The following is a 72,089-nucleotide window of genomic DNA, read 5'->3' on the forward strand; positions in this document are numbered from 1 at the left end:
GAATGAAATTTAAGGGTTTACAATACAATATATCTATCTACATGTACATGAACCATGTAGGAATAATTATTTTATATTCTTTCTCCCCCCCCCAGTAACAGGATAAAATATAAATTCCTGACAGCTAGATTTCGCACAGACAGCTATAATTTCTGACTGCATATAGACAGGAGAACTTGGTTCCCTTAGCAACCAAAGCCACTTGAAAGCTCTTTAAACTGTCTCTCATTATTCAGGCTCTCTTTTATTGTAGCCGTTGGTCAATCAGGTAGCAAAGAGAAAAATAATTATCAGGTGGACTAAAATGGAACAAGCTAGCAGATTTTTTTTGGCGGGGGGGGGGCGGGGGGTGAGGTATAAGGGGGGGAGTGTGACTACTTACTATTTCCCAGAAGACTAAAAAGAGGCCTTGCAAATTATCACAGTCCCCACACCAAAGCTCATGGCTGAACCTCAAGTTTTCAGCTTTCTTCAGAGTTTAACTTACAAACCTCAAAAGACTATTTCATCTTCGGGGAAGGATAATCGAAACTCTAGCAGAAAATGAGAAGGTTTTTTCATTCAGGAGGGCTTCACAGCCTAATCATCTGGCATCTGGCAAAATGACAGAGACAGCAAGTAGCCTACAGAAAGACCACTATCTGCCATGATCCAGTCAGCTCTCAGAAGATGGATAGGGTTAGCACTTAGATGGGAGAACTTAAAAGACACCTAATCTTCTGAGATGGTGACATCAGTCCTTTGCTGCAGCCTGGCACATAGGTGCTAGAGAAAGTAATGCTGGTGATTCAGTAGGTTTTACTCTTACATCTGAATCAGTACTGAATTAGTGTCCTAGTATGTGGTTAGAGGGCACTGTGCTTCTGGATATGCCGTTTTGTTTTTTCTAATGAGATGATGAATCTGAGGCCCTGCCCACTTGTTTTCATTAAAGATCCTAGTACATACAGGACAACTATATGTTAGTGAGGTTACAAAGTCAAGCATTGACAGGAAGTGCCAGATATATGGTTACCTGTGCAATCACATTTATGTTGCACAGGCAACCATGCATTTTGATACCTTGTGCGTCCAATCTGTGCAGTGCAGGAGGCAGGGGTCCTATGGAAAAAAATGTGATCATGTAATGATAGAATACGATAGCACATATGCACAAGGGGGGCCAAATCTGGCATTTTAAAACTTTTTGATTGCTTGAATTTGCAACCTAAATAATAATCTTTTAATACACTATTTTGTATGTATTCTCCTATTTTTAATGGAAAAAAGTAAAAACAAATTCCACTATATATATCAACCGTGTATCCTCACCCCCATCATCATCAGGTCTGGAACCCTTTATTTTCATTACTGTAGAACAAACTATTACTCAAGCTGTAAGACTAACTACTGGCACTGTCTGCTGGGTCCAGGGTCATGGCCTGGCTTGGATTTCTCTCTCCCCACCCCCCTACCAGCCGGGGAGCAGGGGGATCTTCACTCCCATATGGTGTCCCCAGAGAAGGGCATGGGCTGCTGGGTGGACTGCTAACCTTTTTTTTTCTCTCCCTTTACCCATGTGAGTTGAAGGATCTCCTGCCCCTTGTGATGACCTCTGGAGGCTGGGAGGGGAATGGAACAGGGTATCTATCTCTATGCTGATTGGGGGAGGGCGAGTTCTGGCTCTCTCCCTGTTTCTGATTCTTTGGTAGTTCCCAACATTCCCAGCGCAGTGTGGGCTGCTTCCACAGTGGTGGTATTTGGGTGACATGAACCTGGCTCTTTAGCATATGTGTTCAGTTGTTGTTTTGGCAAGCTGCCAAAATTTTCCTCAGGCATGCAAGCAATAGAAAGGAACTGGTGATTTCTGGCAGTTTATAACTCAGCTAAATCCAGATGACAGGTTTCAGAGTAGCAGCCGTGTTAGTCTGTATTTGCAAAAAGAAAAGGAGTACTTGTGGTACCTTAGAGACTAACAAATTTATCTGAGCATAAGCTTTCATGAGCTACAGCTCACTTCATCGGATGCATTCAGTGGAAAATACAGTGGGGAGATTTATATACACAGAGAACATGAAACAGCGGGTGTTACCATACACTCTGTAACCAGAGTGATCACTTAAGGTGAGCTATTACCAGCAGCAGAGTGTGGGGGGGACCTTTTGTAGTGATAATCAAGGTGCCCCCCCCCGAAGAGGATTGGCAACCCTAGTTGGGGATGAGCATACCTGTTTGCATACACTTTTAGTACTTGAAGATTCTTTGAGACTTATAAGCCATAACCATACTCAGTACTTGCAGCTTAGATGGAGAATGGAAGTTGGGAAGAGAAAGGGTGATTCCTTATCTAAACCTGAACACTTCAAAAAGTTTGGGGTCAGTTATTAATTAATCTAACTGTATTTATTCACCCTCTTCATTTTAGATTTGTCTGGAACATCCAAAATAGCAGTTTTTTTTTCTCCATAAGAACATTTCTGATCCAGCTAGAGTAACTGGAGAACAACAAACCACTTCCTCCTCATCCACCCTACCTTCAACTTAACAATCATAAGTCTCACTTTACTGATAAATTGACCAGAATTCAGCCTCATACTTGTCCAAGTGAAATAATTGTTTATTATAAAACACACAATGAAATGGTTAGCCAATGAGTGTTAAAGATGTTGCTACACTCTGGCTCGTGTGTGTGTATATATATATGTATATGTGTATATATAACATCTGTAATGTGGAAAAGTTCAAATAAAATGTTAAAAGTAATTGAAAATTAATGAATTAAATTATAGATTAAAAGTGACAGCCAGTAAATTCCCCCCTAGCCAATACTTCAATCTAGAGTGACTTCCTGATTTTATAGGGACAATCCCGATATTCAGGGTTTTGTATCATATAGGAACCTATTATCCCCCCACCCTGCCCACTTGCTGAAATTGGGGAGCCCCCACTTTCCATAAACTAGACAGCAAAGGTGCCCCCGTTCCATACGTACTCCACCCAACACAGACCCCAGAATTCCCCTCTCCTCACCCCACATATAGAAACCTGAATGCCTCTCCCACTCCACATATATCCCACCAACTCTCCGCAGCCCCCATCAACATCCCAGAAACCCTGACATACATCACACTCATTGCAGCCCCCAACACCTCAGCTCCACCAGCCACAGCCCCCAACATTCCAGTCCTCAACCCCACTGCTACCCCACCCCCAACTCACCCCTCTGCCTGCAACAGCTGCTTGCTTCCCAATTGCCCCCACTCACGCCGTAGCCCACTAGCAACTCACCTGCAGCTCCTCAACTGCTGCACCCAGGACCCATCTGGTCACTCTCTGGCGCTTCTTTGGCTCAGTGCTTTGCTCCCATCCCAGGCCAGGGTGGATCCTCCTGATCCTGGTGAGCCAGTTCTGCTCACTCCCATCACCTGCCCTGCACTTACACAATCCCCGCACCACTCAGGTTTAGCACAGCTGCCCCTCTGTCCTGGAGGGACAGCCAGGCCAAGTGTGAGCAGTGCTACTCAATTTTTTTTCCCTCTGGGTTGTCAGGGGCCTCCCTCAGATGAGGTGCCTGTGCAAATGCATATTGGTTAATTCAGGTCTGACTTCCATGTGTTAAAACTGGCCTATGGGCTGCAACTGGAGGAAGAAGAGAAGCAGTGGGGAGCAGCTTTTTTCATGGCAGTCCATAGGTCATTGCTACATCTTTAAAATGCGTATGACTCACTCAGAGACATTTCTGTCATGTTGCATCTGTTGTTTTTGGTAGTTTCAAATTTATTTAAAACACTACAGCAATGTCTACGTATTGGAGAGCAGAGAAGTATGCTATGACACATGGTTTGGTTTTGGCAAAACGTCAAGCATTGTGATTGGGTTTTCAAACCACATCGGCCTGTGGGTTTGGAGCCGCTTTCTAAGATGTAACTCTTCAACTGAAATCAGAGCATGGAGTAAAGTCTCTGTATTACAAAAGGAGCAAGAGGAACACACCCCACCCTGTTGAACTCCACCAAAATGCATAGAAGCACATTACACTGAGTCACCTGCGGTTGTCTTCTTGGGGAAAGCTCTACTTACCCCACTGTGCATCCTTACAAAGACAGCTAGTCTGTTTCCTCTCTCTGCTGCAAAGTGTGGGCCCAGAGGATCTTGTTTCACTCATCAATTTGGCATTTAAAGGGAAACATAGTGGAGCTCTCCACCCCCATCTGGGGTCAGATTAATTAAATAGTATCCAGAATGATGTTTAGGAGCCAAATACCTGCATGACTGAATATTTTCATCTGATATTCAACTTTTAGGGATTTGGGTTATGTACCCCCTTTTCCCTGGGGGGTTAGTTTCTGGTGGAATGTAATATTATGGTGTCATGTGACAATGGCAAAGAATCACAAAAGAGCTGCATTCTTTTAATACTGCACAAGGAAACTTATGAGAAAAAGAACAAGGATATTAGATCTAAATCTACTTTCTCACTCTCTCTGCTTCACTGCAGAGCTTCTCCCTATAACTTTGCCTAGACCCCTCCTAACTGACTTCTTACTATAGATATAATGAAATACTACACAACCTCCCAATGAGGAACCATTTGGATCCAGTTTCATGAATCTACATTTTGTCCTCCCCATAATATATTATGAGACACACTCTGCAAACTTTTCATTAATAAGGAAATGGGGGAAGTCAAAGGGGTTTCATTCTAATGTCTTCTAGTTAGCAAAATTTGGAATATTCAGTAAGGGAGTAAGTACCATTGCTTGAAGGCCTTAAAACTGCCTAGGAGGGGGGAAAAAAAAGGAAAGACAACTTGGAAAAGTGTATAGAGATGATACATTCATTTAGTGTAGAACTTACTGTCTGTTTTTCCTTTCAACTTGTCTGCCTGTCAGTGTTAAGACAGAAGTCATGTGAGCTTTTGAGCTGCAGGGACTGAGATCGAGGAGAATGTGTGTGTTAATGCAGAGTGCTGCTGGAGACCTGGCAGAGTGAGAGTGAGACAGAGAGAGAGTGAGTGGAAAAGGGGGAAGTGCTGGGAGTTGTAGCAGCAGCAGCTGCTGCCACCTCGGAGCTAAAGACTGGGATTCAGCTCCATCTCCAGCACGTTTTCGGCTCTCCAGAGGCATGGATGCTCCACGTTCAAAAGTCCTAGAAGATCAGTGACACCTCCAAAAGCTGAAAGGATGCTTCTCTATTACTCCTAAAAGCATCCGAGGACTCTGCTCCTTTTTCAGGACTGAAAGAGGTAATTTTTGAAATTTTGTTGATCTCATTTAAAGGTGTCACATCTGAATGTGGAAAAAACTCAGGGCAGAAAGGCACACAGTTGTGGTGAAGGGGATGGATTTTCTCCCCCCCCGCCCTTTCATTGTAGTATAGGCAGTAAGAACACCCAGAGATTAGGATACTGTTTGACTTAAAAAATGTGGTGGGAGGGGGAAACCAGTAGAGTGGAACTGAGCTGTTTCTAAATTGTTATGTTCTCTCTTCTGTTTTGTTTCTAACGTGTAATCTCTAAGTGGAGAAACTTTAGCCATGTATCTCATAGAGCATTTGCCAGCACTTACCTGTTACATTAAACAATGAAGAAATTTTAAAATATTGCATTTAGTTAAATGGGATTTATTTAAACCTCTGCTTATTAAAATATCTCCCCTCCCCACCATTGACCCTCCCATCCCCCCCCCCACAAGATTTTGAAATGCAGGTCTGTTTGAATAGAAAGCTTGCACATTGTATTTCATTCTCTCTCTTCTCTTCTCTATTGGCCTTCTGCTGTCTCCATCCTTGTCCCGTCCTCCTCTCTGCTTGTGGTAGCAATGGACCACATGGAGCCCCCTGTACACATTTTCCGTGAGGAGCCACCCTCCACCTGCTCTCCAGGCCCCTGCCTCCTCCCCAGCAGCAGCAGCTGGCTCCTGGGCTGGGCTGAATATGGCAACAATGCCAGTGGTGGCTTTGAAGACTTGCAGCAGAACCACACCAACATTTCCCCAGCTATCCCTATTATCATCACTGCTGTCTACTCTGTGGTCTTTGTGGTTGGCTTGGTGGGCAACTCTCTGGTCATGTTTGTCATCATAAGGTAAGGGATCTTGGGGAGAACTGTTTGGCTTTTGAGTATCACACTAAGGAGGCTTCCAATGATACCCCATTGGAAGGGATGTAAGGGAAGGGGTGGGGAGAAAGCTCTTTGGGAGATATAAGGTGCATATCCTAGGAGCCGTAGGGAAGTGACTGAGCTGTGTCCAAGTGCTGGTTGGTAGCTATTCACATTTTTGACTTTTGCCTGGGAGTACAACTAGAAACCCAAAGGAGAAATGGATTAGAAAGTTATAATTCTGTAGCCTGTGAGTTGGAGGAGAGGAGGTGCTGCCTGGCTGTGTACTGGAAATGTGTGGATAGAGCCCCCCCCTCCGCAAGGGTCAGAAGCAGTTAATGTTATAGAAAAAGATGAACTAGAATAAGGAAACTTCTTCTGCAAGGCATCCTTTTCCTGGGCTAGGCACCATAAAAGAAGGGAATTGTTTATGGTTCCAATTTGCATTATTGTATTATCATATTATCTTTTACTGACTCTTTTTTTAAGATAAAGACGTTATAAAAATTTGGAAATTCTGAATATAAAGATGGGAGTAATTTTTCTTTAACTTAGACTAGTATGATAGTTTCCAGGATGAAATGCCATTATTGCTTTTAGGCCTGATAAAAAAGTAAGCATTGATAGGGGTTGCTTTTCATATTCCAAATAACAGAACAAAAGAAATATTTATTTGCACTAATTGGTGTTCACGCTAAACAGCTCATTTAAATGCACTCTCATTTACACTTGTATATTGATGTACATCTTTAACCCCCAGGAAGTGATGGGGTGTGAATTTTTCTATCTATTTTTATAATTTCCCTGTGCAATTACTGTATCAAAGTACGCCATATAGTGCCTCTCAGAAGGTTTATAGCTCACTTCTTGGTGAGTGAAATCACTCAACCTTTTGGTCTCCTGCTTCATAATGTGTTTGAATCCTACAACAAACACTGTGAAATTCACTTTCTGGAGTGTTTTAGTGCTTGAGTAAAAGAAGTCCATATATGAAAATTAAGCTGACATGAATTCAAAAGGTTCTGGTGAACAAAACTGGCCTCGTTTAGGTCAAGCAGCTCTAAAATGAGGAAAATATGTCAAGATTGATTCAGATTGGAAGACAACGTAGTTGTTATTTACAATGTACTTTAGGAGGAACACTTACAATCAAGTGAAGCCCCTTGAAAATAAAGATAAAATCCCTTTAAAAAATCAACACAGTAAATAAGATGCCTGTGTGTCAGTGTGAAATAATTAGTTTGCTCCAGGCTGAAAATGTTGTACTCCTACCAGCTATCTGTCCTTTACATACAGTAGGAAATAAAAGCCCTAATGTATAGGGAGGACTGAGTCTTTCCCTGACACACCCTCAGTTGTAAGGGGAGAGCTTCTTTAAGCTGTCAGTCTAATAGTGACAATTAACTAGATGGGCAGCCAAAATACACCAGCCATCAACCCTGAAAGCAAGCTAATATGTATTATACTGGCTTGTGTGTATTTCCTCTCTCTTACTTCTTCCCTCCTGAGGTTTTTTTTTTTTTTTTGGGGGGGGGGGGGGGAGGGCGGCATCCTCTGCTAATTATGCAGTTCTTTCTCTTCTCCACCCCAGCCTTTTTGTTGCTCTTTGTGTCTCCCCTACCTATATTTCTACATGGAAAAGCCTGAGATTCTTCACAATATCTTTCCCCTTCCCCTCCCGTTATTTCTCTATGGCAAATGGTTTAAATGTTCTGATATCATTAGAATATATAAAATATATAATAAACTCTAATTTGAAATATTCCAATTGGTGTTGCACTGAGTGTCGCTATCTGATTTTTCATAAACCAGTGAAAAATATATATGTTGCAACAAACTCCTTTTCTCTACAAACACCAGCTTGGTGGGAAGCTTTGGAGAAAGTGGCGTGGGAGAGTCATTTCCTTCTGCCATTTCATTTCTTTATTCTTCTCCTTTCCCTGCTGCCCCTAGCAGTCTCGAGGGGGAGGATGATGACACACTGTTACGCCTCTTTTTTTTTTTTTTTTTTACTCCCCAGACATGTGGGGGAATTCATGTGATGCCCCTCACTGTTGTTTCTACTCTGTACAATCCCTTCAGGCTAATGCTGTTGTTCCCTTCCTAACATCAGTACTGTTGCTAGGCGTTGACGATGGGATGGGGAGACTCTGGCTTACTACTTTTTTAGCTCTTTGGGTAATCAGTTGCCTAAAGGAGGCGGGGCTTTAAATAAGACACCTAATGTCATGAGACTCATGATAAGATTGTGAAAGTTGGCAATATTGTATCACATGCAGGAGACCCACAGAAGCATCAGGGAACCTGCAGAAGAAGTGAGGAGCAGTCTGGAGGGCTACATAAACCAGCTAACATCCAGCCAAAAGCTGCAGAGTAGGCAGGTCTGCCCTATTCCTCACCCCTCTTGGAGCTGTTAAAACAGCTTTTTGCTAAACCACGAAGAAAAGGAGGTGTCTCTCAAGCTGCTTTTCCTGACCCAAAAAGACTGACTTAATTGGCTTATGCGCAGACTGGGGTGGAACTGAGACCTTGATTCACTAGCTGTCTTCTCCCCAGCCCTTCTAGATGGCCAAATGGGGAAGAATATCTAGTCGAGCTCTCCAGAAAATGTCCATTCTGTTTCATGCAAACTTCTGAGGTTTTGAAATTTGTCTTTGTGACAATGTGGAACAAAACCAAAACCTTTCAAAAGTTTTAGTGAAGTGGAATTTTGTTTAAACGTCCATTGTTGGATCAAAAAGTTCAGGTTTTCAATTTGAATTTCTCTTTCATATGCATCCATCCTGGACCTGAGATACTTTCTCATTTTAAAATTTTGTCAAAATGCATCTGTGAAATAAATATATATATATATTTAAATTTTGGCATTTTCCATCGATAACAACAAAAAGAGTTTTGTCAAAAATTTTTCCAGGCAGCTCTAATATATAGCCATTGTCCCTGACTTAGACCTGTAGTGTCTGAGCTGACTGGTGGTATGGATTAGGCCTCTGGTCAGTAAATTCAGACTTTCACAGACTTCTGCCTGAGCATCAGCTTATCAGAGGGCTATAGTAACACTGGAGGGAAGTGAAGTTTACCTCTCCAGAGCAGGGACATGGAGACAGAGCAAGTTCCCACCTGGGGACTACATCCCCCTGTGAGAGAAAAGGGAGGAATGAGAAGAGAACTCTTGAACTGCACCCCCTCGGAGATGGGACCAAAGATGAAGACAGAAATAGAGAAGAGCCCTACCTCAAGAGACAACAAGAGCAAGGAAAAAGAACTAAGGGGCAAAGACACAGTGAGGAGAAAACACCTACCACCTGGGGGATTCTAACTCTGTGGGAAGAGAGTGGGAGAAAGATAAAAGAACCCCTGATGATGGGGAGGAGGAAAGGGGAGAAATGAGAACCCACACCTGCAGGCCCATCACCAGGGAGAGTAAAAGAGAGAGCTTCTGTTCTGTGGTGAAGGGGATTGGGGAAAGGAAAGGGTGGGGGAAAAAAGGTAGAGAGGAGTGAGAGAAAGCAGACATTCAATGAGGCCCTCATCAATGGGGGAGGCTGTAGAAGAAAGGGGAGAAGAGATAGGTGATGAGAATCAATGGGGAGGGAAAGAGGAGTGAATCTCCACTTCAATAGATAAGGAAGGGACAGTGGAGAAAAAGGTGGAAGAAAAGGCAGTATCAAGAAGGGGTGAAGAGAAAACCTATACCTGTAGGGAGTACAACTGGGAACAGGAGGTTGAGGATAAAGATACCCAGGCTTCCTCAATAACACCACATTCAAAGGGGAGGTGTGGGCACGGAATGCACAAAATAAGTGAAGTCCAGTCACTGGTGACTAAAGGGAAGAGAGAGAGAAAGGAGGCTGTCTTCTGTAACTGGCTCTGAAGGGAGAGGGCAGTAGGAGGAAAGGAAATGTCTTTGGCAGGCTCTAGAGACGGCTAAACCCCAATTATTCTGCCTGGAGATAGACTGGGAATAAGGATCTAGCCTGTGGAGTACCAAATTAGGGGAACAGCTCTAAGGAGGAAGCCCTAAGAATCCGTGACTTGGGTTGGAGCTGGTCCTCCAGGAAGAAAGTACAGAGAGTCAGTACTCTATGAGAGAGCAAGGTAGAAGGGTAGCTCAGGAAGGGTAGAAGACTCATTGATTTTACATTTCCTTTGGGACTATTGTTTAAATTTATCAGCACCATGTTCTGAGAGAGATGGTGGGCAAGGTGTTCTGGGCAGGCTGACCCTGCCACAGAGGCCATATCAGAGGCTACATAGCGGAGTAAAGAGAGACGCTTCACCACCATTGGAGGACTTTATACCCTACTGGTGGGAGGTTAGAAGAGGGAGAACGCCAACTCAGCCATTCCATCTCTGGTGGGGTAGGGGATAGAAGTGAGGTAGAAGATAGAAGAGGGAGCAAGAAGTCAGTGGTACTAGTGGAGGGGTGTGGCCTGGTGGATTGGGACTCCAGAATCGAGCTGGGTGAAATTTTTCTACAAATAGTTTTAGTCAAAAAATGCACTTTTGGGTCAACTAAAACTATTAGTAAATTCATGTTGAGTTGCTGATTAGTTTTAACTGAAGTTGAAATGGTCAAAATATTTCAGTAATGTTGAACCAAAACATTTCCTTTCAACCCAACCATTTCCTTTTTACTTCCATTTTGACAAAAACAAAGGAAAGGATTCATAAAATGACTGAGGCAGAGGAAGCAGCTGCTCTCCCCTTATACACTTTAGCCTTGTCCCTTATAAGCTTAGGGATAGGTAGCTGGGTTGTGGGAGACCCAGGTGCAATTCCCTCTTCTGTCTGATGAGGAGGAAGGATTTGAATATGGGTCTCCTACATTGCAGAATAATGCCCTAACCACTGGCCTACAGGATATTCTGACAGGAGGATTTCTCAATCTCTCCTCTTGAAGCTGTTTTGCTTTTTATAAATGATTAGTCACTGGAGCAGGGATTTAAACTGGGATCTTACAAATCCCAGGTGAGTGCCCTAACCACTGGGCTAAAGCTTATGAGGGAGTGGGTGGCACCATCACTGCCTCCTCTTCCTCCAGTCGTTTTATGAATCCTTTCCTTGATTTTGTCAGAATGACTGAGGGTGAAACAACATGAAATGTTTCCTTTTAACATTACCAAAACATTTTGTTTTGACGCAAAACTTTTCAATTTGTCGAAAAATGTCATTTTTGGTATGACCCAAAATTAAACTTCTGATTTTTTTAAATTGCTTTACTCTGGAGACCTGGTTCCTATTCCTGGCTCTGCCACTGACCTGGATCCTCAGCAAGTCATTTCACCTCCTTTTGCCTCAGTTTCCCCATCCATAAAAAGGGGCTACTGATATTTTTCTCCAATGTAAAGTGTTTTTAGATCAATGGACGAAAAGTGCTATATAAAAGCTTGGTGGTATTATAAATTGTTGGGGTTCCCCCGAGAACTCTTTCACTCAGCTGCCCGAGAACTCAGTTCAACTCCACTCTTGTCACTCAGAATCATTTATCAGGCATACAGCTAATACAGCAACACAGCTTTTGGCATACAGCAGAGCTATGCTGAATTGATTAGACTCAAGCATAGGGGGTGGGAATAGGGTGTACCACACATCCAAAGTTACACAGAAAACATCTTCCTATATATGTATTTACACATTACCTGACATATACTATATATTGCATTACACTTTTGGGGATTGACTCGGTTACTTTATAGGAAAGAATCCCTGTACAGGATGCTCTGCTACACACAACTTAGTTTTTACCTCATCAGAAACTTTTCTGACTGGCAGTTTCAGCTGGTGTTTCATTTATTTTTTCCTTTAATTTAGCATTACAATTTATTACCTCCCTTTTCTGTGCCCAGGTTACATCCCTACTAGTACATTCGGAAGCAGGTAAGCCCTATTTCCTTTTAAGTGATTTTAATTAAATCACCCAGAGTTAAACAATTTAAATCGGATTGTCTCTGCGCCTGCAGCAGCCAGCATAACTAATCATTTACAAACACGTTCGTTGGGAAGGGCCCATTTCCTTTAGAAAGGCGGTAAACTCTTAGTGGGGACGGGGGAAAACATAGTAAACTCTTAGTGGGAAGAAAACACATAGTCGTGGTAGCTGTCATCACTTAAACTCCTATTTGCATAATTTGTTTGGTTACTAAGGATTTTACCCGGCATGATGGCACCAAGTTATACTGCTGTAACTGGGTTTAATTATCAAACCAACCGTTCTCTTCCTTAAAAAAACCCAACACATTCAACATCCTCTGTAACACTTTATTACGGCTATGTCTACACTACAAAATTAGGTCGAATTTATAGCAGTCGGTTTTGTAGATTGTATGTGTCCCCACACAAATGGTCTTAGTGCATTTATCCGGCATTTAGTTGGCGGAGTGTGTCCACAGTACTGAGGCAACCGTCGACTTCCGGAGCGTTGCACTGTGGGTAGCTATACCACAGTTCCTGCAGTCTCCACCACCCATTTGAATTCTGGGTAGAAATCCAAATGCCTGATGGGGCAAAAACATTGTTGCGGGTGGTTCTGGGTACATATCGTCAGGCACCCCTTCCCTCTCTCCGTCCTTGAAAGCAACGGAAGACAATCGTTTCGCACCTTTTTTCCTGGGTTACCCAAGCAGACGCCATACCACAGCAAGCATGGAGCCCGCTCAGCTCACCGTCACCATATGTCTTCTGGGTGTTGGCAGACATGGTACTGCATTGCTACAAAGCAGCCGCTCATTGCCTTATGACAGCAGACAGTGCAGTATGACTGGTAGCCATCGTTGCCATACTCCAGAGTGCTCTTTTAACCGATCTCGGTGAGGTCAGGGGCGCCTGGGAAAACATTGGAGTGACTCAGCCAGGTCATTACCCTTTTAAGTTTCATCTCATGGCGATTCAGTCCTGCCGGTAGTCCTACTGCACCGTCTTTTAATGAGCAGCCAGGAGACGACAATGGCCAGCAGTAATATGCACTATCTTCTGATGAGCACCCAGGAGATGACAATGGCCAGCAGTAGTACTGCACCGTCTGCTGCCAGCAAAATGTATAAAGACAGATGAAGTGGATCAAAACGAGAAATAGACCAGATTTGTTTTGTATTCATTTTCTCCTCCCTCCCTCCGTGAAATCAACGGCCTGCTAAACCCAGGGTTTTGAGCCCTATCCTTGAGGGGGCCATTCTGTTTCTCCTTGATGCAAAGCCACCCCCTTTGTTTATTTTAATTCCCTGTAAGCCAACCCTGTAAGCCATGTTGTCAGTCGCCCCACCCTCCCTCAGAGCAACAGCAGACAATCGTTTCACGCCTTTTTTCAGCGCAGATGCCATAGCACTGGGAACATGGAGCCCGCTCAGATCACCGCGGCAATTATAAGCACTATAAACACCGCACGCGTTATCCAGCAGGATATGCAGGACTATAACCTGCAAGAAAAGCGAAACCAGGTGAGGAGGAGGCGACTGCAGCGCGGTGACGAGAGTGATGAGGACATGGACATAGACTTCTCACAAAGTATGGGCCCCTACAGTGTGCACATCATGGGTCAATTGGCAGGTTCATGGCATGGAACACCGATTCTGGGCCTGGGAAACAAGCACAGAGTGGTGGGACCACATAGTGTTGCGGGTCTGGGACAATTCCCAGTGGCTGCGAAACTTTCGCATGCGTAAGGGCATTTTCATGGAACTTTGTGACTTGCTTTCCCCTGCCCTGAAGCGCAAGAATACCAAGATGAGAGCAGCCCTCACAGTTGAGAAGCGAGTGGCGATATCTCTGTGGAAGCTTGCAACGCCAGACAGCTACCGGTCAGCCGGGAATCAATTTGGAATGGGCAAATCTACTGTGGGGGCTGCTGTGATGCAAGTAGCCAGAGCAATCGCTGAGCTGCTGCTATCAAGGGTAGTGACTCTGGGAAATGTGTAGGTCATAGTGGATGGCTTTGCTGCAATGGGATTTCCTATCTGTGGTGGGGCGATAGACGGAACCCATATCCCTATCTTGGCACTGGAGCACCAAGGCAGCGAGTACATAAACCGCAAGGGGTACTTTTCAATGTGCTGCAAGCACTGGTGGATCACAAGGGACATTTCATCAACATCAGTGTGGGATGGCCAGGAAAGGTACATGAGGCTCGCATCTTCAGGAACTCTGATCTGTTTCAAAAGCTGCAGCAAGGGACTTTCTTTCCAGACCAGAAAATTACTGTTGGGGATGTTGAAATGCCTATAGTTATCTTTGGGGACCCAGCCTACCCCTTAATGCCATGGCTCATGAAGCCATACACAGGCACCCTGGACAGTAGTCAGGAACTGTTCAATTATAGGCTGAGCAAGTGCAGAATGGTGGTAGAATGTGCATTTGGGAGTTTAAAAGTGCGCTGGTGCAGTTTACTGACTCGGTTAGACCTCAGCGAAACCAATATTCCCATTGTTATTACTGCTTGCTGTGTGCTCCACAATATCTGTGAGAGTAAGGGGGAGACATTTATGGTGGGGTGGGAGGTTGAGGAAAATTGCCTGGCCGCTGATTACATGCAGCCAGACACAAGGGGGCTTAGAAGACTACAGGAGGGTGCGATGTGCATCAGAGAAGCTTTGAAAACCAGTTTCAGGAATGGCCAGGCTACGGTGTGAAAGTTCTGTTTGTTTCTCCTTGATGGAACCCCTCTCCCTTCCTGCCCCGGTTTCACTCTACTTTCCTGTAAGCTAAGCACCCTCCCCTCCTCCCTTCGATCACCGCTTGCAGAGGCAATAAAGTCATTGTTGCTTCACATTCATGCATTCTTTATTTATTCATCACACAAATAGGGGGATAACTGCCAAGGTAGCCCGGGAGGAGTGGTGGAGGAGGGAAACACCAGGTGGGGTGGTGGAGGAGGGAAGGACAAGGCCACACACCACTTTAAAACTTATTGAATGTCAGCCTTCTGTTGCTTGGGCAATCCTCTGGGGTGGAGTGGCTGGGTGGCCGGAGACCACCGCGTTCTTGGGTGTCTGGGTGAGGAGGCTATGGAACTTGGGGAGGAGGGCGGTTGGTTACACAGGGGCTGTAGCGGCAGTCTGTGCTCCTGCTGCCTTTCCTGTAGCTCAACCATACGCTGGAGCATATGAGTTTGATCCTCCAGCAGCCTGAGCATTGACTCCTGCCTTCTTTCAGCAAGCTGACACCACCTACCATCTTCAGTCCGCCACCTCTCCTCGCTGTCATATTGTGTTTTCCTGCACTCTGAGATTGTCTGCCTCCACGTATTTTGCTGTGCTCTGTCAGTGTGGGAGGACAGCATGAGGTCAGAGAATATTTCATCACGAGTGCATTTTTTTCTCCTTCTAATCTTCGCTAGCCTCTGGGAAGGAGAAACATATGCAGCTGGTGGAGGGGAAAAAAAAGGGAGAGTGGTAGTTAAAAAGACACATTTTATAGAACAGTGGGTACATGTTCACAGTAAACCTTGCTGTTAACATTACATAGCACATGTGCTTTCATTACAAGGTCGCATTTTGCCTCTTATTGAGGGTATGCCGGTTTGGTGTGAGAGATCACTCACACAGGGCCGGGCAGCAGAATTCGGCTTGCAGGCAGCCATGGTAAGCCACAGTCTTTTGGCTTCTTTAAGCTTCATAACATGTGGGAATGGTTTCAAACAGCAGCGCCCTCATTTCCCCTACCAAGTAGCCGTTGGGTTGGCCATTTAACATGGGTTGGCAATTTAAAAGGAGGGGCTGTGGTTTCCAGGTTCACATGCAGCAGAAACCCAGCTACCCTTCCCCCCCACACACACCCAATTCTCTGGGATGATGGCTTCACCCCTCCCTGCACCACATGGCTAACAGTGGGGAAGATTTCTGTTCAGCCACAGGCAAACAGCCCAGCAGGAACGGGCATCTCTGAATGTCCACTTACTAAAACCACCCTATTTCAACCCGGTGACCATGAATGATATCTCTCTCCTGAGGGTAACACAGAGAGATAAAGAACGGATGATGTTTGAATGCCAGCAAACATCGGGACCATACGCTGCAATGCTTTGTTCTGCAATGATTCCTGACTACGTGCTACTGGCCTGGTGTGGTAAAGTGTCCTGCCATGGAGGACGGAATAAGGCTGCCCTTCCCAGAAACCTTCTGCAAAGGCTTTGGGAGTACATCCAGGAGAACTTTATGGAGAAGTCTCTGGAGGATTTCCGCTCCATCCCCAGACACGTTAACAGACTTTTCCAGTAGCTGTACTGGCCACGAATGGCAGGGCAAATTAATCATTAAACACACTTGCTTTTAAATGATGTATACTATTTATAAAGGTACACTCACCAGAGGTCCCATCTCTGCCTTCAGGGTCCGGGAGCCTGCCTTGGGTGGGTTTGGAGGGTACTGGGTTCAGGTCCAGGGTGATAAACAGATCCTGGCTGTTGAGGAAAGCAGTTTCTCTGCTTCCTTGCTGTGAGCTATCTACTACTTTCTCATCATCATCTTCCTCACCCCAAAACCCGTTTCCGGGTTGCCTGCCACTCCTTGGACAGAGTCAAAGCATACAGTTGGGGTAGTGGTGACTGAACCTCCTAAAATGACATGAAGCTCATCATAGAAGCGGCATCTCTGGGGCTCTGAACCGGAGCAGCCTTTTGCCTCTCTGGTTTTTTGGTAGGCTTGCCTGAGCGCCTTAAGTTTCATGTGGCACTGCTGCGGGTCCCTGTTGTAGCCTCTGTCCTTCATGCTATTGGAGATTTTTTCAAATATTTTGGCATTTCGTCTTTTCAAACGGCGTTCTGCCAGCACGGATTCATCTCCCCATACAGTGATCAGAGACCGTACCTTCCGTTCGGTCCATGCTGGAGCTCTTTGGCGATTCTGGGACTGCATGGTCTCCTGTGATGATGAGCTCTGCATGGTGACCTGTGCAGGTGAGCTCGCCTCGCTCGCCAAATAGGAAATGAGATTCAAAAGTTTGTGGGCCTTTTCCTGTCTACCTGGCCAGTACATCTGAGTTGAGAGCGCTGTCCAGAGCGGTCACAACTGAGCACTCTGGGATAGCTCCCGGAGGCCAATACTGTCGAATTGCGTCCAGAGTACCCCAAATTCGACCCGGCGAGGCCGATTTCAGCGCTAATCCCCTCATCGGGGGTGGAGTAAAGAAATCGATTTTAAGAGCCCTTTAAGTCGAAAAAAAGGGCTTTGTCATGTGGATGGGTGCTGGTTTAAATTGAGATAACGCTGCTAAATTCGACCTAAACTCGTAGTGTAGACCAGGCCTTACACTACCCCCAACTATCTAGTCCCCTCCAAGCTCTGCAATGTCAATTTGTGCAAAAGCTCCTTTTAACTCCTTATCCTTTTCCCTCAAATCACTGACTTATTTTTCAAAGTGACACATTTCTCAGCTGATTATTTTCAGTGTCTCTGAACTTATCTTTTATGTTTTTTGCACTTATCCTTTAAATTAATACACTTTGCCTGAAAAGCTGTACTCACTAAATACAGTCTTTGAAGGATGGCTACTTTTTACTTTGGATTTATGCAGAAAGGTAATTGACACTGTTTTCTCTCTGTCCTGTCTGGAATCTTTTCCATTTAGTCTATTTCTTCCTCTACAACTCTGGTTTCTTCTTTGTGCTTTTTTTCGTTCACCCTTCTGGGTAGCACATTTCATTTGTAAAGTTTTAGCCACCAGAAATCATCTTTGTAAAATTGTTGCTGCATCGATCTGGACTCAGGATTCAAAACAAAACAAAAGAAAACAAACAAAAAACCTAAGATACTATTTTTCCGTGGCTGCCAATGGGTCCTATTTTTTAAAAAAATTTCAGTGGCACTGGAGACCTTTGCTGTGCTCTGCAAATTATTTATTTATTTATGGCATTCAACGGAGATCCGCTGTGTTCTGCTAAGCATTCTTTTTTTTTTTAAAAATCTAATACCACTCTCTGGATTTACTTTTTCACCTGAATACTTCTCTAGGGTTTGCCTTTAGATTTAACCCACTTCTTCAGCGTGGTGCTAAAGAAGTGTGGTGCCTCATATTGAAACCTTTAAACCCTTCCAATGCATTTCCCTTAATGCTAGGTTGCAACCCTCACACTAAGGGATGTATACATTACCTGCTCCAGATGAGAGGGTCTGAGTCGCTGTACCACTGTGTTGGATTTCCCCCGAGACCTCTTGCATTCAGTTGTCCAAGAACTCCATTTTACTCCAGTCTCTTCACTTAGATTCCTTTATTTAGCATACAGCAAAGCTAAACTGATTTACTTAGACTCAAGCATCGGCGGAGGGGGTATAGGGCATACCACACATTCATAGTTAAACAGAAAATCTCTTCCTTTATATACATTTACACATATTACATTGCATTTACTATATATTGCATTACACATTTTGGGATTGGCTTGGTTACTTTGGAGAAACCACTCCCTTTACAGCATGCTCTGTTCACACACTGTCCATACACGATTTACTTTTTACCTCATCTTCTGTTCCAGGCCTTTTTTGTCCCTTGTTATCTTGTCCACTGTGAATGATTCCATGGGTGTTCCCCCTTATCTTAGGTAGTACAGACATTGTTTCCAATCTACTGATCCATTAACCTTCCTGATACTGTCTCCCAAGAAATGAGGCTTCACGTATGTCCAATTACTCATGTCAGGCCAGGCCTACATAAATCACTTGAGCAATGTCTATATTACAAGTGTCTATATTACATTTCTACAGCAAGCCATTTTTGAGATATAACAACATCAAAGACCTTAGAATATGCTTATAAAAGGGAAAAACACATTTTTAAAATTTCATATGAAAACAGGCCTTGTCCCCTTACACCAAAACTTTTCCTGCCCCCTGCAAATTCGACTCTGACTAGGGACTTCACAGGAAAAATTTCAGGCAAAATGGTGCTTTCTTGAGACAGCTAGAGGGGATGAAAAGGCATATTTGTAACAGAAACTGAGTTACAACTTTAATTATGGAATTGCTATCACAGTGTTGTACACAGCCACCATGGGAGCTATGTGTCTGTTGTTTCACTCATTCTGGATTCACCTCTTCAGTGTGCTCTGTCTTGACTGCCCCAGAAGGTCACCTACTCGGAAGAACTGCTGACGTCAAACTCCAAGACAGCCAATCCTGTATTTCTTTGAAAATATTTTGCAAGCCTCCAGTGATCTGAATAATTCTCTAGGATTAAAAACAGTTTTAACAATAGGCAGTGTCACAGCTATGTGCGTTCATTCCTAAGGGAAAAGAGGAGCTTGTATGCCTCTGGTTTGTCTAATGTCTTAGAAAAAAAAAATAAGCGTCACTGAATTTAATGGCATCCTGTGTAACAGGAATACTCTGTTAAAATATGTCATAATGTAGTCAGCTCTTTCTCAGATTACTTTTATGTGCTACTGCTGTAAAGATGTTCTTTGTCCCATGTCAGTCTCTTAGTACTTTTTTGTACTTTCCTTAACTTGCATTACCCCCAAAAATGTTTCTCCATGCCTCCTGGGGGGGGGGGGGTATGGGCATGCCCCACACTTTGGGGACCACTTTTCTAGGAGGTGGTGCTATTAATCCCGTTTTACAGATGGGGAATTGGGGCCCAGAGAAGTTAAATTACTTGCCCAAGGACACACACAATGTCCATGGTGGAGCAGGGGCTTAAGCCAAGTCTCCCACATCCTAGTGTAATGATTTAATCACTGGCTCCTTGGTGGAGCTGGGTTGCACTTGGACTTCCAGTTTGGAAATGTTTCCATTAAAAAAATAAAAAATTATCAGTTGTAGGCCAACTGAAACATTCCATTTTGATGAAATTTTAGTGTTTTCTTCCAAGTTTGTCTTTTAAAATTGTTTTATTTTATTATAATTTATGACAGAATATAAAATTTGAAACAAATAATTTTGAAATGCAAAATCAAGATGTTCCATTCCAACAAGGTCGACCTTATTGAAATGCTAAGTTTCAACTTTTTCTATATGAAATTTTGTTGAAATTGACGTGTTGCAATGGAAAGTTTAGATATTCTATGAAATGACACTTTCTGATAGAAATTTTTTCTGCTGGAAAACTTTTGACCAGCTCTACTCCTTGGCAAGTTACTTAAACCCTCTGTGTCACAGTTTCCCCATCTATAAAATGGGGATAATTCTTATTGATTTACCTAATTGTGGTGTGCAGCCCATCACCTTATTGTCTCAAACAAAGCTAACACTCCATTTACTAGCACTCTAATTTGTTGAGTTGGAGAGGTGCCTCCCAACAAACACATGCATCAGGTGTCAGCCTACTGGCATACAGGAGTGTACCAACTGAATTAGCTTTGAGAGAAGAAACTTGGGCAAGGAAAGGGTTTGATTCTTAGGCTATATACATTGAATGAAGATGGGGAAGGGGGGGTCTTTTACAAAAGTGATTTCTACACAAAGAAAATGATTTAAAAAGGAAAGGAGGCGAGAGCAAAAAGAGTCACAATGGATCTTTACGGCCTTGCTGGGAAGCCTTGCTTACTGCTCTAACCATCAAGTTTGGAATATTTTTCCTGGAGTCACAGATTCAAATCTAGTCAGGTTCAGCCTTTCATTCTCCGGGAAGGTAAAATGAGTTCCATATAGTTTACTATTTGAACTGTTCAGACAGGTCAACGTGCCGCCACATCCCCCCCCCGCCCCGCCCCAGATGATGCCCATGTTTCCAATACTTAAACATACCCCTTTCCCAGTACTCCACCCCAAAAGTATGAAGCTTCTGGTTTATGGTTTAACTCTCTCAGGGGCATGCACCAGTGTGAAGCAGCCAACAATCGCCCCCCCCCCCCCGACACACACACCCACAGACACACACACTTTGACAGTCTAACATCTTTATGCTTTTTATATTTAATCATGAATAGCACAGGAGAGTACAGAACACACAAAACAATAAACCATCCTAAATGCAATGTCCTTCACTAGCTCACCCTTCCCTTGGGAGTCCTTGGGGAAATCGCCTGTGTTCTGTCAGTTAGGCAAGCAGGCAGGGTTCTCTGCCCCTTGCCCACCCACCTTGCAGCAGCCTCCCTTATCTTAATTTGGTGCAAAATGGCTCTCCCCCAGTTCTCCTCTGAGTCTCTTTATATACTCCTCCTGAGGTCACCTGCTTCTTCAGTTCTGCCATTTGGTACTTTTTTCATTACTCCTAACTCTCTACCTATCCCTCAGAGCAGAGGAGAAGGTGTCTTGTCCTATGTACAGCAAACCTATGGTCCGAAGGTGCTCTACTTTGTCCAGTGCTGATTGCTCACCATTGTCTCTGGCCTGGCAGAGACCTGACACAAACCTTGCAGTACGATGGATCCACATACATGACAGGCTATCCTTTACACAGTAATTTCATCACACAATTCATATAATCATTTCCAATTCAGAAGTGGTGCAGACAGAATCCCCAATTTGTCACAGCACACACTGCGGGATTCTCAAAACCTAGCCTAGATTCTCAAAACCTACAACTAGACTGGTAGATAGGAGCATAAATATCTATATGTAGTTTTGGTTGGGAATTTTCAAAGGTCCTTTTAAGTGCCTATTCTGAAAAATCTGACTACATAGTTAAGTACACAGACAATGGGAGCTTCAGGTGCTCAGCACCTCTGAAAAGCAGACCCTAGTTATCGCACGTTGGACACAAGAGCTGGCATTGAAAATTGTGACTTAAGTTACCAATCACATAGTTAAGTGCACAGACATTGAAGGCTAGTTTGGTCAGAAGCTGAATGTACAGGAACGAGTGCCTGACAAGTTAATGATGGGGTAGTTTGGTGACACTCTGTTTCACTGCATAACTTACAGCTTCGTTTCCTGCTACATGGATGCACTACAAAATGTATTATGCCTTCCTCTGTGTCACATGGTTTGTTGCATGTGCAGGAAAATGTCCACAGTTTACTTTTCTTAATTCTTATATGTTTAATCAGAAATGCTTAATGTCTTCAAAGTATTTTGTCCCAAATCTTGTGGAAGAGCTGTAGAAGACACCCCGAATCTGCTCTTGGATCAAGTACTCTTGGACAATGGTGAGCACCTTATCTATTATTACATTCCTGATCTTTGCTAAATGATTTGTATTGACAGTGGGAAAGGGGGGCATTGCATACTGTTTGCTAGGCAGGTCATACAGTGATACACATTATGTTACCTTGCAGGTTGAGAGAGACAACAAAAATCTTCATTTCCCCTGAAGTCGTCAGTGCATTCCTCATCATAACAGTGATGTTCTTCAATAACATTTATGGAAGATCTGCAAAATATTCACTGGAACTATTCAAAAGAATATGTCCTGGTGTTATCACCACTTGGAGAGGGATAGTGTCATATGGTGGGAGCAGACAATACCAGGAACTGGCAAGGAATGTGAGCACTCGTCTGGAGGATTTGCTCCTGAAAATAGTTGCTCCTTTAATACCAGAAGTTTGGAGACATTTCAAAATCAGGATCAATGATCTGCCACTCAGTAGCTGATTCACTTTCCCCCTTCTTCCTTCCTCTTTCATCTATCCCACCTTGTCTTCAGCTGTCACGGAAAACTCCAGATTCCATGTAAGCAGCTGATTGTGACTGTTCTACACAGCTGTTTCCATGGGTCTTGCCCATGGACAGATACCTCATAAAGTCCAACTTTTCTTTCTTAAATGAATTGTTTGTGAGGAGCCATTCCTGGATGGAATACCTTTTCTTTATGGACTGGAATGATGTGGTAATAATAGTCAAAGGGATAATAGAATCATGCTGGGAAGAGTCACCAAGCTTTTTTGGAGAAAGTTTTTCCTCCAAATCTTGTTGAGTATTGGAGGAAACCTGTCTCATCAAGTATATGCAAGATTATGTACAGTCCCAGCAACAAACTGGCTAAACAAGGCCAAATATTTACCAGTTCATCTACTTAGTCTTTTGCCTCCTTTTCTGTTATAGCCCCATCTTGACTGTGCCAAGAAATTTCTGGCTTAGGCCAAACCCAGTGAGGCTGTATTTCTTGGCTGATAATTGCATTCCACACAGAATCATGTGTGAGAGAGAGAGGCAGATTATGAAACTGTTTTATCTGAAAGGATTTTACCATATGCTCTGAAGGGAGTAAGAATGGGGAGGGAGTTGCAATGTAGAGTTGCAGTCTCAAATAGACGAAGGGGGTCCGAGGAGATCTGTACTAATCAGGAATGGAAATGGGAACATTATATTCTAAACACAGAAGTCAGTTCCTGGCCCCGCTAAGTCGTCTTTGTGCTGTTCTGGCATGAAAGAGTGCTGGGGAGGAAAGGGGAGATGGCCAGAACATCATGAGTTCAGGCAAACATGTAAGGCCATGGGAAGGCATTATAATCTCCATAAATTAGAGCAGTCCCAGGGTTGCTCAAGTTTGTGTGGGGCCAAATTGTCCTCTAGCATCCTCAAGGATGGGGAGGATGTGATGGTCCTGTACATCCACCATTGCCCTTCTCACCTCTATGCCAAGTAGAGCTTAGCCAAGCCCCAGACAGTTTAAATGCACTCACTGAACTACGCTTTCAAACCCTACTTGATTCTTCAGAAAGCCTTAGCCATAATGACTGCTAAGGGCATTTCAGTGAGGCAGGGCATCCACCAGTGCTGGTTCATGGTGTGTGACAGAGAGTGTGTGTGGGGGTAGGGGGAGGGAATGTTCAGTTCTGACCTAGTACAACATTTTATGTTATAACTAGCTATTCAAATATGCCCATTCAATTTCCTCACCCAAGGCCGGATTTTTTTAAATCTCTCAGTTGATGCTCACTGAATATGAGAATCAGCTGCTGTTGAGATGTCAGGACCTTCTTCTAGAGGTATTCCCAGAATAACTGGCTTGTCAAACACTGTCCAGAAGAGGAAGGCTAATTAGTCTCCAGAGAAGATCTGAATTTTGACCCAAATGATCCAGAAGTGCTATGTCTGCCACGTCAGACCTGACCCTGAAGTGTCCCATAAGGAAAGTTTGTGCTTGATGCAGTGAATGCTATGGGAGATGACTGGAGAGGTATGGAGAATATTAAGAAGTGGGTGGCATGCAACAATGAGGAGAGGAAGATAGAGGCATGCATAGAGGCTAGAGGTTGATCCCACATGATCTCTCCCAAGTGGAGACACTAGAGCTGTAGCCCACCCAGACCATCAACAGCCTATGGGGACTTGAGACCACCCTAATGAACCAGATCTTCACAGATAAATACACTTGGGAAGTGTATGTCATACAGTGTGACTTTTATTTCTCACAACTTCTGAGCTGTATAGCGTCTTACCCTTACTACTTGGAATGTTCCCTGATACCCCAGTGAGCATTAACGGAATGCTTGTTTAAGATGCAACTCCCATGTGTCCTAATTTTCAGCTACACAGTTATCAGATAGAGCATACCTAACGTCAGCTACCAGTGCTCTCTTCTATCTCCACGGTAAGGCAGAGGCCATGTGCCTTGTTCTGAGAACAGGCTGAAGGTGTTTTCCCATGTATTCATGCAGCGTACTCGCAGAGCCTCTGTTTGTGTGTATTGAATTTCCACCCCACTTTTACTTTCCCACAGAAACAGCCTGACAAACGCAGTTCCCTTAAAAAGATTTGGCTGCCACTAGCCAGGATCTTCAGAGGTAACCATTCCCTAGCCCTTCAGATGCCACAGCCCTTGCAAAGGAAGAAAGGGGGAAATGGCACTCTGACAACCTTCCACTGGAGCCATTATTGCTTCTCCCCATGAGCAATGAAACCTGTGCCCTCCACCAGGTGACACCTGGCCCACAGCATCCATCGGCACAGACAACTCCATTCAAGTGAAGGATAGAGTCCCTCCTTGTTGGACCAACAACTGACGTGTATGACACACCTGGTTCTTCAGGAACTGCCAGGCAGAACCTGGAACCTTTTGTCCCAGAGCCACTGACACATACCGAGGGAGGTTATGGTGTCCTGCAAGAAAACCTCACTGCAGGAAAGGGGAACGTTGAGGCTGAAAAATGCTACATTGACAGAGGAGCAGCATTCACTAGGAAAGTAATGTAACTTCTAAAGTAACTTCTAACGTAAGGCAAAATAGGGGCTCTTGGAAACAGCCACACTAGTCAGGAATTCTGTATATAGGGAGCTGGGCAACCCATTCTGATGCTCTGCACTCACATGGGACCCATGCAGAGCATCAGAATGGGTTGTCCAGCTTCCTATATACAGAGTTCCTCACTAGTGTGGCTGTTTCCAAGAGCCCCTATTTTGCCTTACATTAGAAGTTCTCATCCTGTCTAAGCTAGAAAACTGTGATGACTGCAAGGCTAGTGAAATGACAGCATCTCAAGATCTCAGCTAGAGAAAGTTCAGCTATTGCAAGAGAAAGAGATTTGCAACCAGATGGTTTAAAAATTGTAATTTTTTTCTGTTTTTATTAAACCTATTTAACTTAAATTTAAGTTTTAAATTTAACTTTAAAAATTAAAAACTAAGTTTCTGGATAGAGGAAGGAAGTATTTAAGGAAGTATTTCTTAAAATCTAATATCTTTCTCCTTTCAAGCATGAGAAGTCACAATATCCTTGAGTCTGGTTGCTTTCTCAGCAAAACCATGGGACACCAAACTTGACATTACTGCCATTTGTAAGGTAAAACAGAAGCTTTCTTCTTAATTAAAAACAAACAACTCCTTTGAATCTTCTTTATCCAAAGAGGAAAAAAAAGATGAATTCATAATGCAGTGTGGCTTTGTCCTCAGTGAGTGACTGGACTATGTTTGGAGTTTTATGAGTCTTGTCCTGCCCTTGAATTTTCAAATCCAGTACTTTATCTCAAGCATAGAAACTCAAACTTTTTGACCTGAGTTCAGGCCCCATAGATGTCTCATTCAGGGGTGTAGTTATAAATGGAGGCCCATGTGAGGATTTTAACTCTTGTTGACCTTTGAAAGTTGGGATGAATTTCTACAATCAGGAATATGCATAATTCATACCAGCATGGTGTGGCTCTTTATCCTCCTCTAGGGCTAAACCATGTATACGGGTTAAAGCTGTTATTCCATTTGAGCTATTAGACCTAGTCCTTTAGCTGTAGCAGCTGAGATTCATGCTTTTTGGTCCAGAGTTCCCAGGTTGACTCCCTGCAGATAACCCAGCCAGCACTGATATTGCAAGGGAACTGACCTATTTAAAAAAATCCTTTGCAATTCATGTTTAATATTTTAATATCAATTTTTGTACAAATTTTAACTAGTTACAATAATATTTATAATAAACAAGTAAACATCATGGCAAAGATATTAAAAATTAGCATCTCAGGTTTTGCTCCTAAGTCCATATTAAGGCAGCTAAATAGATGGCCTGATTTTTCAGAAGTGCTGTATCAGTGGGAGCTGTTGGGCACTCACCACTCTTAAAAATCAAGCCACTTATTGTGTTAAAGCTAATTCAGTGACAGATAATTCTTGAATCTGTATGATAACAATAATAATGATTACTATGAAAGTGTGAATTTGTTTTCTGGGGTCCCCGCTAATATAAATTCAAGACTGCCATGAATTCAGAATGTAGTGATAACACATGGCCGAAAATGTGAGTGTGGAGGTTGCAACATACAGACTTTTACACTCTATGCTGGCTCTGTGTTAAATTTCATATTGATGCAAACTTTTAAAATGCCTTTTAAGACGATAAAAACATTAGATTCATTCTACTTCATATGTCCCCAGTCTTTCACTATGTTCTGATTCAGTTGGTTTTGAGTTTACCCTAAATATAACCTTGATATCTGGGGCCTTTCCCAGTTATGCCCTTTGTCTTTGCAACACTTGCTGCTGCTATCCATGGGAATTTCACACAAGGGAGCCTAGCATGATAGCATCCATCTGTAGCTTAAAGAAATGTTTGACATTTGTTTTTGTATGTTTTAATTCAGTGCGACAGCTGTCCTCCTATACCACTTCTTTGCTATGCCTCATTCTATTTAATGCATTTGTACTTTACATATTAACCACTATCGTAGAATGTTGTCAAGGTATATTTGTCATTCTTGCAAAACAAATTGATCTCATACTGAAGTGGAACATTTCAGCATGAAAATGTTATTTTATCAAAGTTATGTCTGGATGAATAATGATTTGGAACCACCTTTTTAGCTTTAATTAAAATAATTAATGCAAGACTATAATTTCTAAATCCTCATTCTCTTTGTCGCTGCTTGCAATAGTATTGTCAAAGAATCCTTACATATTGATCCTTTTCTGGAATGTGTACCAATTTGTTAATAAAACTGTGCCTACCAAACCTCAAGTTTCCCTGTAGGTTTACGTTAGCTGTGATTCCTCCCCCCCCCTTACTCACTGTCTTGAACAGATGTGTAAGTGTTGATGTGTCCTGTTAAATAGTTGCTACATCCTATTCCAGAAGTGAGTGCATTGCAGTGATGGGTGAAATAAGAAGTGAGGTAAGCTTTTCAAAAGTGCCTAAGTGACTTAGGAACCAAAGTTCATTTAAAGTCATTGGAAGTCAGTAGGCCTTAGGCTTCCAAGTGCTGAAGCTGCTTAGATGCTTTTGAGAATTATACCCATAATTTGTAAGCAGACAAATGGCATTTCCACTCTGCTCCTTACAAAGTGGACACACTTTAAGATCATGTTTCTTCCTGGGGTTTGGTAACTTAAACAATAATATCCAAACATAAATTTAAGCCGAAGTTTTTCCTGTGGGATATCTCTATTCCTCCCAGGTATGTTAGTACCAGAGAGGCTCCAGCCACCTCTTTTATATGCTAGCTGGAGATAACAAGATCTACCTACAAACATAAGACAGCAGAAATTATTCTGCATCTTCATACAACCTTCTAGCGCCTGAGATTAGGTTGACTAACGAGGGGAGCCTTTCACTTTTATGTAGGATCGTCAAAACTGCCACTCTGTTACATTTCCCATTATATAATGGGCTATATTTGACCCTCTTTCTGTGCACAGAACTTCCACTGAAGTTAATGGGGAAGGGGGCCAGGGTTGTACAAAGACTGAGGTAAAATATGATCCATAGTTTATAAATATTTCGTAAAGCTCTTTGAGAACTTTAGATGAAAGACCATAAATGTGAGTCATCTTATATGTGCTACATTAAATCCAACTCTGCTTTTAGTCCCGTACTTGACATTTAAAAACAGATACTGATATTTTCCTCATAGCTGAAGTTAAATTATTAGATCAATAATTTTAATTTTCTGCAGCATCCCTGAACTTTTTTATTAGGAAAATTTGAGGTTTTAAGTCAGTACTTTCACCCTGTACAAGTGCAGGCCTGTGCAAAGCCAGGTACTTAGAAAACTAGGCTTCCCATATACCACTGAATTCCATTGTCTGAGGTCATAAAACATCAGGGGAGAGAGAGGACAGCTAGTCAACCAGATATCTGTTCACTCTTTTGTCATGTGTTGGAGAGTACAAGTAATACGTGATTTTTGAAAATGGGATCATCACATTATGGCATCTTTCTGGTTGCTTCTACAGTGCATTTACTAATTGTCTGTCAAAATGTCTTCCCAAGAAGCTATCTGACTCCAAGTCAGACTCCATAGCTGCTAATAGAAGCATTTCTGAATCTAACCAGCAGGCAGCCTCAGCAATGAAAATGAACCTAACTCCATTCCACGTTTTTTGCTGGTAACTGATCATGTGACATCAATAATGATAAAGCAAAAAGGGATAAGGTGCTAGGCCAGATTGTGTGTGTGGAGGAAATCCAGCCCTGACTGGTGCTTTCTCTCTCTCCCTGTACATCTTTCTCCTGCTCCTGGTGTTGGGAGAACTCTAGGGGGTGGAGGAGAATGGGCCACTGGGGCCATGGGGTGGGTTAAGGGGCTTATGTGGGGGCGCTTGGGTTGGCTGTCTGTTCCCCCCACCCCCAGCTCTCTGCTCCAATGGCTCTCAGGTATTCTCACTGCAGCATGGGCTGCTTTGGTGGAGACATGAGCCTGACTTTTGAATGTTCAGGGACTTTGGCAGGCTGCCAAACTTTTTTTTTTGTGAGTGCAACTGAGAGAATGAAAATGGCAATTTTAACACTTTCTATCTCAGCCAAATCTGAATGGAATTTCATGGGATAAAGAAAAGGCACTTTTGTAGCTCAAGGGGATTCCCTCTGCTGAGTATCAAAGGCTTCTTGTCAACAATGATGACAAAGAAAAAGTCAAAAGAATTCCCTATAATGTAAAGTGTTAGGCAACTACTACCAGCTCCCTATATTGGTAAAGTATAGGTTATTGCTAGGCTACAATGAAGCCAGGTGCCCTCTCACCCAAGGTCACTAGTGTTTCTGCATCGTTGTTCCCTCCTCTTGCAGGTTCAGGAGACTAGCAGAAAAGACAATTTTTCCTTCTAATCTATGAGGGTCTTTGGACAGCAGTAAACAGTCTGATCCCCCATTGGGCAGGGGATCTGTGAAAGACACCTGCTACTGCAACCTGATTGGACACTGATCCCAGGGCCATAATGCCCATAAGCCTTAGCTTAAGGGAGCACTTGTGGAGAGGTAATTGTGTGGAAGGGCTCATGAAAGTCTTCTCATTACTAGACTTTGTGTATTTATTTTTATATTAAAAATTAAGATTTCAGGAATAAGTGGCTGTGTTACAAAGTGTGGTGCTCACAAATCCTAGGTTTTCAGGTACAAGTCAATTAATTAGACACCCAAACAGGTAGTTAGAAACAATAATGCCTGTTTGCACACACATTTGAGATCTGTGGGTAGAACAAAGTTGAATAAGGAAACGTTGTTGTGAATCTTATAATACTTTCAGATCTAGAGAGGGAAAAGTACTCTCGAAAAGAAAAGTAGTAGAGTCAAAAGCAGATCCAGGTTTCCTGAGACCCAGTCTCTTGTACAATCAGCAAGACCACAACTGCCCTAGAATAATAGTGCCAGACTAGTGACTCCATGGCTGCTAATAGAAGCATTTCTGAATCTAACCAGCAGGCAGCCTCAGCAATGAAAATGAACCTAACTCCATTCCATGTTTTTTGCTGGTAACTGATCATATGACATCAATAATGATAAAGCATTATCAGCATATTCATATTGACAATGATGAGCAACAATCAATATTCTGTTGTGTGCCACCTCAGAAACTTTAAGGGCCCACAGTTGAAAATGTGGCCCCCATAGTTTTGTATGCTATTGCCAGCCACATTTCTTAATTGGTGTTACACAAACCAATAAAATCAGTTTTGCTTGAATGTATATAGAGAAAATAGTGTAAGGGTTAATGTAATTTTTATGGATTCTAGTAGCCTATTTAACCAGGTATCTTATTCTACACTCTATAGGCCACTCAGCTGGTGTAAATTGGCATAGCTCCAGTGAAATCAATTGAGAGATGCTAATTTACACCAGCTGAGGATTTGGCCCTGCAAGAGTAATGATTAATGATTTATTCATGCCATAGCATGATGAGTTGAGGATACCTATTACTTCTGTAAAAAAAAAAAAAAAAAAAAAAAACAACAGGCTGTAAGGGTACATCTACACTGCAATAAAAAAGCCATGGCACCAAATCTCAGAGCCCAGGTCAATTGACTCAGGCTGTGGGGCTAAAAATTTTAGAGTAGCTATTTGGGCTCAAGCTGGAGCCTAGATTCTGAGACCCGACTCCCTCATGGGGCTTCAAAGCTTGGGCTCCAGCCCGACCTGGAACATCTACACTGCAATTTTTAGTCCCACACTTTGAGCCCCACCAGTCCAAGTCAGCTGACCTGGGCCAACCACATCCATGCAATGGATCTTTTATTGCAGTGTAGATGTATTCTCAGATGCTTGTAAGGAAAGGAACTGCTAGAATTTTCTATCACTTGCAAATGAAGCAAATTATATTCTGATTTATTTGTAGTTGGATTTTAGAGGATGAAACTAAATCTAGTATTTTTATAATGGCTTGACTAATTTACATGATCCCATTAAAATTACTCAAAAATCCATTTCTGCCTCTGGCAAGTAAATCTAATTGGTGATACAGCAGCAGCAACATAGCTGAGAGACTAAATGTAACATATTTAAAATAATCCCTCAGTCTTGAACGTGCTTGCATTTTTGTCCAAAAGTTTGTTACAACACAGTTTCCCTAATACAGTAGCTTCATATGCGAATGTGTTGCTATAATTAAGATTTATTTTTCTTGTACTTCAGGTATACAAAGATGAAGACGGCAACAAACATTTATATTTTCAATCTGGCTATGGCAGATGCTTTAGTTACTACGACTATGCCTTTCCAAAGCACTGAATACCTGATGAACTCTTGGCCATTTGGGGATGTGTTGTGTAAAATAGTTATTTCAATTGACTATTATAACATGTTTACCAGCATATTCACATTGACCATGATGAGTGTGGATCGATACATTGCTGTGTGTCACCCCGTGAAAGCCCTGGACTTCCGCACTCCTCTCAAGGCAAAGATAATCAATATCTGTATCTGGCTATTGTCCTCGTCTGTTGGTATATCTGCCATAGTTCTTGGAGGCACTAAAGTCAGAGAAGGTGAGTATAATTCTGATCACTTAAACTCAAATTCTTTTGCTTCTAAAATAATATAAATGTAACTTGGAATACTGAGTAGAGTAGAAACTTATTGAATCACACTTCACTAATTTGTGCATCATTTAATTTGTACATAAAAAACCCGGTCACATTTTCTCAGCAAAATTGTAATAGTGGAATACTTCTCTAAGAACTCATATTTCTAAGACTTTAATATTTAAATATGCTACAGAATATTATAGTATGAAATATTATAGTTAAAGATAAGATACACTGGTCAACTAAATGAACAAAGGACATTTTATGATGCATTATCCTTGATAGGTCAAGGAGGAAGAGGTCAGGATAAAAGTCTGAGATTTGGCTGGAGAACTTCATAAGAGAAGTTTCAGTGGAGATCAGAAAATGGAAGCCAGATTGGTGTTTGAAGAGTGTCAAGCAGAATTAGAAGTCAAAGGCTGGTTGTAAATAACCAATTCAAGGCGCTTAGAGAAGAAGAGGGGAAAGAAGATAGGTCATAGTAGCTGGAGAGAAAAGTATGTCAAGGGAGGAGTTGGGAGCAGGAGCAAGATAGGGCAACAGAAAGGCATAGGGTCTATGGGACAGGTATCCCAAGCTCCCATTTACTATCATGGGAACTGGCATTCTGAGTAAGGACTGCAGGATTAGCCCTTAGACGCAGAGTTTCACTGTAACTGGACATGCATGCACAAATGAGTTTCAGTGAATCGGAGTATTCTGTTGGCCCAATAGATCAGTGCTTTAAACCCATGCCAAGTGGGTGTAAAGCACAACCATCCTGATGAGGTAGAGTTGAACATTTAATTTGCACAAGCTACAAAGTAGAAGGCAGCAGAGAATCAGGCCCTATAAAGCAGAATGCTCTGTATTCCAAATGGAGGAACATCGGAGGAGAAAGTGGAAACATTTTGATGCCATGCTTCTTCAATGAAAGGTTTAAATGCATAAGATTAGTAGCTCTTGACTTTTTTAGGCAGAGTCAGAATAAGTACTACTTAGAAGACCAAAAAGCCATGTATTGTAATCTATATCTGCTTTCCTCTAAATATTTGTGTCACTTGGAAGATTATGAATTCCAGTGCATATTCAGTGACTTCAGATTCCATCTTAAGTAAATGTAAGCCATATTATGAAATCCCCTCCCCCCCCCAAGAAGATAAGGACAATTGTAGCTCTTGTGCTCTCTCTCATTCAAGAACTTCATTGGGATAGCACTTTGAGCCACCCAAAAAATGTGTGAGGATGGAGCAGCAATGTGGTGTGGCCATGACCCCACTGCTATGGCATCAATCATCACACCTGGCCAGCCGTGGAGTGGAGCTCATGTTCCTCTTATGGGGCATAATAGTGGCTGCATATCTCTAAGCACTATGGAACTCCAGCAGACACAAACCTATGAACTTTATGGAAGACTGCTCTACCCATTTATGAAAGCAGCTGCTACTGATTTCACTTCCTGTTAAATCGTTTGGCATAGATACATGTAAACAAAACATTAATGCTCATTAGCAAGTGCAGAGAGGAAACTTGTTGGCTATTGGTCTGCACTGGTATGCAAAACATACGGATTTTGTTCCTGATCTTGATCTCGGGTTGGCTGGGGTTGCAGACAGAGTGCTCTGGGAACAATGCATTCAGATCTTTGGAAAGAAAGTGTCTTCTTTTGCTCTGCAGCACTGGTTCTCAACTTGTGGCCCAATCAGCACAGAGCTACGGCCCATGTGACATCCTCAGGGCCATACAGCTAGTACTGGATGCGGCCCACAATGGTAACTAGGTTGAGAACCACTGCTTTGCAGGAACTTTTTTGACTAATAAAGCATTGACAGTCTCAATAAAGCAATGACTGCCTCTGGAAAGAGTTCTTTCCAGGTATCCTCCGCTGGGAAGAATAGTTGTCTGGCTTGCTTATATTATATTTTAAAAGATGTGAAACACTTAAGTCAGCAAGGTACCTAGGAATGTGTCTAGCTTTTTAAGCACATTAGTAATCCTATTCACTATAGTGGGGTAGAGGTGCTTAAGAGTTAGTCATGTACCTAAGTACCAAAACTGAGAGACTGATAACTGTGCACAGCAAGATTGGGCACTGTTTGCAAATGCACTTCCGTGCTGACTGCAAAACCCCTGCATTTCTAATTGTCAGCCTCATTTGAGTAATTATGGCCAACTATATTATCTGGTGCTTATTTGAATTTAACAAATAAATTGGGAGCAGGATGAACAGAGCCGTCCCTTGAGTATGGCAAATTGGGGCGACCACTGCAGGTCCTGTGCTTTGGGGGGCCCCGTGGTCCGGTGCGATTGGCTGGTGCGGTCGGTCCCAGAAGTGACGGATTTGTGACTTCCGCCTCGGGCTCTGCACCCTCCTAGGGATGGCCCTGAGGATGAAGTGACTAAGCTACTTTTTTTAGTTCCAACCAAAGCTTAGGTTTAACCTCTAATTCCTCAGTGGGGAAAAGTATTTCTGGGTAGGACTCTGTGTGGTCAGTTTAACATCTGAGCATCAAATGACCTTGCCCATCTCTAAAAATTATTCTCTTAGATTGTCTAGCCCATCTAGTTCTCCTAATGCAGGATTATTCCCAACAGTGTATTTGCTAACACTTTCTTCCTGCAGCATAAGTTTGGTATGTCTGACCTTAACAGAATTTCTCCTTTACTGACAGACCAATCTCTTAAAAAATGCAGAATTCTAGTTTCTTCCAAGGCCCTGATCCTGCAAACTGGCCATGAACAAATTCAGGCTGGAAATTAGAAAAAGGTTTCTAACCATCACAGAGGTGAGATTCTGGAACAGCTTCCCACTAGGAATTGTCAGGGCAAACAACTTAATTAGTTTTGAGAGAGAGCTGGACATATTTATGAGTGTTTTTGTGCATCATGGTTTCTTGTGATGGTGGGGGTAGGGCTCAACAGCCCTGAGGCTTACTTCCAGATTTTGTCTTATGTTCCTAATAACTCATTCTTCAGGGTTTAAGCGGCCACCTGCAGGGGGTCAGAAAGGGATTTATCCTCCCGCCCATATTCTGTTTTTAAAAAAATCTCCTTTTTCTGAAGCATCAAGGATGGCTACAGTTGGAGGTGGGACATGGGTCTGGGGATCAGATGGATTTGCGGGAGGCAAGGCTCTGAAGTGGCACTGAGCATTCTCTTTCTCAGTTGCTTGTAGGTTGGCCAAGTGCCCAGTTTTTGACCAGAAAGTCCAGTTGAAAAGTGGACCTGACAGTGTCCGGTCAGATCTACTGACTGGACACCCAAAGTCCGGTTACTGCGAGTTGGGGAGGTGGAGAGGTGCCAGGTCATCACCCACGCCAGCCCCTACTCAGCCGGGGCTTACTGACTTACCTTCATTGGGTGGCTGCAGCTCTCAGCCCCGGCTCCGCAGGCAAGTCCCTCCTGATCTGGGTGGCGGGAGGGGAAAATCAGCGAGTGACATGGGGGATGGGAGAAGAGGAGTGGATGGGGGCGGGGCCTCAGGGGCATAGGTGGGGCAGGAGTGTGGCCTTGTGGGGAAGAGGCAGGGCAAGGAAGTTCCAGCATTCCTCCTGAGTGCCTGGTTTTTAAATATTACCAAGTTGGCAACCCTAGTTGCTTGGCTGGCTGGTCCTTGCTCACATGCTCAGGGTCTGCTAGCCATATGTGGGGTCAGGAAGGAATTTTCCCCCAGCTCAGTCTGGCAGTGACCATGGGGGATTTTCACCTTCCTCTGCAGCATGTGCATGTGGGTCATTTGCCAGAATTTTCTGGGTTTATTTTACTTTGCCATTTCCCTGCCATTGTGGGGGCCTTGGGTAAATTATAGTAAATATTTTACTAAAATATATTTAGCTAAGGTGGAATCTGAGTCAATTCCAACAGTTTCTTATTATGTAATTGAAAAATATAAAAGAAGGTACCGGACCTAAATCCACAGCAATGTACAATATTCTGCACTTTTTTGAGTATTTGAAGTAATTTTTAATTTAAAATTAAAGGAATGTGGATTACTGATAAATATACATGTTCTTACTGAACTACTTTGTCTATATATTCAAAGCTAATTTGGTAAGTAATTGGTTTCACCAGTTCTTTAAATTTCCAACCTAGAAGACTTTAACTTATTAGAAGTTCAAAGATCTGAGAATGGCAGCTGTGAAATTCATATGCACAAAACTCATCTAAAACTCATAGAAACTTGAAAAAGAAAATGAGTAAATTGAGTATCTTCCAAATATTGCTCTAATCGGTTTTGTTAATGTGCAGGAACTGGATTTTTTTTTGAGAGAGAGAGTTTTATGACTTTTAAATTTGTTTTGTTCCAGGAAAAAAAGAAATGTTTTTGAATACCATTGGCATTAACAGAGAATTTTAAGTATGAAAGTAAAATAGAAGCAACATTTCTTATTTCTCTCAAAATGTAAATCATGTGCTATACAAATATAAAATCTTTTGCGTGAGAATCTAATAACATTAAGTAACTTTTGCACTGTAGCCTTTAAACAGGGCCAGTCTTAGCATGTTTCCAAGTTAAAAAAAAAATATTTTGCTTCCACCTTCTTTCTCAGCCTCCTCCCCCTGCAATAATGTATTAACTGTGACATTGCTTCAAAATAACAAATCCAGGGACTTGCTATGGTTTTCCAGACCCCACAATGACAGCTTTGAATGACCATGAGGACAATGTGAATAATCTGAGATCATTTGGAAATGCAGTGATATGTTTTCAAGGGTAATGACCATTTTAACATCATTTTGCTCTTTTGCTACAGGGAGGTCTAGAAACTTTTCAAAATAATGAAAGCTAAATCTAATATCAAATTCTCCTTTGCATTTTTTATTCCTTTGGGGAACCACAGAGGCCACCCCTTTCTTTAAATACAGACAGTATGAAGGAGGTCTATATTGTGCTTTCTGCTACTTAGGAAATGCATTAACTGCATTGCACAAGAATGAGATTGCTAAAAAATATAGACACTTGTTCCCAGACTCCATAAAGCTGTCACATTTATTAATTGAGAGAGTGTAAAAAGAAATGAGTTGACATCTAAATCAAATATTTTCCGTAATTTATCTTGCAAAAACATGCAATACAGTATCAAAAATTTGGTGAATACTATAGCTGAGAGGACAAAGGAAGAGTTGTTTCACAAAGGATTTTGAAATTTGGCTTCATTAGAATTGGAACAAAACCTAAAAATTTCAAAATTCTCCATGAAGGAAAATTCTGAAAAAAATCAGTTTCAGATCAATCAAAATTTGACAACATTAAATTGAATATTTTATATTTATATATCTATTTTGTACATATTATAGAATATATAATAAAATACAAGGTAAATAATTTTGAAAAAAAGTCATTTCAAAATGAAAAAATCAAAAATCTTCATCCAAAAATCTTAAAATAGGATGTATCAACACTTTCAGAAGTTTTTTCCCTTCAGTTTGGTTGGGCTAGAGTTCACTTCATTGCCCTTCTCCAATGCCTAAAAAAACCCCAACTCCCACAGAAAAGCAGCTGGAGACCCAGAATTAGTCTCTAAGGATTTTCAGTAAGGATTGCACAGAGTCAACCTCCCCACATTCAAGTCCCCAAAAGAAATGAACTTAATTAAGTACCAACTGTATAAAATCTTATGATAAAGAAACATAATACATAATAATAACAATGTTTATAACATGGCTATTTTATAATCCACAAACATTATCTTTACTATTATACATACATGTAAATAAAGAAAACAAATTAAATCTAAACAGTCAGTTCCCGCAGAAACACAGTGAGAAGAAACTCAGAGTTCCCAAAAAGCTTAGGTTGAGTTCACCCAAGTCTGAGTATTTGATAATCAAATCTATACAATCTGCTGAGTCAAAAGCAACATGATTCCCTCCACTTGCTTGTAGGAATCTTCAGCTGGACTCCATGCAGACTCTTCCCCTTCCTCTGCTGAAATCACAGTTAGCCAGTCAGCTAACTGATTAACCAACCACTCAGTTAAATCTATAGATTTAAAACAAAAACAAAAAAAACCTGTTACAAGAAAAATGCAAAAAAATGAAAATAGCAAAATAAATGACTTTCTCCATCATCACATTTAAATAAAAGAAAAGTTAGTGACTCATACTAGTTGAGACAATTTAATGACATTCAAAATTTGAACAACATTCAAAGTATTCAGTTAAAATAAAAGAAATGAGTTTTCCCTCATGATTTTCCCTTTCTATAATTAACATTGCCCATGCTTCTCTTTTGGAGGGTTAACAATATCACTAACATGCTGCAAAATAATTCAGAGCTAGGGAAAACACCCTACTTCCTTCTCCTGGGCTCAGCTCCTCCCAGCCCACAAAGGACACATGGCCTTTTGTATAGCAGTTGCCCTGACTTCTTGCCCTCATGGAGTCTGACTCCAGCACCTAGTTATAAACTATTGAGCATACCCCAAACTACCACACCCAACTCCAGAAACTTCTGGATGTGGAGTGCTAATTGTTCATCTGCCTAGCAACAGTGACCCAGACACAGCTCCCTCCTACTCACTCCTCAATAGATCTCTTAAAGCGATATCTCCCTAGTAGGCACATGGGTTCCACAGACAGGAATGAAAGCCAAACTACCAGTCATAGTAAAAAAAAATGCCCAGTAAACACTAATGGAGAATCTGACCCTTTGTCTTGTTTTGCCATTTATCTTGTGTCTTGTTTTTCCTTGTGCCTGGTTTATATGATGGAAAACTACACTGAGGTAAGAAAATGAACCCAAGAATATCACACAGACTACAAGCCTCCTGTATGATGAAGTAAGACTAAAACATAAAATAAAATGTCAGCGTGTGACCCCCATTCATAATATTGCAGCAAGAAACTAAGTGAACTGATGTCAACGGGGTCAAATCCTGCGGTCCCTACTCAGACAGAATTCTCAATGAAGTGTTCTGCAAAAAGAGGAGCTCAGTTAGACTCTGCGTATACCAGTTTGCTTTACCGAAGATTCATTTAAAAAAAGATATTTCCAAGAGAATGTAGCACTTAGACTGCATAGCGTGTGCACTGAAGAAAGCATGTGGGAAAACATTTCTGCAAAGTAATTGTCTCATTGCAAGACTGTTTCATGATGGCAGAAATCTCATGAGATCAGCTAACCTGATGAGATTTCCACCGTTCAGGATGGCAGAAATTTACCCTTTTTTGGTTAAAATAGCATGAAAGCAGCTACAAGATTTCAATTCAATTAAACCAGTGGTGGAGCTAATACGGAGGTGTGTGTGTGTGTGTGTGTGATTCCCCCACACCAGCTAGCCTTTGGATGTATGTGTATCGGCTTTCACACAGGGCTTATGGTTGAGTCCACCCCACTCTCACCTGGCAGAGGCGGCTCCTGTCCTGCGGAGCTGGGCCCAGCTCCCCACTCCAGGTGCTGTGACACAGTTTGCAGGTTTGTGTGGTGCTGAGACCCCATGTGCAATGTCACAATGCCACTCACTTAAATTTGGCCAACACAAACCTCCATCATGATGGAGAGGTGTCCCGGCCAAACCTGAATAGTGCTGTGATCCCCATGCTTCAAGTCGCAACACCATTCATTAAAATTTGCCCTGACTGAGTGTCAGGCCTCCAGCTCACCAACAACCCATCGCCCCTCCCTCAGTTGGCTCTGCCACTGCATGGAACCTGGCCTCAAATCAAACTGAGATCCAGAACCTAACAACTGTTCAGTGCATCTCTATATATTGTATTTTTGTGCCTCTGTAGGTTTGACGCCGCTCTTGTGCACAAAAGTTTGTAATATAAAATGTAATATAACACATTTTAAAATATTCTCCAACTACTCCTGAAAGACAGCAGTGGAAAACCAGTTTCAATGACAACGGAAAGCAATTATTGGAGTGATTTAACGATAACTCCATTTATTTGTGTCACATTACATGGTAATCACTTTTGCAAGCTTATACTGTAATGCAGCTATAGGTTGGAATGTCTAATAATAAAGCAATTTTCTTCTTCTTCTTCTTGCCTCTTCCATTTATAGATACTGCTAGTACTGAATGTTCTTTGCAGTTTCCAGACTCTGATTACATGTGGTGGGACATCTTCATGAAAATCTGCGTCTTTGTCTTTGCGTTTGTTATTCCAGTTCTCATTATAATTGTTTGCTATACCCTGATGATCCTGCGCTTGAAGAGCGTACGACTTCTCTCAGGGTCTCGAGAAAAAGACCGAAACCTTCGTCGGATCACCAGATTGGTTCTTGTAGTTGTGGCAGTTTTCATTATCTGTTGGACTCCCATTCACATTTTTGTGCTGGTTGAGGCACTAGGGGATGTGCCCCATAGCACTGCAGCAATCTCCAGCTATTATTTCTGTATTGCTTTGGGTTACACCAACAGCAGTCTAAATCCTATCCTGTATGCTTTTTTGGATGAAAACTTCAAGCGCTGTTTCAAAGACTTCTGCTTTCCCTTTAAGATGAGGATGGATAGGCAGAGCACCAGCAGAGTCAGAAACACAGTTCAAGACCCTGCTTACATGAGGGAAGTGGATGGGACAAACAAACCAGTATGACTAGTCGTGGAGATGTCATCTTACTGTCCTCAAGGAATAGAATCAAACGATCTTGGACTAACTCAAATAACCACTGTGGTTTGAGACATTTTTGATAATATTTGGGAGTTCTCACAGTTTGAACTAAAATATGTTAATTGCTTAGGACAGGGAATTCCCCAAAATAAGCTCAAAGGAAAAAGATGACTGACTGCCAGATTTTGGAACCATATTTACAATGGAGCTGAGCAAGTGGTAAAATACCCACTTTCAGCAAGGTAGGAAGTGCTTCATACTGTATTAGGTGACTCTGGACAAGAAAAAAATTAAACTGTTCTTCTTATAGTACATATCTGCCACCTTCTAGTCTATACCAAGCAACATTTGGTGATAACACTAAATCAGATTATGGCAGAAACTCTGTTTTGACCTAAAAATCTTTGCTTCAGACAAACAAAAAGAAGGCATCCTAACTTATTTTGCTGCTTAGTGAATAGTATCAGTTCTGAGACTACAAAACATGGCAGAGCTATGTAATCAAAATTCTCATTAACTACTTTGTGTGAAATAACATACGTTTGTCTGTATTGTGGAGATCCAGTTTAAGCATGATCTGCCTTCAGACCAAAATGATTTTATTGTGTCTGTGTATTGTGAAAACTTTTCAATGCTTAAAAAAATCAAGATTTAAAGATAATCCTTAATATATTTTAGCACATGTTAAGTCACATACGATGCTTACTGTCTTTATATGTGATTCTCCAAAAGATGTATATCTATTGATTGTGGATATTCCAGTATGCCTTTCAACAACTCGTTGTTCAGCAAAATACTAGAAAAATGCAAAGAATTCTTGACTGGTCACTAAATCGTTAAAAAGAACAGTATAATAAAAGACCCAACAGTAAAAGAGCAAAATTAATGTTATATTAGCTGTCCTTGATATATACACAATTTCAGAAAATTTTAAAAAGTAAAGAATGTATATGGGGACTGGTTACTAAAAATGTAGTAAATTGACACAAAAATCAATGAGAGTTAATTGCATTTATAAGTACACACTATGGCACTGACTAGAGAAAGCTCTCATTGCACGTTTAGTCACATTGATACATTTAGCCTCAAAAGAGTCTTACAAATTGAGTAAGTAGTATTACCTCAATTTTTCAATAAAGGTGTGGAAGCCAAGGCAAAGAGAATGTAAGTGACTTGCCCAAGGTTATAAGGTAAGTTTATTGCAGAGCTGAGACTAAACTACGGAACATCAGTCTCCCACCCCTGTGCTTTTAACTACTAGAATAACCACACCGTCTAGGATCTTAATCTTACTCCCATTGAAGTTAATGGGAGTGTTGCTGTTGTGTTCATTGGGAGCAGAATTAGACACCCAGCGAACACCAACTGTTTGATCATTTTCATCACTCATAGTAAAGACATGAGGTCTCCATCATAGTTTACAGTGCGATTCAATTGGAGGCTGTTTTGTTGGTGCTTTAAGTGGCCTCTTAACTCCAAGCAGACATGTATGATTTTAAATAAAGATACATGTGCCAATATTTTCAATAATGGGTGCCTAAATGTAGGCTCCTAAGTTCATATTTAGGTACCTAAGTGAGTGCAGAGTCCATAGACTGCTGGGTGCCCAGCACTTTTGAAATTCATGCCACTTACTTAGGCACTTAAGCATTTAGGACTCTAACTTTAGGGACCTATTCTTGAAAATATTGGCCACAGTATCTGGTTAAATCTAGCACTTTCTGATTGTGCCTATAGGGCCAACATTTAATCATTTTTGTTGCTCTCCTCTGGACTTTCTCCAATTTGTCCACATCTTTCCTGAAATGTGGCATCCAGAACTGGACCCAATACTCCAGCTGAGGCCTTATCAGCACGGAGTAGAGTGGAAGAATTACTTCTTGTGTCTTGCTTACAAAACTCCTGTTAATACATCCCAGAATGATGTTTGCTTTTTTTTTTTTTTCCTGTTGACTCATATTTAGCTTGTGATCCACTCTGACCTCCAGATCCCTTTCCGCAGTACTCTTTTCTAGGCAGTCATTTCCCATTTTGTATGTGTGCAATTGATTGTGCCTTCCTAAGTGGAGTGCTTTGCATTTGTCCTTATTGAATTTCATCCTATTTACGTCAGACCATTTCTCCAGTTTATCCAGATCATTTTGAATTTTAATCCTATCCGCCAAAGCACTTGCAATCCCTCCTGGCTTGGTGTCCTCCACAAACATTATAAGTGTACTCTCTATGCCATTATCTAAATCACCAATGAAGATATTGAACAGAACCAGACCCAGAACTGATTCCTGTGGGACACCACTTGATATGTCCTTCCAGTTTGACTGTGAGCCACTGATAACCACTTTCTGGGAATGGTTTTCCAACCACTTATACATGCACCTTATAGTAGCTCCATCTAGGCTATATTTTCCTAGTTTGTTTATGAGACAGTCACACAAGACAGTATCAAAAGCCTTACTAAAGTCAAGATATACCACATTTACTGCTTCCCCCCTATCCACAAGGCTTATTACTCTTTCAAAGAAAGCTATTAGGTTGGTTTGGCATGGTTTGTTCTTGACAAATCCACGTTGACTGTTACTTATAACCTTATTATTTTCTAGGGGGTTGCGAATTGGTTGCTTGATTATTCACTCCATTATGTTTCTGGGTACCGAAGTTAAGATGGCTGGTCTGTAATTCCCCAGGTTGTCCTTATTTCCCTTTTTATAGATGGGCACTATATTTGCCATCTTCCAGTGCTCTGGAATCTCTCCCGTCTTTGATGAGTTTTCAAAGATAATCACTAATGGTTCAGGTATCTCCTCAGTGAGTGTCTTGAGTATTCTTGGATGTATTTCATCAGGTCCTGCCGATTTGAAGGTATCTAACTTGTCTAAATACTTTTTAGCTTGTTCTTTCCCTATTTAAGCCTCAGATCCTACCTCATTGTCACTGGTGGTCACTATGTTAGATGTCTGATCGCTACTAACCTGAACCAAATAAGTCATTTAGCATTTTTGAGATTTCCACATTTTCTGTTATTGTCTTTCCCTGCTCACTGAGTAATGGGCCTACCCTGTCCTTGGTCTTCCCCTTGCTTCTAATATATTTGTAGAATTACTTTTTGTTACCCTTTATGTCTCTAGCTAGTTTAATCTCATTTTGTGCCTTGGCCTTTTTAATTTTGTTCCTACATGCTTGAGTTGTTTATTTATATTCATCCTTCCTAATTTGAGATAGTTTCCACTTTTTGTAGGCTCTTTTCTGAGTTTCAGATCACTGAAGATCTCCTGATTAAGCCAGGGTGGTCTCTTGCCATACTTCTTATCTTTCTTGTGCAGTGGGATAGTTTACTCTTGTGCCTGTAACAATGTCTTTTTCAAAAAACTGCCAACTCTCTCAAACTGTTTCTCCCCTTAGACTTCCTTCCCATGGGATCTTACCTATCAACTCCCTGAGTTTGCTAAAGTCTTTCTTCTTGAAATCCATTATCTTTATTCTGCTGTTTTCCTCCTACCATTCCTTAGAATCATGAACTCTATCATTTAATGATCACTTTCACCCAAGCTGCCTTCCACTTTTTAATTCACAACCAGTTCCCCCCTATTTGTCAAAAATCATATCTAGAACAACCTCTCCCCTGGTTGCTTTCTCCACCTTCTGTAATAAAAATTTGTCTCCAATGCATGCCAAGGACTTTTTGGATAATCTGTGCCCTGCTGTATTATTTTCCCAACAGATGTCTGGGTAGTTGAAGTCCCCCATCACCACCAAGTCCCATGCTTTGGATGATTGTTAGTTGTTTAAAAAAGTCTCATCCACCTCTTCCTGGTTAGGTGGTCTATAGTAGACCCCTACCATGCTATCACCCTGTTTTTTCCAACTTTTATCCTTACCTAGAAGAAGGATTGAAAAAAATGGGTTTCTTTAGTCTGGGGAAGAGAAGATTAAGGGGGGAACATGATGATAATTTTCAAGTACATAAAAGGTTGTTACAAAGAGGAGGGTGAAAAATTGTTTTCTTTAACCTTTCACAATAGGACAAGAAGCAATGGGCTTAAATTGCAGCAAGAGAGGTTTAGGTTGGACATTAGAAAAATCTTCCTAACTGTCAGGGTAGTTAAGTAGTGGAACAAATTGCCTGGACAGGTTGTGGAATCTCCGTCATTGGAGGTTTTTAAGTACAGGTTAGACAAACCGCTGTTAGGAATGGTCTAGTTATTACCTAGTCCTGCTTTGAGTGCAGGCTACTGGAGTAGATGACCTATTGAGGTCCTTTCCAGTCCTACACTTCTGTGATTTGATTTGCACGTGCACATCTGTGATTTGCGGACGCAAGTCAGGCAGCTGCAAAGACTGCACATTCTCAACTCTGAAAACCTGGCTCATAATTCTTTAGTTAAACTTTGCCTAAATGGCTGTACTCCTTTCTAAATAATCTAGCATTCAAAGAGATAGTGAATTTTACCCTGAGCTATCAGATGTGCCTAATGTACGAAGGGCAAAATTCTAGTCTCTAAATCTAAATGTGGATCTACATTCTACTGCATATCTGCCCTTCTCTATGAAGAATTCTTAAGAGAACCATAGGGTAGATATGAAACAGGTTTCATCCTTAATATGGTCATTAACAATGTATAACTATACATTTTTAATTTAAATAATATGATATGACAAGAGACGACAACTGAAATGTTTGGAAAGCAATCCAAAAACCCTGTTCAAAGGAGAAAATTATACGTGAATGGTAAAGCATCTTCCAGTTATTTAAAATAAACTTGTCGGGAAATGTTGAAAAAGAGGAGTGAATGGACTTGACCCCATGAGTTCTTCTCATTCTAAAAAAAAAGTGTATTGTGTTCACATTTTGCTAGTGTACTGTATATATATACATGTGTTTAAATAGAGGTGTTATTCTCTGCATTACATGCATTGCCCTGCCTTGTAATGAAAAATCAATGTAGCTCTTAAGTTGTATAATAGAACTCTAATAATCAAATTTGTGTTTTGACTTGGTTATTTATTTAAATCACCTGACCTGTCTTAGTGGGGAAAAGTATCAGCTCCTAGTAATTTCTATATGATATGCAAATGTTGTACTTGCTGAAGAATCATACAAATGTTCTTAAGGTTGTTTTTTCCCTGGGAAGATTCATGGATGAATCAGTCTGGATAAAGCAGCAGGGGGTGAGAAAGTCATCTAAGCTAATTTGCAACAGCTGAGGATGTGACCCTGCAACATTTACTTTACCCTATTAGCAAGTCTAAAGCATTTCTTAGAGGAAACATGAAAAAAATGGCTTATGCAGAAAAGACATTGCACTAGTTGCAAGGTTTTGGCAATGCTGCCAAAAACACAATTCCAAGGGATTATTACTGAATTGTATTGAAACTTGTACACTTAGGCTATGTCTATGCTACCACTTAGAGAAAAAAACACATTCCTGAGCAACATAAGTTACACCAACATAAGCGCCGGTGTGGACAGGGCTATGTTGGCAGGAGAGAGCTTCTCCCACCGACATAGCTACTGCTGCTTTTTGGGGGTGATTTAATTATGTCCATGGTAGAGCTCTCTCCTGTCAGCATAGAGCAGCTACATGAGAGATCTTACAGCAGCTGCTGCCTCCGTACAGCGGTGCTGCTGTAAGGTCTCTAGTGTAGACATAGCCTTAGTCTCTTTTTTTGAAATCTCATCTAAACCTCTGTGTCATAATGGGTGATAGCAACTGGATAGATAGGTCTGACTGTGTGGTATTCCATATTTATATCTTCTAAGTCCATCCCTTCTCTGATATCATGGTTAGCTCTGCCAGTGACCTGTCGGGGTGGGGGAGGTTGCCTTTTCTGCAGTGCGGGGGCCTGGGTTGCTGGCTAGGATCACCTGGGTATATCTCACTTAATCAAATTCTTCTGGGCATTGAATATCAGAGGGATAGCCTTGTTAGCCTATTTCCACAAAAACAACGAGGAGTCCAGTGGCACCTTAAGGACTAACAGATTTATTTGGGCATAAGCTTTCATGGGTAAAAAACCCACTTCTTCAGATGCACTTCCTTGGGCATTGGTGCACCTCACTCCCTCCTATTCTCTGCCTATGGCACACGATAGTTTAGTCTCCTGAGGATCATAATACCTTGGTCTAATGCCAGTTCTTGGGTTAAGGTGTTGGTGGCTGGGTGACGTTGGTGGCCTGTGCTGTACGGGAGGTCAAACGTCGCTAGATGATCTGGTGGTCCCTTTTGGCCTTAAACTCTGTGATTTTTTTCTAACCCAATGCTTTGGTTTAAAATGATCTCACCCACAGGACTGATTGAAATGACTAACAGTAATTGAACAGTCATGTACTGAAAGCATTATAAACACTAGCCAACACTTATTCCTCACGCAAGCTGTAGTCATTTTTGTGCACACTGCGAAGAATAGACACAGAATCCTTAAAGATGCAGCTCACACTGGCCTTGATTCCCATACCTTTACTCAGCTCAACCTTCTTTTTGGATAAAGATTAACTCCTCTTCTCATGATGTTTTGAATTCCCCAAGAAATGATCATTAACAAAAAGAATTAAAATCCAGGTATGTCACAGTTCCAGTGATATGTTGCTTCATTTTACTTACTGCCATGTATTTTACATAGATTGGACATAGTGACCAACATTACTGGAAACACCTTGATAGCTAGACTTAGTCCTCTCCGAATTCCACTCCCAAAATGGAAACAAGGGGGCTATCATTGGTCATGTTGCCTTCAGTAATAATTGTTAGATGGGCTACAGTTTCTTATGATCTGTGAATAAATTATGCCAGAAGATTTTTTGTTTTGTTTTTTCAGCCACAGTTATGTTTTCTTATTAACCTAATGAAGGCAGAGAGAGAGCAAGAGAGAAATTATTTAGCTAATTTCCAGCCAGTTGTAACTCAGAGACAGAAAGAAAACATTATTCGATTACAACCAGTCTCTACTAACACACACAGCGCAAGAAGATCTCACTTATGGAAGTGCATTTGAGTGAGTGAGGGAAAGTTTCCCCTCACAGATTAAAAAAGCCACTTTAGTGCATTATTTTTGACACCCTAAATAAATAAAATGTAAGAAGAAACAAGTTTCAGGCATTATGCTATCTGGTCATCTGCTCAAAGAAAATTTTAAAGAGTGACTATACATTATTCCTAATAAACAATCCAACATGTTCTGTCAGCATCAGTGAATAACAACATTGAGCACACTTTCAAGTAGTTGATCACACTAGTTCGAGGCGATTAGTTTGGTAGATAGGGTTAAAAAAGAACTAGATAAATTCATGGAGGATAAGTCCATCAATGTCTATGAGCCAGGATGGGCAGGGATGGTGTCCCTAGCCTCTGTTTGCCAGAAGCTGAGAATGGGCGACAGGGCATGGATAACTTGGTGATTACCTGTTCTGTTCATTCCCTCTGGGGCCACTGTCGGAAGACAGGATACTGGGCAAGATGAACCTTTGGTCTGACCCAGTGTGACCGTTCTTATGATACTATCTGATTAAATTCCAAAATAGCAAGAGAGGAGGCAACTTTTCCAGCATTTCTAGTCCACCCAAAACGAGAATCAGTGAAAACCCCAAGGGGAAAACCACTTCTTAGGAGCTAGGTAGCCCACTTTGGCAGACCTAAAAGGGTCAGATACTGTCAGAAAAAAGTGCAAAAGCATTATAGTTACCTTTCTCAGAAATAGTAACACCATTCATTAAGCATATTTCTAAGGATGGATGCAGTGTTTTATCCAAACTGCTGATATAATCATTTTTACATGTTGCCCAACCAATTTTCAAAGTAGGGTAGTGAGACATATCTTCTCAAAATTAGCCAATCAAAATTCTCATATTCAAGTAAAATTTCAAATCCCAAGGAACAGGGAAGAGATTTGTAAAAGCACAAAGGGGACTTAGATGCCCAATTGCCATTGAAAATCAGTGGGCCTTAGGTGCCTAATTTCAATTTGTGCCTTAGAAAATCTCCTTCCAAAATGATAAGACATATGGCACTTCATTCCAAACTTGGGAGATGAGACTCAAACAACCTGGCCCAGATCCTCAAATCAATGGGACTTAGGTGCCTAACTATATTTGAGGCTCTGGGCCCTAATGTTTTTCTATGTTTAGCTTCAGGAAGGTATAGGGATGGTTATGATTTTCAAAGAAGTGTCTTAGAGTTTCATGAAACAAAAAACTAAAAAAGGTCACTGGAGCTATATTGATTTAAACCTGGTAAAAGTCTGGCTCCTGATGTTGACTTTACAACTGTTAAGGAGTTGTCCAGCATCCTGATCATATTGCTTGCTCATAGAGAGCTGACATCCAAAAATGGTTGGCATTAAGAAAAACAGGACATGCATATCCCTATCAATTAGAACACTTAAAATTATTATAGATGTAAATAGATTACTGCTGAAATGGAAGGATTGCTTGGTGGAAACATTTTGCTATTAATTCCACCCAGCCTCTTTTCTAGTACAGGGGATTGGAAATATTATTCCTGGGGAATTCTGCACCAATGCGCAAGGACAGCATTCATGACCCCCACAGATTGTACTCTTTCCCTGCCGAAAAAATGGATTCATGTGCCCCTTCCGGGCAGCAATCAGGGGTGACTGTGTGTGTGTCTGTTTCGAGTGGCGCGAGCAACCACGGGAGATTTAAATCACAGCCTCAGGGGATGGAGCTAGGCTCTCTCTGTCCTTTTCACTTGCTAACATGGTGTGCCCAGGGCTGGGGATGCCGTGGCTCCTACTATGTGCTAGGATCCAGATGCTTCTGGCTGGACTGGGAGAGAGGGAGACGGGACTGCCTCTTCCCCTTCACAGGCCACTCCTGGGGCAGGGGCTTAGTCAAACTCACCTCCAGAAATTTCCCCCAGGTGCAGGAAGTTCTGCACCCCCTCCCGTTTCCTGCCCCCATTGCTCCCCAGCCATGGGGGGGAGGGGTCACTCTATGGAGAGCTGCCCCCCCATCTGCCTCATGTCCCTGCATCCAGACTTCCTGCACCCACACTCCCGCACCAAGCCCCACCCTGCTAAACCCACCCACATTCCCCCTCAGCACCCACCATTTTTTCCCCGTGGGTACTCCAGCTCCATGGTTCCAGTCCTGCTAAAGACTCATGTGGGTGTCAGTGCAATACCACAGGATGTTTTTTTTTTATATCTAAGGCCGTACCCCTCTCTTAAGCATTTCCTATTGGCTAGCTCAGACAGCTCCCCATTCAGCTTGCTGGCTTCTGTGAATTCTGTTCTTAGGTGCCTAACTCTTCCCATGCATTGTATGGGGAGCCTGGGCACCTAACCAGGGGCTTAGGATTCCACTGGGTGGCAGGGTACCCAGAGTTAAGCATTGCAATGCTGAATCTAGATCCCCTTTGTGGATCTAACCCTAAGTATCTTGACCCAAAGTTAGAAAGACTTGGTATCGGACTTGCACTCTAAGACCTCCCAGCCTTTAGTCACACATAGACTGAGGCTAGAGGAAAACTGAGTACCAGCAAGGGCACTCCATGCCAATATAACATACATTTAGTTTAAAAACTGCACTAAAGTTTTTTTTCCAAATGCCTTTTTTTCTCCTTGCAGGTGGCATGAGGAGCAGGGGGACACCTGATCATTTGCTTTTTGGCTTCCTGCAAAACAATTGTGGTCACCTAGTAAGAATGCTAGTTACACACTTGTTCACCATTATTAACCACACTAACAATCAGGGAAAATACAGCTGAACAAAGCTAATTTATCTCTCAGAGTGGATAAAGAGTTTGTTCCTCCAAAAAAAAAAAAAAAAAAGGTCGTTGTTCATCTGTTTTCTCTCTCTGCTGTTTTTATGAAAGATTAAATGTAAACCTTTTGTTACAAAGGAACTGTGTGGACTATGGCTCCTTTGTGACTATTTGATGTTTGTAGCATGCAGCTATAAGGCCTCTTCCAAGCTAGACATATGGCTTTGTAATGAAAGAAGATCTAATTATCTTGCAATGGTAACTTCAAAGCACTAATCTTAAAGTTAAGTTTTAGTTTTGTTCTCTGATTCAGTCCAATTATCGATTATGCACAAAAACAAAAGGTTTAAGCTACTTAAAATGACTTTTTATTTGCAATAGCCTTTTTTCTGCTCCACCTACCTACAAAGATACAAAGTTTCTGAACTTCTAGGGTTCTGCTACATATCAGAAACTGAGGAAGACAGCAAAGAGAGAATAATTGGTCCAGGGGGACCTAACCAAGCTAGGCCATTGACCAACATAATGGTGGAATACAAAGAGTGAAATGCTGGTCCCATTAAAGTCAATTCAATACTCCCATTGACTTCAAAGGGACTAGTATTCCACCCAGTGTTGAAAAATGAATGTAATGCATTTTGAGAGGAATATTTTCAACTACTCAGGTGCCTTACTGGATTCCAATTTAACTATAACACCTCAGTAGCTGGTTGAAAATTCAACAAAAACTGAAACACTTCATGAGAATGTATTTATTTTTGTTGAAAATTTTAAGGGGAATTATCACAAAGTTTCATTTTGCTAAGTTTGAAATGTTTCATTTTGACTTATGTTATAATATTTGAAACATTTATATTGAGTGCATATGATAAAATGTAAACAAATTTTGATAAGGTCAAAACAAAATATTTTGAATTTTTTTTCCATGAAAAACTGAGACTTTGACTTTGTCCCAATTTGGAGCAAAACCAAATTTTGAAATCTCAAGATTTCCGAATGGATAGAAAGTTCTGGTTTTTGACTATCCCTGCCACATAGGAAAAAGACAGAGGCATTGGTATGGACAGTTTGATGTAAACCTCTGCTTCATGTGCAGTGGCAGTCAATAAAGAAAATAAAATGTTAGCGTAGGCCTGGCTTGACATGCAAACACTTTAAGCACCAAGTGATCGCTGAACACCACAAGCAGTATTCAGAAAAGGATTAATCATTTAGGTTGGATAATAAATAAAGGGAATAGAAATCTTCATGCTTCAGGGCATAAGTCAACAACTAATTGACAAAGCAGAAACTTCACCTATGGGATGTGTTGCTGTAAGGGTAAGCATAGTGTTACTGGCACACACCTTTACTTTTCCATAGGCTCAAGGCGTAACCCAGTTAATCAAGGCACCCTCTCCCTTACCCAGTTCCTAGGGCTCAGGGCGTAGCCTTATGTGGGTTTGTGGGGCCTTTTACCAGTGAAAGAGCCTTACACAGTAATACCCTTAACCTCTATTTATTAACAGTTACCAAAACAGAATACACACGTTAAGCATACTATTCCCAATAAGGCAGATGAACTTTTCTTGGTGGCCAGTCAAGATTAGATCATCTGGTAACTCTAGCTTCTGCACAGTATGATTGGCAGGGTGTTGAGGTCTGGCAGCTCTGACCTGGGACTGTGTCCTGGAGTTAGGTTCCAAAGAACTTCCTTTTGGACCCCAGTTTATAAAGTTAAATTTTTGTCCTTCGTAGCTATACCTTAACCAATCATTTAAAACTACCAAACAGCATTTTTCACCAATCCTAGCCCATTATGAAACAGTTCTTTAACCAATCATACCCCACCATCTTAGCTGATTTACACCTTGCAAAATTTGTTATGCAATGGACAGAAACAATTAAGAATCAGAGACCATACAAATAAACAATAGAGAAGTAGGGACCATAAAAGCAAAACAATAAGGTAGAGATTACACAACTGTTGATAAGTATCAGGGGGTAGCCATGTTAGTCCGTATCCACAAAAACAAGGAGCCTTGTGGCACCTTAAAGACTAACAGATTTGTTAGTTAAGTTGATAAGTGACTCCTTGCCAGACAGAATACAATCAAACAAAGTTGTCTTTAAACATCTTAAGAGCTGTTTCTGTTTCTGGTGATGGTGGGTAGTATTAGGACAGGAGCGCCTACTTAAGAGCCCTGATATTATATTGATTTGATAGTTTAGATGGAATGTGAGGATGCGACTTGCTGCTGTCCTACTGTGGCTGCTGCTTACTGCAGAAAAAGGCCTCAGACTGTACAATGGGTCCAATTAGCTCTGTTCCAAGTTCCAGTTCAGAACAGCAGGGTATTCTGGGAATTGTAGGCTAAGCTGCAATGCATGCTGGAAAAGGAAGCATAAGTTATAAGAGGCAGCTGCTTATAAGCTGTTTTCTTTTCCAGCATGCATTATTAAATATTTTTCTTTGGCTTGATCCTAGAACTCCAGGTGGAACTCCTCTTCACTTCAAAGTAGGGTTTGCAAGATCGTTCTCCAAGTGTATCAAATGGTGATCTTCATGTATTATAAATAGAAGGTCTTCAGTCACTGGGTATGGTAAAAAAGCTACTATTTGTAGTGTCAGGATTCTCTCATTTCTGTTTTGTTATGCAACACTTGTGTTTGGTACTTATTTTGTGGTGTATCTTTTTATTGTGCATATAGAGTCAAATCAATGTGAGACTTGTGAGAGCAAGGTGTGCAGGGTTTGTTATTCTTCCTTCAAATAGGAACACAACTTAATGTGATAAGGTGATGATTCCATCAAGTGGGTCTAGTGGCATCCAACAAAAATACAACTCATTTTGTACTGTCTTTCTGAGAAACTCTGCTCCAGAATGACTTATAGAATTCATCATTACAAAACTAAAACAAAAAGTGAAAGCTGGACATTAGGATGCACGGGACAGCAGGAAGAGAGGAGTTGCAGACCCAGGAAGTCTATTTTAGATAGCACAAGCTGCAGAGAAGAAGGTTCTCATCCTCCTCTTTCTCCTCCCCCTCCCCCAAATTTTCCCCCATAGGAATGAAATTGTGTACAAGGAGAGAGAGGAGAGTTCTTCCCAAATAGGGAAGAAAGGAAAGGCTAGACAAGGATTTTAAAATAAAGATACCAATTTTGAACTAAAACCCAAAATGAATGGCTAGCCAGAGAGATTGTTACGGTTGGGACTAACGTTCTATATTTTTGAGTATGTGAGATTAGAGGCATTATACACATGCTGGATAATGGAGAGCTGGTATTTGGGAAAATTACAAAGATAGGAAATGGTGTTTTCATTTTATTTTTTAAAAAGAACAGTTTATTGTCTGGCTAATTTTGCAGGAGATACTTTACATTTTTATATATTGTGATACACTTTAATGTAGAGACCAGAGTTTTTAAAAACACACATTACCAAAACCATTCATGTTGTCATTTCTACTTAGTACAAAAAATAGTGTTTAGGTGAAAGAAGCAGATGACAACCATGTCTTCTGTTTCAATACTTGTCCTTGTGTCACAGAGGCTTAGTAATATCACAAATAACTTAATAATTAAGACTCATTCTCAAAATAGCTTAAATTCAGATAACAGCATTTGCACATGCAAACAGTATTTATTTGTAAACCTGTCATGCAAAAATATTTCCATGTATGTGAAAATTCTGTTTTTGTATGTAAATGATTAAGTATGCAAATTCAGGCCTTGATCAACAAGGTACTTAAGCATGTGCTTATCTCTAACTACATGAATAGTTCCAAAAATTAAGCATATGTAAGCAACTTGCTGAACTGGGACCCCAGATAACAATTTTGTATTGCTATATTCAAAAAGCAATTTTTTTGTCTACATCTTCAAAATGATTGAAACACATTTTCACACCAGAACACTCAAATGATCATATACCATTTGCAATATGAAATCTAGACATGTTACTCCTTCTATGACATATGTGCTCCATGCTAACTAATACCATACTCTAATCTTGAAGATATTTTGATATAGTAAATAGACGGAAGCTTCTTATTCTGACATCAGGTAAAGTGCTGAAGCTCAAACTTTAACAACAAATGTTAACACAGGCAATGGAATGCCACAAAATAGCATTAAAAGGAGAAACATCTTTATGTCTCCATTTGTTACAGTATTTGCAACCCCAATTAGCAGTGCTATGAGCCTTGTTATGCTACCTAAATCAGAATTTGGCAGCTTCAAGAACTTCCTTGGGCTAGCTCAGAATTGTGTAGCATCTGGTAATTAGAAAGATTAAATGTTTATCATGGGTTTCAGAGACTTCTATGCACATTATTATTTGCTCCTAATGATGCATTACTTTGCTAACAAGGAAGTAAACATTCTCCTCTTTTACAGTTGAATGTAAAATTCTGAGCAAAAGCAGAGCGATTTTTGGCAATCCTGAAGACTAGCAATGTTTTTTGTTATAAACAAACAGCATTTGCTGTAATGTTTGCTTAATGCTGACATCCCTGGCTGAGTCATCATCAGCAGAGATCAAATGTGGGACCTCTGGATCTTCATACATCAGTGTCTATTGCCTGTGTTAAAAGGCCCAGCTGTCTTAGCCAATGCTGGAGCAGGCTTATTAACCTCTATGTGGCCTATCCACCACCAGAAGCGATAGTTGCCTACACCAAGCAGACATGGCTTACATTCCATGGGCTGGAGGTTTTTTTAGTTGAATTCCCCATACAGGGCACCAGGAGTAACAGACTTTCTTCTTTGGCTATCCCTCGCTGTAAGGATGATGTGTGCCAAAGGGGTTCATTGATGGGTTTTTAGGTGGCTCAGAAGCCCAATTCGTGCCTTGCAGATTTTTCCACAGAAGTGACAGTGACAGGTGTGATCTCGGAGGAGACATAGTTGTGGGCTGGAGTGTTGTATCCTTTCTTTCCTCCTTTGTTGCTTCTCTGTCTCTTGAGCATGTCTGTGCTCCTCAAAGTGAGCTGTGGCTTGGTGTTTGTGGCACTGTGTTCTGTTCTGCACCAAGTCCTCCTAGTTTGCTGGGCTGATGCCTCCCTTTTTAAGGTGTACTTTCAGTATGTCCTTGAAGTGCTTCTGCTTCCCTCCATGAGTGCATCTTCCCTGACTTAACTGAGAGAAGAGTACTTGCTTCAGGAGGCGAGTGTCAGGCATACGTACACAGTTACCAGACCAGCGGAGTTGGTATTTCATGACCTGCGCTTCTATACTGCTAATGTTGGCTGCACAGAGAATGCTGATGTTCATGCGTTGATCTTCCCAGCTGATCCTGAGAATCCTTCTGAGGCAGCGCTGCTGGAACCACTCCAGCTGCTTGAGATGTTGTTTGTAGGTTACCCAGGTCTCACACCATAGAGAAGGGTGGGGATGCCTTGTAAACCAAGTGATCAGCAGCAGCAGAGAGTTAAACTGGGACCTCTGGATCTTAAGGCATCAGCCTCTACTGCCTAAGCTAGTGGTCCCCAAACTGTTGGGTGTGCCTCCCTCGGGAGGTGTGGAGGAATGTTTGTGGGGGAGGGCGTCAGCACCTGGGCCAGCCCCCATGGGGGGTGGGGGGAGAATGCTACCCAGCCCCATTAGAAAAAAATGTTGTGTTAGTATCGTTTAAATGTGTTTAATTAGTTGTTTTAATAATGTATGTAAGATAAAGGTTATGTAAATCACTGGCTCTAATGAAATCCAATATGGAGTATATCATCTGTGACCTTTGGACTCCATCTTTGTAAGTGAATTTGTTTACAACTTAGACACTGGAGTCCCCTGGCTCAAACCGGACAGAACCAGTTTTTCCCGCCAAAACCAACCCCCAACACTCTATTCCATCAGAACTTTTCCCGCCTTAAAGATTATATAAGATCTCGCTCAGCGCCTGTGCGGGGCTGTCCATTCCAGCGGCAGCGCGTGCTCGGTCGGGTCTTCCCAACGTTCCAGAGCTAGCGAGAAGAACATCGTCTATCCCGAAGCGAGACAGAGGAAGGAGAGGCCTGTCATCGTCATCATTCCCACCACAGCGAAACCATCTTACCTGGGAGGGAATCCTGCAGCTTTCCTGGTGTTCATCATCCCAGAGCATCTCCCCGCCTGCGACAAAGTCCACCAGTTGTCAGGACTCCCCAGTGGTCCTCCTCTAAGGCTCCCAATCAGCCAAAGAGTTGAAGGTCCTGGGCCTCACATCTGTGCATAGCATCCACTGTGCCTGAATATAGTAGGAGAGGTTTCTGTATTGGGGTTTCATTTATTATTTTTCTGAACACCAAGAGAAGTTTTGTTGGTCTGAGCTTCAAGATCCTAAAGCCAGTCACTGTTTCATTGTATTGCTTAGGTTTGTGTTTCTTCTTCTCCACCCCATTTCTCCCCGTTTTCTGTACCTTTACCCTGAATACACTTAACTTTGTTTGTACCATATCACCTGGTCTTCTCTTTATTTTATTTACATTACACAAGGAGGGAGGGACACCCTTATTGTAAGCTAAATCCACTGGTAACAGATACAGGAGGGAGTCAAGTCTGCACCTTCTGAGAAAAGGGGCTTTCCTTTTATCTCCCCTTTACCATTTCTAAAGTTTTCCTTTCTGAAGCACTGCCTTATTCCCCTTGAGTCTGACCCCAATTCTGCTCCAGTCCCCGACTGTGGCTTGGCTCCAGCTCTGCACCTGGCTGCGGCCCTGGCTGCTGGAGCTCACCACAGCTCTGCTCTTAGTCCCGCCCCCAGCCTTGGTCCAGGCCGGGGCTCCGCTCTCAGCCCCAACCCCCAACCCTGCCGCTAGCTGCAGTCCTCTTACCTCTGTCTGCACCTGCCCCCAGGATCCGTGGCACCTCTCCCAGCCCCAGCCCCAGCTCCTGGGGGTGTGTGTGGAAAGGAGTAAGGGGGGGGGGGCACAACCCTGAAAAGTTTGTGGACCACTGGCCTAAGCTAAAAGACCCAGCTTTCTTACAGTGGCTGCTCTCAATGGCAGGTGAGCCCACTTCTCCACAACTTGTTCCACTAACTGGAACCAATTGTTAGTTGTGGATGCAGGGGAAATATCCCTGGACATCAAATCTTTCAAATCCCTTAGAGTATTTCCTACCTGTGCCAGGAAAGGCTGTAACTTGGCATTAAAATCCATAGGTGCAAGGCCATTCTTGCTATACCCTGAACCACTGTCCTGGAGGATGGCTATACTTCAGATGCTAGTGTCTCCTTTGGTACTCTAGTTGCCATTCAGTACTGCAGAGCACTATATCAAGACACTGGGGCTTCCTGCTGTGGTGCTGGTGCTGTGGTATGACTCTTCCCCAGACCTTCACAGTGTTGACAACACTCAATCTGTTCCTTTGGAGTTTCACAGAGGATTCATGTTCCCATAAAGGGTTTGTAGGGCTCCAAGCCTCCTGCTTTGCTCCACTCACAAAGCAAGGTGCTCCCCATCTTCTACTGTAATGCCTGATTCTCTAGGTGACACTGGACTTGTTGCTTCCAGGCAGAGCAACGACTTTTGAACTGACACTATTTGCCTATTAAAATTTTCTAGTAAATTAAATCCTAGCAGTGCAGCCATCTGTGGCCCGTCTCCTGAATTATGGTTCTAGCCACTCCCTGCCTCTTGCTATGGGGAATGGCTTCTTCCATTTCCTCATATTGGTTGGGTTCTGGGTTCTTTTTCAGATGCCTGCTGCCTCCACCCAAGGTGTTTCCTCATTGTGCCTGAGACACAAGAGGTGCTGTCCCCCAGGAAAATGAATAACGCTACTACTTGGCACCGAGTATAAAACACAGTATTCAAGAAACAGTAAAGCACATCAGTGCAACGAGAGCAAAGAAATGATACACCCCAAAATAAGTGTAACAAGGGACTTTACTGAGAACAGGCAAATAGGGGGCTGGCAAAAGAAAGGGTTAAAGGTTAACTAATAAGCATTAAGCATTAATGAATCAACACATTGCCCAGCCCCCTTCTGAGGTGGGCGGTACTCTGATTATGAGTCTGGAGACAAGTGTTACAACACTGTGAATGTTGGCTAGCTTAAACAAAAGGAAAGAATCTCCTTACTGAGCTTTTGCCCCTGGGTGGGGTAGCCTCCTGTCTCCCTGGTCTGCAGTCCTGTGGGGGTCTCAGCTGGCTCCCACTAGCTGGTGCAGGGGCAGATCTCTGTCCCTCTTGATGCAGGTCTCTGCAGGGCTGGAACTGCCTGACCCATGCACTAAATCCCACAGCAGTTCAAAGACTCCCTTTGTGGAGAGGGGGCGTTAATCAGAGACTCCTTGCGCTGTTCTGCTTCTGTCTGAGGTCCCAAACTCAAACCAAAACTAGTTTTTTGTCTCTAAGTCAGGCTGACCTTCCCTCTGAGAGGCTGAGCAGCCTTGGCTCATCATTGGCCCAGCAAACTGCTTGCCCATATCAGCCCACACAGAAGCTCCCTACTGGTATCAGCAGGAGTTTCCAGTCTATTCTGTTCCCCCACCCCCCTGACTCCAAGCATGCAAAGAAATGGTGTCAGAGGGTTCTGGGAGCCATTGCTGTTGTCCATAAGGTAAGACCTCCCCCCCACTCACCCACAACCTGAGGCTCAGTTCAGAATTCCAGGAGCTGATAAATACATTTAGGTCAGTTTATTGCCTGTCCAGATCTTCCTCTTCAGATACCAATGTAGCTCTGTGCCAAATGTGAGAGGGCCATCAGTGTCCGAGGAGCTGACACTGTAAACATGTCCATAATTAATTTCACTGAAAGACATTGTAAGCACCAAGTGTGGGTTTGCACCTGTTAATGAAAAGTGCCAAGGTGAGCAGGAGCCATCTAACCACTTGTTAATTTTGATAAAAGTGGCATGTTAACATGTTCTTTCATTGCAGGGAAGTGGCAGGGCAGATAACTGGCTGTATTAACTTAAATTTGCTGCAAGAAAAACAGAAGTTCTAAAACCATTACTGTGTCATGTGACGTGCTCTGAAGAGGTATAATAACGTGCTGTGTAAATAAACAAGATCTGTACCTAGTATCCATATGTGTGTGGCAGGAGATGGGGATGATGGTGGGTTTACTTTAGTTTAGATAATTGTCATATGCAAGGTGGATCTTACTGACTTATCTACAGGAATCCTGTGTGACACCAATCAAAACAATTAACGTTTACTCATCCTGTTAGGGCACAATTAAGACAGGACCTGATCTGAGCCCACTTAATTCAGTGGAAATCTTTCTATTGATTTCAGTGAGTTTTGGATTAGGTCCATGGATGGTAATGCATACCTCCTCCATATTGTGAAATACTGAGATGAATGCGCTTTTTTTCTTATTGAGTAAATTAGTGTTATGAAAGACTGATGGTCCTGGGGACCAAAGTTTTTTACTTTTCCACCAACAAGAACAACATCCACATTAGTCGTATACGTTTCCCCAGACCCCACTGCAATGTCTAAATCCAAATTTGAAATTTTGTGAAGATGGGGTGAAAACCTTGTTGAAATGGGTAAGTACGACAGCCACCTTCCCTTCAGGATAAATGTAAGAAGCAGTTAAGCTCTTTCTGGGGTAGGATGACTGAAACAATATATAGTCCACATGCAAGGCTGGTCAGAAACTGAGCTTTGTGGGCAGGGGAATTTTTGATGGGCATTGTTTGATGGAGGGGTATGTCTGCAGTCAGAAACAGGCAGAAAAAAGTAGCCTAACCCAAGCAGACATCCTGACAAGGACTGGAAAGGTGGCCCTGAGAGAAAGTAAAGAGAGGGAGATTTTTGGGTAGAGTGCTGGCTGGAAAAAAGTTCAGAATTGCAAGCAAAGAAACGGTTTCCTGCTGTTTGATTCCAACAGTATTCAGGGAAACAGGACTTTATGTAAATTATTTGTAAATAAACAGGATTGCGTCAAAGAAATACTTGACTCTAGCATCTATTTTTCTTCCTAATGTAAACAAACAGCAAGACCCCAAATATTAGTTAATCCCTTGGGCCAAAATGGCTGATGGTGTTTGAATCCAGACTTTATTTTGCCCTAACATAGAGAGAAGAATTGGATTTGTATCCATATTTCCCTAAGTACAAGGATGTTCACATCTAAGGCTTTGGTTTAGCTCCATCTGTAACTTAAACATTGACTTTGATTGTTAGCAAATGAAGTCTTCCCTAGCACAAGCTGAAAATGTTTGGTTTCAGATTTTACTGCATACGTAATAGGTAATACGTAAACCTGCTCAGCTCTCCATCAGCATTGGAATGGCCAGTACAAGTCATAAAAACACGGCCTCATGATTTCAGAGTTGTAGGTCACTGGATATCATGAGACTTCCAATAGCCTTTGGAAAGTAGAAAATTATTGGTAGTACTAAAACTGATAGATTTGGAGCCCCTGGGCACTATAAAAATGCCAGCTGAATTGGTATCCCTTGGATTTATAAAAACAATGGAAGGCAGAAGCTGCAGAAATGGAATCCCTGGGAGTTATAAAGAAACTATTATGTGTCCTAATCCTCTTAAAAATGATAGGGGTAAGAAAAATTTGATTGTCATGTGTTCTAGTGCCAATACTCTTGTAAGTTCTATTAATAAAACAATTTTGTCTGAACTGAAATATTGGTGGTTCAAGTTGCTACTTTGTGGAAGACTCAGAAATTGGACTTAATTTTCAAAAATATTGTGGAGAAACTTTATTTAATGGTTCTCAGCACAATGATTGGTTTAAATACTCAGAGCACTGAAGATCTCACATTTCTTCATGTCTGCCTTGTTAGGTTCAGTTTCAATGTGAAAATTTGAGTAAAATATAAAGACAAACTTTTTGTTTTTTTTAAAGACAGTTTCAAAGTTTTCCATATGGCCTAGATGGCAGGACTTGGAGATCAAATGTCTTATGAGCTATTCATCCTGAATGGCTTTAATAATACAGCTGGTTGAAACTCTTTTCTGTCAGACAATACCACGTACTCAAAAAAAAAAATTTTCCAAGGGAACATGTCAATTTTGTCAAAATTGACTAGAAAAAAATGAAATAAAGTATTTTTAAAAAAAACCATAAGCGAGTGTTTCAGCCTTATTGAAATGGAACATCTGGGTTTTTCTTATTTCAACAAAAACAAGGAGGAGTCCTTGTGGCACCTTAGAGACTAAAAAATTTACTGGGTTCTAGCCCAAGAAAGCTTATGCCCAAATAAATTTGTTAGTCTCTAAAGTCCCACAAGGACTCCTCCTTGTTTTTGCTGATACAGACTAACATGGCTACCACTCTGAAACCTTTTATTTCAACAATGGCTTTTCACTTAGAAACTTTTATATTATCAATTATAAAATTAAAAAGGTAAAACTGGAACAAACCATTTCAATTTCATCAAAACAGAACATTTTGATTGACTCACAGTCATTTTTTTTAAACTTCACCTAGTGGGAAAACTATGAAATTTTGTTTTTGTTCCTATTCATAATAGAAACAAATTTTGAAATTGCAGAATATCCAACCTAGACCTCCCCTACTGCAACTTGAGACCATTGCTGTCATCTGCCACCACTGAGAACTGCCTAGCTACATCCTCTTTGGAACCCCCCTTCAGGTAGTTGAAGGCTGCTATCAAATCCCCCCTCACTCTTCTCTTCTGCAGACTAAATAACCCCAGTTCCCTCAGCCTCTCCTCGTAAGTCACGTGCCCCAGCCCTCTAATAATTTTTGTTGCCCTCCGCTGGACTCTCTTCAATTTGTTCACAACCCTTCAGTAGTGGGGGGATGAAAACTGGACGAAATACTCCAGGTGTGGCCTCACCAGTGCCGAATAGAGGTGAATAATCACTTACCTCAATCTGCTGGCAATGCTCCTACTAATACAGCCCAATATGCAGTTGGCCTTCTTGGCAATGAGGGCACACTGCTGACTCATATCCAGCTCCTTGTCCATTGTAATCCCCAGGTCCTTTTCTGCAGAACTGCTGCTTAGCCAGTCGGTCCCCAGCCTGCAGCGGTGCATGGGATTCTTCCTTCCTAAGTGCAGGACTCTGCACTTGTCCTTGTTGAACCTCATCAGATTTCTTTTGGCCCAATCCTCCAATTTGTCTAGGTCACTCTGGTCCCTACCCCTACCCTCCAGTGTATCTATCTCTCCCCCAGTTTAGTGTCATCTGCAAACTTGCTGATGGTGCAATTAATCCCATCATCCAGATCATTGATAAAGGAATGTTGAACAAAACTGGCCCCAGGACCGACCCTGGGGCAACCCGCTTGATACCAGCTGCCAACTAGACATCAAGCCATTGATCACTACCAGATGAGCCCGACAATCTAGCCAGTTTTCTATCCACCTTATAGTCCATTCATCCAACACATACTTTTTTAACTTGCTGGCAAGAATACTGTGGGAGACTGTATCAAAAACTTTTCTAAACTCAAGATATAGCACATCCACCGCTTTCCCCATATCCAAAGAGCCAGTTATCGCATCATAGAAGGCAATCAGGTTGGTCAGGCATGACTTGCCCTTGGTGAATCCATGTTCACTGTTCCTGATCACCTTCCTCTCCTCCAAGTGCTTCAAAATGGATTCCTTGAGGACCTGCTCCATGAATTTGCTGGGGACTGAAGTGAGGCTAGCTGGTTCTCTTTCTTCCCTTTTTAAACCTTTTCCCAGGTTCTCTTTCTTCCCTTTTTAAAATATGGGTACTATATTTACCTTTTTCCAATCGTCTGGGACCTCCCCTGACCACCACAAATTTTCAAAGATAATGGCCAATGACTTTGCAATCACATCAGCCAACTCCCTCAGCACCCTTGGATGCATTAGATCTGGACCCATGGACTTGTGCACGTCCAGCTTTTCTAAATAGTCCTTAACCTGTTCTTTCACCACGGAGGGTTGCTCACCTCCTCCCCATACAGTGTTGCCCAGTGCAGCAGTCTGGGAGCTGCCCTTGTCTGTGAAGACTGAGGCAAAAAAAGCATTGAATACTTCAGCTTTTTCCATATCATCTGTCACTATGTTGCCTCCCCCATTCAGTAAGGGTCCCACACTTTCCCTGACCTTCTTGTTGCTAACATACCTGTAGAAACCCTTCACATCCCTTGCTAGCTACAATTCCAATTGGCCTTCCTGATTACGTCCCTGCATGCTCTAGCAATATTTTTATACTCCTCCCTAGTCATCTGTCCAAATTTCCACTTCTTGTAAGCTTCCTTTTTGAGTTTAAGATCACCGAAGATTTAAGCCAAGCTGGTCACCTGCCATATTTGCTATTCTTTCTGCACTTCGGGATGGTTTGTTCCTGCTCCCTCAATAAGGCTTCTTTAAAATACAGCCAGCTCTCCTAGTTTCCTTGTCCCCTCATATTAGCTTCCCATGGGATCCTGCCCATCAGTTCCCTAAGGGAGTCTAAGTCTGCTTTTCTGAAGTCCAGGGTCCGTATTTTGCTACTCTCCTTTTTTCCTTTTCTGAGGATCCTGAACTCAACCATCTCATCATCACAATCAAAATGATTGTGAGGTATGTGCATACTATGGTGATATGGGCCATATAAATACAAAAATAGATATTTACTTATGGCAGAGGAGCTGAAACCAAAGTGGGTTTCAAGGAAGTCACACAAATGAGGGTCATTCTTGTCAGTTGGCAGCTTGTGCAGATCAAGAAGTTGTCACCCACTTCGACTTCCCCTACCAATTCTTCCCTGTTTGTAAGCTGTGGGTCAAGAGGAGCACGGCTGCTAGTCGGTTGCTCCAGCACTTGTACCAGGAAGTTGTCCGCAACACTCTCCAAAAACTTCTTGGATTGTCTGTGCATTGCTGTATTGCTCTCCCAGCAGATGTCAGGGTGATTGAAGTCCCCCATTAGTACCAGGGCCTGTGATCTGGAAACTTCTGTTAGAAACTTCACTGAGGCAATCTGGACAGAAAGTAGCTCATTAGTCATACTGCTTTTGTGGATAAGGACCGTAAAACTATCAAGTATATAGTTTTCACTAATTCTAAAAATCTGACCAAGCTCCAGTCTGCAATATCTACACAGCTATTCTTAGAGTGCAAGCACGAGTCTGTGGCCCAAGGCTGGCTTCTAGATTCAGTATAGCCCTGAGGGATTTGGCAAGGACAAAATGATTGTGAGGTATGTGCATACTGTGGTGATATGGGCCATATAAATACAAAAATAGATATTTACTTATGGCAGAGGAACTGAATTCCAGATACCGCCTGTCAAAATGGAATGTGGAAAATTAAGGCTAAAAGAATGTATTGGTAACTTACTGTGACACAGCGCAAGAAAAGTGTTGCTCATATTTGCTTTGAAGCTATTTTTTAACCTATTTAATCGCTAATATCAAGATATAACTTTGCTGCCAGAGCAATGCAATTAAGCAATAGATCTTGCTGCTCTATCTCCATAGTATCTAGTTTATCCACAGCCGAACTTTCAAGACACACTGAAGCATTTCATCAATTTTTTTTTTCAAATCTAACATTCTGTGGCACCCTTATGCCAAGTTATAAATGACATATGCTAAACCATTCTCCCCTAGTGAAAAATTTCTGCTTTCCCCAGCATACACAGAGAGGAATTCAGCCAGCTTGGCTCAGAGGCAACAAAAAGAACAATTGAACCTAGGCCAAAAAATGTTCTCCCTTCACCACCTTCCCCTCAACAAAACTTTGTGACTTAGGGGATACTTAAAATGCTCTTCTTATGGCAGGTCTACATTAGAAGAGCTACATTGGCACAACTGCACGAATGCAGCTGTGCTGCTGTAGTGTGTTTGGTGAAGACTCTCTATGCCGATGGGAGAGAGTTCTCCCATCAGCATAATAAATCCACCTCCTCAAGAGGAGGTAGCTATGTCAGCAGGATAAGCTCTCCCGCCGACAGCGCCGTGCACACCAGCGCTTAGGTCAGTGTAACTGACGTCACTGAGGGGGGTGGCTTATTCACACCCCTGAGTAATTTATACTGAAATAAGTGGTAGTGTAGACCTGGCATTAGTCACTCCCCCATTCTTTACTGTCCTTCCCCTTTTCTTCCTTCTATAACAAGTTATTCATAGCTATAGCTTTGGAAAGGTGCCTTGGAATTGAATACAATCTCTCCTCAGTAACTTAGGCTCTGATGTCTCTCATTCCTGCCATGAGGCGAGATTGCTGTTAAGGAAATGTTTCCCTTTTCTACTCTTTTCCTACCTGACTCTGGCTCATGGAAATCTTTACTTTAGGAATTTTAATTTATAGTCAATGCTGCTTATGAGCCCAGCCCCCAGAATATCTGCCCTCCTTTTACTTTTTTAAAAAGCCTCTGATGAGGCCAGCCTGTGGGCTAAGGAGAAGTCTTTCTGAGAGCAGGATTTTTAAATGAATGAGCCCCATCCTGTTAGCACAAATAGAGATTTAAGCCTGGGGAGCTAAGGAAAGGATATCTGTGGATTGCTGCAATATGAATATCTTCCACTGAAATCCACAGACTATGTTGCACTGTTGTAGGTCTGATCTAGGGAGAAAAGGCAAATCAGGCAAATAATGAAAAGAAGGGGATGCTTTTTGGCCAGTAGGAAATGAAAGAAAAAGTTTGCTTGGCTACCAGCTAATCCTTCAGTTGCTAGCACTTACTTTGTTGTAACATCTAGAGGCTGGCTCACTCCCCTGTCACAAACCCTTCCTTCCCACTACCACCAAAATGTCTTTCAAAAACATAATTTCTGAAACGGTTTAAAATAAGCCGGGGCCCATCACACCCTTCAGGAAATAGGTTTGCAATTTAAGAGGAGGTAGAGGACAACCTAACACTATAAAATTTATTTTAAATAGTCTATCCCACACAGTCAAAGGCAAACTGACACAGCTGTCAAGGGAGCCTGGAAACTTAGGATATCTCACTGACAAAAGTTATGTAGTTAATTCTTAACCCTAGATGAAGCCTTGTTCCAGATTTAGTGCCAGGTTAGGTACTCAACTTTCCTTTGCATCATAGGTAGGTTGTCCCATGTTTTATTCTGCACAGTCTTTTCTGAAGCAAGGAGTCCAATCATTATTAAGGCCTGATCTACACTACGGGGTTAGGTCAAATTTAACCGCGGTAGGTCGATTTAAAAATGACTGTGTCCACACAACCAACCCCATTCCATTGACCTAAAGGGCTCTTAAAATTGACTTCTATACGCCTCCCTGGAGAGGGGAGTAGCGCTAAAATCGACCTTGCTGGGTTGAATTTGGGGTAGTGCGGACGCAAATCGATGGTATTGGCCTCCAGGAGCTATCCCAGAGTGCTCCATTGTGACCGCTTTGGACAGCACTTTGAACTCTGATGCACTAGCCAGGTACACAGGAAAAGCCCCAGGGACTTTTGAATTTCATTTCCTGTTTGGTCAGTGTGGCAAACTCAGCAGCACTGGTGACCATACTGTCCCCCCAGAATCGCAAATGAGCTCCAGCATGGACCAAAAGGGAGACACTGGATCTGATTGCTGTATGGGGAGAAGCATCTGTGCAGGCCGAACTCCGATCAAAAAGAAGAAATGCAAATATATTTGCCAAAATCTCACAGGGCATGTTGGACAGAGGCTACAACAGGGAGACACAGCAGTGCCTTGTGAAAGTTAAGGAGCTCAAGCAAGCCTACCAAAAGACAAAGGAGGCAAACGGTCACTCCGGGTCAGAGCCTTATACATGCCGCTTCTATGATCAACTGCATGGCATTCTGGGGGGGACCCTACCACTACCCCACCACTGTCCATGGACACCTGCAAGGGGGCAGTCTCACGCAACAGGGAGGAAGATTTTGGGGATGAGGAAGAGGAGGAGGAGGAATGCACAGCAGGCAAGTGGCAGCCAGGACCTTTTCATCACCCTGGAGCCAATACCCTCCCAAGGCAGGATCCTCGACCCTGAAGCCGGAGAAGGCATCTCTGGTGAGTGCACATTTGTAACTACAGTACAGGGTTTAAAAGCAATTGTGTTTAATGTTTGATTTGCCCTGAAGAATTGGGATGCTCTCCTGGAGGTACTCTGAAAGCCTTTGCAGAAGGTTTGTGGGGAGGACTGCCTTATTTCATCCTCCACGGTAGGACACTTTACCACGCCAAGCCAGTAGCAAGTAGTCTGGAATCACTGCAGCACAAACCATGGCAGCGAATGGTTCTGGGTTTTGGTCGCATTCAAGCAATATTCGATCTATATCTTTCTGCATTAGCCTCAGTAGAGTGATAACATTCATGGTCACTTGGTTGAAACAGGGGAATTTTTGTAAGGGAACAGTAAAAGGACCCCGTTCACGCTAAAAGGGATCATCCAAGAGAATAGCCACGCCATACTGAGGCCAATGGGGGAGTAAATGGACATGAGGAAGCATCTGTTAGAGCTGCAGGAAAGTCAACAAAAGCATAGACCCCCGCTGCATCCACTGTATAACCACATGCCCTCCTCCCCAAGTTCTACTTCCGCCTCACCCAGATGCCCAAGAATGCATTGGGGGGAGGCTCTGGGCACCCAGCCACTCCAGAGGATGGCCCAAGTAACAGAAGGCTGTCATTCAAACAGTTTGATTTTTAGTGTGGCTACAAAAAACAATGTGGCCTTGTCCTTCCTTCCTCCCCCACCCCACCTGGGCTACCTTGTCCTTTATCTCATTTTTAAAAAAAATTAATAAAGAAAGAATGCATGGTTTCAAAACAATAGTTACTTTATTTCAAAGGGGGAGGGTGGCTGGCTTAAAATCAACAAAGGGGGTGGGTTTGCACCAAGGAGAAACACACACAACTGTCACACCGAAGCCTGGCCAGTCATGAAACTGGTTTTCAAAGCCTCTCTGATGTGCAGCTCACCTTGCTGTGCTCTTCTAATTGCCCTGGTGTCTGGCTGTTCAAAATCAGACACCAGATGATTTGCCTCAACCTCCCACCCCACCATAAACGTCTCCCCCTTACTCTCACAGATATTATTGCAAGCAGCAATAACAATGGGAATGTTGGTTGCGTTGAGGTCTGACCTAGTCAGCAAACAGTGCCTGCGAGCTTTTAAATGTCCAAAGACACATTCTACCACCATTCTGCACTTGCTCAGCCTATAGTTGAACTGCTCCTTACTACTGTCCAGGCTGATGTGTAAGGCTTCATGAGCCATGGGAGCAAGGGGTAGGCTGGGTCCCCAAGGATAACTATTGTTATTTCAACATCCACGACGGTAATTTTCTGGTCTGGGAAGTAAGTGGTCTTGCAGCTGCTTGAACAGCCCGGAGTTCCTAAATATGTGAGCGTCATGCACCTTTCCCGGCCATCCCACTTTGATGTCGGTGAAATGTCCCTTGTGATCCACCAGTGCTTGTGGCACCATTGAGAAGTATTCCTTGCGGGTCACGTACTGGTTGGCAAGGTGGTCCGGTGCCAAAATGGGGATATGTGTTCCGTTTATTGCCCCACCACAATTAGGGAACCCCATTGTAGCAAAGCCATCCAGTATGACCTGCACATTTCCCAGAGTCACTACCCTTGATAACAGAATGTCAATGATTGCATTGGCTACTTGGATCACAGCAGCCCCCACAGTAGACTTGCCCACTCCAAACTGAGTCCCGACTGACTGGTAGCAGTCGGGCATTGCAAGCTTCCACAGGACTATCACCACTCACTTCTCAACTGTCAGGGCAGCTCTCATCTTGGTATTCCTGTGCTTCAAGGCGGAGGAAAGCAACTCACAAAGTTCCAGGAAAGTGGCCTTATGCAGCGAAAGTTTCGCAGCCACTGTGCATCATCCCGTACCTGCAACACTATGCGGTCCCACCACTCTGTGCTTGTTTGCCGGGCCCAGAATCGGCTTTTCACTGTATCAACCAGCCCCACTGCCGCCATGATGTCCCAATTGCCACAGCCCATGCTTTTAGGAACGTCTGTGTCCATGTCCTCATCAAAATCCTCCTCGTGCTGGCATCTCTTAGCCTGGTTCTGCATATACTCCAGGATAATGTGCAAGGTGTTTACAATGCTCGCAACAGCAGTGGTAAGGGTGAGCTGAGCAGGCTCCATGCTTGCTGTGGTATGGCGTCTGCATGGGTAACCCAGGAAAAAAGGGGCGAAACGATTGTCTGCCGTTGCTTTCACGGAGGGAGGGGCGACTGACAACATGTACCTGAAACCACCCGCGACAATGTTTTTGCCCCATCAGGCATTGGGAGCTTAACCCAGAATTCCAATGGGCAGTGGAGACTGCGGAAACTGTGGGATAGCTACCCACAGTGCACCACTCTGTAAGTCGATGCTAGTCACGGTAGTGAAGATGCACTCCGATGACTTAATGCGCTTAGTGGGGACATATGTAATTGACTGTATAAATTGATTTCTAAAAATCAACTTCTATAAAATCAACCTAATTTCATAGTGTAGACATACCCTAAGAAGGCAGACTTGGAGGGGGCAGGGATCAGTTTAGTGCAGACTAATTGAGGACTTCTGACCCTCCCTGTATTTCGTTGGTGACTTGTATCTATAAGCATTACAGGCACTTGGATGCTGTTTTTCCAAAGACCAGAAATAAAAATGACATATGTTAGTGGTGTATATTATGGTGCCAGTATATGGAGCTAAACTAGATTAATGCAAACTCTTAAATAGTACTGATTTAATTAAGTGTGACCAAGCCAATTCCTAGAAAGTGATAAAAGATGGGATTGGAAGTATATTTGTTTTTATGTATATATATTTTTGTGGTAACTGCATGTAAAATTTTTCACTCTTTTCTGAGAGGTTCCGTTTAATAAGTCTTGCCACAAATTCCTCCTGCTTTTTACCATGGCTTCTATACCACTGCTTTATTTAGAATCTTAATAAAGGAAAGAGGAATGTTTCTGTTCTTTAAGCACACTTAACCATTTACACACGTCTATTCACTACTTTTATTTGGGGTAACCATACCAGCCTGCTACTTTTTCTCATGATCGTCTCCAAACTTTTTTCCATTTTTCTGTTTGTCTTGCATCTGAGGTTGACTTTATCATGGATATAAAGCTGCTATCATGATGCCTTTTTATGTTCACAGTGTATACAGTCATGAAAAGTTGTCAGTACTCTTGGTTGCAGTATGGATATTTGTCCAAAAATGAGCTTGTGCCTCTGGTTCTGGCCGTTCAGGTCACACCTTTCAAATGTCACTTGTTTCAAGGGAAACATTCGTTTAGGTCCCAAAGTGACATAAGTCTGACACAAATGTGCATCCCCTTGCTTTTCTTGTTTAAAAAGTATTTACATCAGAAATAATGAAACATGAAACTGAGGCTTATAGAAAGTTCATAGAATAGAATATACTGAGTTTACAGGAAATTCTAAGGAATTAATATAGCTTTTTAAATGTCCTTCCTGAATAATTTTCTCTCTCATTCTGGGTCTTATCATACATTGTATATCTTGTTTAGCTCTTGACGGGTTGAAAGGTTTGGTTCAAGCGCGCGTGTGTGTGTGTGTGTGTGTGTATATACACACACACCCCAAACCTTTACTTGTGACAGTTTAATGGAGGTTATATACTTGTGACAGTTTAATATATATATATTTGTGTGTGTGTGTGTGGCTGGCTTTTTTGTTTGTTTTTCTTCTAAGTAGGTAAATGTATTTCTTTTTCATACCCTTAAAGGGGCCAGGAAGGCATTTACCATAAGCAAGATAGCAAAGTTTCTAAACAGGTGCATAAAAGTGGAACCCATTTACAGAATTATCATTTGAAACCTTTTTTCTAAATTGGTACTACTAAACTCAACCAAACATTGAAAATGTATTTACATGCCCTCTATTAAAACTGTCACATACAATGCTGTCCTTGTATTGCCTTTCCCACTATCAATAGCTACCAAAATATATGAGTCTGATGACCTTTCTCCTTTAAAGGAGTGTGATGGGGTATGTATACCCCACACTAGCAGGAAAGGGTTAATCCCACACTATGGAGGAAGTCCTGCCCCTCACACTCTGCTGGGGGCATATGCCAACTGCTGTGCTAGTATAAAGGAGAGCAGCCCAGCTCAATCTGGGCTGATTGCCAAGAAGGAAGGATGCTTGGTGGAGGCTCCAGTCCAGGAGCTGTTACAGTCCTTGCCTGTGGGAGCTGGAGATCCTGAGACCCAGACCGGGAGTTACCTGCACCAAAGAGCCCAAAGACCCTGACCTCATATGAACTGCAGCTTCAGGAAGCCTGGTAGGAAGTGACCCGGGGGGGGGAGTGAGTGTTATCTCCCACTCATGTAAGGTCAGCGTGTTGCAGTTGGATTCCCCGCTGACCCAATGATGGACCATTCTGTCATTGTTAGAACCCTGGGTCAGAACCTGGTGGAGTCAGGTGGGCCGAGGTCCCCCTACCCCAGTCACCACCCCTTTTGGTGGCAGCCCCCAGTTGGACCACTAGGCCATGCTGCCTTGCACTCATGGGCTGCTGAATTGACTCTGGCCACTAGGCCACACTGCTCCATGCTCATGGATGGCCCGGTTGTCTCAGGCCATTAGACCACATAGTCCAGAACCTAAGGGCCACAACTTTTATTCAGGCCATTAGGCTCACTGTTGTGAGGTCTAGGGCAATCTGGTAGACTGTAGCCATCATGTTAGCACACCCAATAATCCACCCTGAAGGGAAATGGGGTGTACATACACCTCTACAGGAGCCTATTCCTTTGCTAGGTTTATTACACTGTTATGACAGCAAAGTCCTACAGAGCACTTAGGTGCTGTGGTCATTCCAATATCCACAGAAAGTTACATGGAAGAGGCAGAGCTCTTTGAAAAGCTGTGTGAGTGAGGCCAGAAGGAAGTAGTGTAGCTTGCTTCCATCTCTATCGAATGTAATTCATAACTCTGGAGAGAGAAGTGAGACACAGGATTTGAAGCTCCTGGTGATGATGCAAGACCTTGAGTACCAGCCTCCAGGCAGAATATTAAAAACCAGAGCACAAACCCCAAATTTACTGAGCATTCTACATTTAGATTCCACCAACTAAGTGCAAACTCCTTAGGTGCTTTAACAACCTTAACAAAGTCCCATACAGTTCTGAGGTATTCTAGTCTGCCTTGCCACCATGTGAGCACATGTCTGTGATAGATGGCTCCTTACACCAAGAATCAAATATTCATGTTACTCCTAATCTAAAGGGACCAGTCAGTTACCTCAGGTCATTTGTACTTTAGGTCTCATACTAAAGACAACACTTGTAAACTACATGAATATTAATTAGGAAAAAGGAAGTTAGGGAGTTATTTACTAGGTTAAAGCAATCAAATAGACACAATGAGTTACAGTCTTGTTTCAAAT

The 72,089-nt window shown here is 42.3% G+C and overlaps 1 protein-coding gene across 1 annotated transcript; it reads left to right on the plus strand.

Moving 5' to 3' along the window:
- Positions 1 to 4,913: 4,913 nt before the first annotated feature.
- On the plus strand, positions 4,914 to 45,119 carry OPRK1 (opioid receptor kappa 1). The gene is made up of 4 exons (XM_007064112.4): positions 4,914 to 5,224; positions 5,797 to 6,064; positions 31,214 to 31,566; positions 39,596 to 45,119. Exons 2-4 carry the CDS (start codon positions 5,799 to 5,801, stop codon positions 40,126 to 40,128), a joined length of 1,152 nt encoding a protein of 383 aa, XP_007064174.2. The 5' UTR covers positions 4,914 to 5,224; positions 5,797 to 5,798; the 3' UTR covers positions 40,129 to 45,119.
- Positions 45,120 to 72,089: the final 26,970 nt, after the last annotated feature.

This window comes from Chelonia mydas, chromosome 2 (genome assembly GCF_015237465.2).
Source record: "Chelonia mydas isolate rCheMyd1 chromosome 2, rCheMyd1.pri.v2, whole genome shotgun sequence".
Lineage (NCBI taxonomy): Eukaryota > Metazoa > Chordata > Testudines > Cheloniidae > Chelonia > Chelonia mydas.

Bases quoted from the DNA above. Each gene is read 5' to 3' on its own strand.
- OPRK1 (XM_007064112.4), top strand. From the start codon at position 5,799: ATGGACCACATGGAGCCCCCTGTACACATTTTCCGTGAGGAGCCACCC. The intron at 6,065-31,213 runs GTAAGGGATCTT...CTTGTACTTCAG, and splicing joins GTCATGTTTGTCATCATAAG to GTATACAAAGATGAAGACGG. The intron at 31,567-39,595 runs GTGAGTATAATT...TTCCATTTATAG, and splicing joins AGGCACTAAAGTCAGAGAAG to ATACTGCTAGTACTGAATGT.